Below are 72,089 nucleotides of genomic sequence, written 5' to 3' on the forward strand. Positions count from 1 at the left end.
CCACCTCTATTTTATCTGATGAACTTACCATCTAAAAATTCCTGCAACAAGATCAAAAAGTATCTTCTGCACAAACTCCGACTCTAATCTGGATTAGTTCAAAAAACCCATCAACCCACAACTGAAACCAAAGGTGATCAAGCTCTGATACCACCTGTAAGGAAATTAAGTAGCGGAACAACTTCCTACACTAACCTTGAGAGGAGGGTAATGCAAAAACTTTTACATATCATCACAACAGTTATAGAAAACATAAATAGATATAATAACATTCAAACCATAACACGATGATTTATGTGGGGAAAACCCTTTGGGGAGAAAACCCCCACACTGCAAAAGTCACCCAATATATTATTCCACAATCAAAAACAAATTACAATATACTTGCAAATAAATCTCTTCACAGAAGTACCACTAATCAGAGATTCAGAGGTAACTCAATAGCTATAAGACTCTTACACACAACCTGTATCTCGCGCACCTCATATAAAGGAGATACAATACAAGAAACCATCAAACGGTATTACAAAACCATGGGCTAAAACCACCCAATAAGGTGTAGTTGACCTTATCTCCCTTCTAGATGCCCTATGACGTGTCCCTCCCTTTTTTACAGCTCATTTATGTGTCTGATGTATTTTATATTTCTTATTTTAGGAGTAACAACTTTTGAAAGCCATAACTTCATAACCGTGTGTCCTATTGATGAATCGTTTGAAGCGTCAAAAAGCTCATGAAGTTCTTTATTGCCTCGTAAACCACTATGTCATTTACACCCACTTTTTTAGGGCATTTTGGGGCCTATAAAGTCCTTCAAAAAAATTTAAACCTGTCATTAGACCCCTCCAAAATAGAAAATATAATATCTTCAAAACTAGCAGTGATCTTGCGATGTAACTTTACCGGAATGTTTATCTAGCCAACCAGAAGCTTCGGGGAGAATTTCGCACCATTTCATGCTCAAATGAAGACTTACTATAAATAGTAACCTCATGTAAATGCAAGGTTGAGACACCATTTTCCCAACAACGATCCCTGGGAGGATGAATCAAATGTGGTCTCCTCTATGTTAGGTCCTAGAGACAACTGAGAGGGGGGGGTGAATCAGTTGTCTAATAAATTCAAACCAAAAACAAATTAATCAACTTAATGCTTAATATCGGTAAACCAATTAAGTATGCCGGTAGACAGTGTTAATAGTTAATTTCTATACCGGTAATGATTAATGCATGAAACATAAACACAAAGTCATCCACAACACATAACACCAATATTTGTACATGGAAACCCTGTAAGGGGAAAAACCATGGTGGGAAACCTTGCCCACAATCAGATGATACTACTGCAGATAGTAAGTGTACATAAATGGGGTCTGCACATGTAGAAAGGCTAATAGCCTAGAGCTCACTGCTCAATCACAAAAAGGGAATCACACTAACTGCAGTTGGATGGTTAAATCCAATAAGAATGTAATGCTCAAGATAGCATCTTCATATGTTGGATTCAATACCGGTGTAATGCTGATATGGTTTCACAAAAACCTAGCTTCACCTTCAAATGATGTCTTCGTGTATAGCTCTGCTTAATCTGCATATACCTTCACACAATTCTTTTTCGCATTCCACATTCAATCTTACAAATAAGATCTTACATTTATACCATAACCTAAGGCCAATTTTAGTAGGTCGGCTCTACAAGATATTACAATAAAAACATTTTTCAAACAATATAGTATCTGATGCAATAACTGATTAAACATGTCGGCTTAATGCATTTACAACAATAATTAGTCATCTCCATAGTGTGCCATGCTAATCTGGAAAAGATAAACCTGTCGGTGTAACCCTAGGTAACCCTGGACCTATTTGTCGGTAAAAGCAAATATGCAAATATAAATATACCAATGATTAATTCTTCAAAACAAAGTGTCCACACGATGTCCTTGATATTACCAAGTGTCTTCCATATCATTCCATGTGTCGGTGATCATTATATCCTGTCGGTGAACCATATACCAGTAATTGTGCAATAGTTACTTGCTTGCCGGTGAATGTTACTGGATCTCCAAAGTGCTAGTGTTTAGTAGGTGTTGACATCAATGACAAAACCATACCAAAATACCAACAATCTCCCCCTTTGGCATTGATGGCAACACAAGATGGAAAAACCATCAAAGTGCCAAAATAGAAATGCCAAATACCAACAACCAACAATCTCTCCTAAACAACAATCTCTTCCCCTGAGAGCAACATGTGTTATCCAAAGTTTTTCAATGCCAATCTCTCCTTAAAAGGATAATGTGTTTTTCCATAGATATCTCTCCCCCTTTGACATCAAATGCCAAAGTTACAATAATAAAATCAAGTTCATATACAAAATACCAATCAATTCAATATACCAACTTCTCCCCCTGAGAAGTAGCTTCCTCATCAAAGACTGGAGTAAAAGATTTCTCTGTAAATTATGTCGGTTAATGACAATCATCAACTGTCTAAGTCTCTACCGGTGGTGGTATGACTCCAAGCTGATCTCTGAGATATTCAAAAGTCTCCTTAGGCAAAGGTTTTGTGAAAATATCTGCAAGTTGTTCTTTAGTATTCACATAAACCAGTTTTATCTCTTTTTCTTCAACTTTTTCCCTTAGAAAATTCAATTTGATAGAAACATGTTTTGTTTTAGAATGTAATACCAGATTCTTAGATATATCAATTACTGCAATGTTATCACAATATATAGTAATGGGTTCCTTGCATTTTACCTTTATGTCTTTCAAAATTTGCTTAAGCCATGATACCTGTGTACAGTTAGTTGTTGCTGCAACATATTCTGATTCCGCTATTGATAAAGATGTACAACTTTGTTTCGTACTTAACCAAGAAACTAATCTCTTTCCAAGAAAGAATGCTCCGCCGATGGTGCTTTTTCTATCATCCACATCTCCTGCCCAATTTGCATCTGTGTATACATATAGATCAAAATTTTCATCTCTACGATACCATAATCCAAGATTTGTAGTGCCTTGTAAGTACCGGAAAATCCTTTTTACTGTTGATTCATGATTTTCTCTAGGATTACCTTGAAATCTAGAAACAATACATACTGCATTCATAATATCAAGTCTGGTTTGTCTCAAATACAGTAAACCTCCTATCATAAATTTGTATCTAGCTGGATTAACAGGTGTAGATTCATCCCTTTGAGATAATTTGTCATTTGTAGTCATAGGTGTGCTTGCCGGTTTAGAGTTCTCCATCCCAAATTTCTTTAGTAACTCTTTCAAGTACTTGGATTGACTCAAAAATATACCTTTGTCAGTCTGTGAAATCTGCAATCCTAAAAAGAATTTTATTTCTCCAATCATAGACATTTCAAATTCTTGCTGCATTTTAATAGAAAATTCCTTACATAATCCATCTTCTCCTCCAAAGATTATATCATCAACGAATACTTCTATAATCAAGATATCATCATTAGTTATTTTGTAATATAAATTTTTGTCTGCATTTCCTTTAGTAAAACCAATCTTTAAAAGATATTTATCCAACCTTGCATACCAAGCTCTTGGGGCTTGTTTCAGTCCATATAGAGCTTTTCTTAACTTGCAAACCATATCATTGTCATCTGTCAAAGAAAATCCATCAGGTTGTTCCATATAGACTTCCTCTTCGAGATCTCCATTCAAGAATGCACATTTAATATCCATTTGATAAACTTTGTAGTTCTTGTGAGCTGCAAAAGCTAAGAATAATCTGACTGCCTCAATTCTAGCTACCGGTGCAAAGATTTCATTGTAATCAACTCCTTCTTTCTGAGAATATCCCTTACACACTAGTCTTGCTTTATTTCTGACAACCTTACCATCTTCATTAAGTTTGTTTCTAAATACCCATTTGGTTCCAGTTACATTTTTATCTCTAGGTCGGGGAACTAATGTCCAAGTATTATTTTTCTCAATTTGTTCTAATTCTTCTTCCATAGATTTAATCCAAAATTTATCTTCACATGCCTCATTAATAGATGATGGTTCAATTTGAGAAATAAGACATACCTCTTCATTTGCCAATCTTCCTCTTATCATAACTCCTTTAAATTTGTTTCCAATTATCTGATCTTCAGAATGATTCAATCTTACATACCGGGGTGTCTTAGTTTGTTGTTGTTCTTCAATTACTATGGAATCCTCAGATGGTACCGGGTAACTAGATCTTCATTCTATACTGGTGGATTTAGTGTAGGTTCATTTGTCACAATTTCTGTTGACGGTTTAGAGTCTATATACCTTAAAGTTCCTCTGAATTGTTCATCAATTTTTACATTTGTACTCTCAACAATTTTCTGCAATCTCTTGTTAAAACATCTATATGCCTTTCTCTTAGATGAATAACCAAGAAATATTCCTTCATCACTTCTAGGATCAAATTTTCCAATATACTCATCTCTTCTAATATAACATTTACTTCCAAAAATTCTGAAATACTTAAGAGTGGGAGTATTACCAAACCATAGTTCATGAGGGGTCTTATCGGTTTCACTTTTGATGTGAACTTTGTTGAATGTATAGACTGTTGTGCTGACTGCTTCTCTCCAATACACATGTGGTAAATTTTCTTCAGATAACATACTTCTTGTTGCATCCAAGATAGTTATGTTTTTCCTTTCAACAACTCCATTCTGTTGTGGTGTCCAAGGTGCTGATAGCTATCTTCTGATTCCATTCACTTCACAGAATGTATTAAAGTCCTTAGATGTGAATTCTCATCCTTGATCTGATCTTAAACATTTGATTTTCTTACCAGTTTCATTTTCAACCATTGCTTTGAACAGTTTGAACTTTCCAAGTGCTTCTGATTTTTCTTTGAGAAAACTAACCCAACACATTCTTGAACAATCATCAATAATTAGCATGAAATATCTATCACCTTGTAAGCTTTTAGTTCTAGTTGGACCACATAAACCAGTGTGAATCAAATCAAGAGCATTATTGGATTTTTTTGGAATACTTTTAAAACTAGCTCTAACTTGTTTTCCAAATTGACATTCTTTACAAATTGTATTATGAGGTTTGACAATTTTAGGTAGATCTCTAACTGCCTTAGAAGTACTGATCTTTACCATGCAATCAAAGTTTACATGATAGAGTCTCTTATGCCATAACCAACTTTCATCTATATGTGCAATCAAGTATGTCTTTTCACTGTTATTCAAATGAAAGATATTACCTCTAGTCTGATTACCGGTTGCAATTTCCAAACCAGTTCTGTTCATGATTTTGCATTTTCCATTTTTAAATTGTAACTCAAATCCCTTCTCAACTAATTGACCAACACTTAAAAGATTATGCTTTAATCCTTCAACATAGTAAACATTGTCATTGTTATGCTTACCATCAAGAGATATTGAACCCTTGCCTTTGATTGAATAGGCTTTGTTATCTCCAAATCTTACTAAACCTCCATTGTATTCTTGAAAGTTCAAGAATTTACCTTTGTCTCCAGTCATATGATGTGAGCATCCTGAGTCAATGATCCATTCATCCTTTGTTTCAACTTTAGTTGCTAGGGCTTGTTCTACCAATTAAGCAGTAGGTGTCGGTTGATCTTCTGTTATAGCAACAAAAACCCATCCATTGTGTGTTGGATCCTCATCAAAATCATCAGTCACACCTTCATCAGCAATGTAACAAGATTTGTCTTTGTTCTTCTTAAATCTGTATCTCTGATATTCAGGATTAGGCTTGTATGTTCTTCTAGCTTCTTCTCTTAGTCTAGCATGTCTATCAGGGCATCTTGAAGCCATATGACCAATCTTATTGCAGTTAAAACATTTAAAGGGTTCTTTACCTTCATACTTACTTCCAATTGGACCTTTAGGCATTTTCCTTGCAAATAGTGCTTCAAGTTCTTCAAGCTCTTCATTCTCCTTCCTAGTTTCTTCAAGTTATCTTGCATAGAAGGCTTTCCAATCTGATTTATCAAATGATGGAGCAGATGATGTTGATGCTTTAAAGGCCAAATCTATCTTTATAGTAGCAACAGGACCAAATTCCTCAATTTCAAAAGCTGAAAGTTTTCCAATCAATGTATCCCTAGTTACTGATGTATTAGGCATTGTTCTCAACTCATTTATAGCAGTAACTTTCATTTTATATGCCAGTGTCAATCCTCTTAAAACTTTTGAAATAATTTCATCCTCACTTAAGGTTCCTCCACAACATTTAATACCCAAAACAATTTCATTTACTCTTTCCATAAAAGTAGATTTCCTTTCATCTTCTTCCATTTTCAGATGTTCATACCTGACTCGGAAGCTCTCAAGTTTTGCAATTTTGACTGTGGAATCTCCTTCATTCAGTGTTTCCAAATGATCCCAAATAGATTTAGCAATAGACCTATCTGATAATCCCATGATTTGTTGATCTGATAATGCGCTCAAAAGTGCTTCTCTTGCTTTGCAATCATTCTCCTCATCGTTAGCTAAGGTAGTTGGACTGGCTTGACCAGCTACAGTAGCAGTATAACCTTTCTTTGTAACTTCCTAGATGTCTTTACCAATGCAATTCAGATGTGTCTCCATCCTGATCTTCCACATCCCATAGTTGGTTCCATCAAGTTTAGGATTGTCCTTCCTGAAATAATTAGTAGACATTAGATCTCCTCAAGTTGTTAAACTTCTGCAAAAACAGGACTAGGCTCTGATACCAATTGTTAGGTCCCGGAGACAACTGAGAGGGGGGGTGAATTAGTTGTCTAATAAATTCAAACCAAAAACAACTTAATCAACTTAATGCTTAATACCGGTAAACCAATTAAGTATGCCGGTAGATAGTGTTAACAGTTAATTGTTATACTGGTAAAGATTAATGCATGAAACATAAACACAAAGTCATCCACAACACATAACACCAATATTTGTACGTGGAAACCCTGTAAGGGGAAAAACCACGGTGGGAAACCTTACCCACAATCAGATGATACTACTACAGATAGTAAGTGTAAATAAATGGGATCTACACATGCAGAAAGGCCAACAGCCTAGAGCTCATTGCTCAATCACAAAAAAGGAGTCACACTAACTACAGTTGGATGGTTAAATCCAATAAGAATTTACTGCTCAAGATAGCATCTTCATATGCTAGATTCTGTACCGGTGTAATGCCTATATGCTTTCACAAAAACCTAGCTTTACCCTCAAATGATGTCTTCGTGTATAGCTCTGCTTAATCTCGCATATACCTTCACACAATTCTTTTTTGCATTCCACATTCAATCTTACAAATAAGATCTTACATTTATACCATAACCTAAGACCAATTTTAGTAGGTTGGCTCTACAAGATATTGCAATAAAAACATTTTTCAAACAATATAGTATTTGATGCAATATTTGATGCAATAACCGATTAAACATGTCGGCTTAATGCATTTAGAACAATAATTAGTCATCTCCATAGCATGCCATGTTGATCTGGAAAAGATAAACCTACTGGTGTAACCCTAGGTAAGCCTGACCTATTTGTCAGTAAAAGCAAATATGCAAATATGAATATACCAATGATTAATTCTTCAAAACAAAATGTCCACATGATGTCTTCGACATTACCAAGTGTCTTCCATATCATTCCATGTGTCGGTGATCATTATATCCTGGTGGTGAACCACATACCAGTAACTGTGCAATAGTTGCTTGCCGGTGAATGTTGTTGGATCTCCAAAGTGCTAGTGTTTTAGTAGGTGTTGACATCAATGACAAAACCATACCAAAATACCAACACTCTAAACATATGGAGGCTAAGATTGACAATGTTGGTTCGAATGTGGAAGCAAGTGATGAAAAGAAAAAGAGTGATGATTTAGAAAAAGGAGAAGCTTTGGTCTAGCCTTCTAATGATGTTGGGTCTAGAAATGTTATTGTGAGCGATAAAAGTAGTGATATGGAGTGTTTGGTCTCTTCAAAGGGACAATAGGATTGCGATTTTAAGGATCGGAAATCTTCACCTGTGTTGGGTTCTTCCTTTGGTATGTCGGCTTCTGAGGGTTTTGTTCTGAAGGTTTCCTCAACCTTGAACTATAATGGTATTCTATTAGTTTTGGATCCGAATACAATAGTTCCAGACACTGTTCAATCTCCAAAGGTTGAGCAGAGTAGGGATGAAAAAGAGAATATCAACCTTGAAGATATTGAGTTTGATGAGGATATGTCCTATACGAAAGTTGAAAAGAGAAAGAAGAAATTATAGCTGATCTCTGGAACAGGCGTCTCCACCAGAAATAGAGCTATAGTGGATTGTGGACCTCCACGAAGTGCGGGAAGAAAATCCACCAAATGGCAGAGAGAGCAGGAGTGTCTCCAAAACATCGTTGATGGATCGTAGAAGACGATCCATGAAAGTCTTTTCCATTCCCCTAGTAAGAAATGAAATTTTTATCATGGAATATTAGGTGGCTTAATAGCTCCCATAAACAAGATATTGTTCGTAATTTTGCTAGGGATCATAGATCGGATATTCTTCTTATTCAAGAGACTAAGATACCTAAAGATAGAGTTGAAAGATTGAAGTTTTTCAAGTTTTGTGAATCTCAAGGAAGTAGCTCTGATGGTGCTTCTGGAGGAGTTGTTACTTTATGGAACTCTCAATATGTTCAAGGTACCCCTTTATGTGATGATGGTAGCCACGTTGCCACTTTGTTCAAGCACAAGAGAGATGGGTTTTCTTGGATTTTATCTAATATTTATGCCCCCAATAATAAGGTTTCTAGAAGGAGATTTTGGGTTATGCTTTCCTCTTTTTGAAGAAACCACTATGATACTCCTTAGCTTGTTATGGGAGACTTTAACACCCCTCTCCAAGAATCTAAAAAGTTTGGGGGGTCCCAAATCCAACTGGATAGCAAACAAGATTTGGTTGATTTTATTAATTGTCAGTGCCTTATAGACCTGGATCTTTCGGGAGCTAACTACACTGGGACCAATAGAAGGGTGGGTGATGATCTTATTCAAGTGAGGCTGGATAGGTCCTTCATTTCCACAGACTAGCTACTTCCTTTTTTCTATTCTCTAAAGGTGATGTCTAGAATCGAATCTGATCGTTTTCCCATAAGTTTTGTGGCAAAACCCAAAGGGGGGAGAAGGAGGTTCCCTTTTAGATTTGAAAAGATGCGGCTCTCTCACTTGAGCTTGCATAGTTGCATAAATAATTGGTGGGATGTGGCTGTGTTGTTTCACATTGCTAAAAAGCTCATAAATGTTAAGGAAAAGGTCAGAAAATGGAATAAAGAATTTTTTGGTGATATATTTATGATGAAATAGGCTGTCCAGTCTGAGTTGAGCCTTATCCAGGAGAAAATTCAAAGAGAAGGATATGTAGGGGATAATCTTTCTAAGGAAAGTGACATTTTATCAAGATATCATAATGTTATCTCAAGAGAGGAGTTATTTTGGAAGCAGCGTTCTAGATCTCTTTGATTACATGTTGGAGATAAAAATACTAGAATCTTTCATATCACTACCTTGAAGCATAGAGTTGCAAATAGAATTTGATCATATTCTTAAAGATGGGATTAAACTTGAGCGTGAGGAAGAGATTAGTAAGTTTGTTGTGGATTTTTTGCTAACCTTTTAAAAGTTGATTCTTTGCTGGACTTGGAGGCTTAGAACAGTCTTGCTAATTCCATCCCGAATAACTTGACTGTTGATCAGAATAGAATGTCGGCTGCTATTCGCTCTAATGAAGAGATAAAGAAGGTTGTTTTTGCATTTGATGGTAATAAGGCTCCTGGACCGGATGGCTTCCCCATGTTCTTTTTCCAGTGTTTTGGGGATATTGTGGAGGCTAATGTGTCTAGTGTTGTTAAGGAATTTTTTGGGGCTCGATCTTTGATTAAGAAACTAAATGCTACCTTTATTTTCCTTATTCTAAAAAAGAAGGGAGCCAATTATCTGGATGTCCTTATTCTGAAAAAGCGGGGAGCCAATTATCTAGATGTCTTCCACCCTATCAGCTTGTGTAACTCTTTCTATAAAATTGTATCTAAGGTGTTGATGACCAGATTACTAGGGATTCCGCCTCTTCTTATCTCTCCACAACATAATGGGTTTGTTCCTAGAAGACAGATCCTAGACTCCATTATTACTGTCCATGAGAATATTCATTCCTTGATTGCTTCTAAATCTCAAGGTTTCCTTTTGAAACTTGATATTGCTAAGGCTTATGACAAGGTCGATTGGGCGTTCCTTAAGAAAATATTTGTTGCCTATGGCTTCTCTGGCAGGGTCATTTGTCTCATTTGGCAGCTTATTCCTATAGTTTCCATGGTTGTCATTGCTAATGGATCACCCTCCCATTTTTTCAATACTTCTCATGGATTAAGGCAAGGAGACCCAATTTCTCCTCTCCGATTTACTATTATGGCAGAGAGCTTGGGAAGACTTATTCAAAAACAGGTTGGTAATGGTTCCTTAAAAGGTTTGAAACCTTTCTCTGTTGATTTGATATGTTCTCATCAATAATCCGTTGATGATACAATCCCGTTGGGGAGCTCAACTATCAGTGAAGCTAGAGTTATCAAGTCTTCCCTAAGTCTTTATGAACGGGCTTCAGGTCAGTTGGTTAATAGAGCTAAAAGATCCATCTTCTTCATCAACACTCCTGAGGTAAGGCAGAAAAAGATGGTTGATATCCTTGGCTGCTTGGTGGGAATGTTCCCTTTGACCTACTTGGGTTTACCTTTGGGGCCCAAGCCTCCTGATTCCTTTTGGCTCTCTTTGATTGATAGATTTGACAGGAAGTTGGTGGGCTAGAAAGGTGCCTTGCTGAGCCAGGCTGGGAAAGTTCAACTTTTAAAGTCTATTCTCCAAACTTGTTGGTGTATACTCTGAGCTTATTCAAGATCTCTGCTAAGTATGTTGATATCATTGAGAAAATTCAAAACCAATTCCTCTGGTCTGGGGTGGAGGAGTGGAAAAGAATCCCTTTGGTTGCCTGGGAGAATGTGTGTAAACCCAGGAAATATGGTGGCTTGGGGCTAAGGAACATCAAATCTTTTAATTCCACTCTCCTTGCTAAGCAAGTTTGGAGGACTTTGCAAAGTAGACGTGAATGGATCACACTTTGGCATAATAAGTACCTTCAAGAGTTTCAGAACTTTCAGGCTTTTCTCAAGTCCCCGCATCTCCCTATTGGATCTCATCTTTGGAAAAATATTATCAAGGCGAGGGATGTTTCTCTTTTAGGATCTTGTTAGAAGCTGGGAAATGGCAGAAGTATTTTGCTCTGGGATGATTGTTGGATTGGAAAGTCTCAACTGGCTTCCGATCCTATTTTGGGGGTCTTCAAATCTGATTGCATTGCTTCTTTGGGTTTAGAAGTGGCAGATTACTAGGTTGATGGGGGGTGGGTTAATCTTTCCTTGGTTAATCCCGCCCTTGGGTCCCTGCAGTCCTCGATGAACTCCTTTTCTTTGGAGAATGTGAACTCTGAGGATGTGATGGTGTGGAAGTGCCCTTATTCTATTAACTTCTTTGTTGCTTCAATGACTTGGTTATCTGTTAATTCTCCACCTTCCCTTTGGTGGTCTAAAGTCTGGATTAAATATTTGATTCCAAAGGTCAACATTTTCTTCTGGCTCCTTGTTCTAAACAAGATCCTTACTACTGATAACCTTTGTAAGAGAGGGTTTGCAATTCCCAATAGGTGTTATCTCTGCATGAAGGATGTTGAATCTGTTGATCATTTGTTCTTGTACTGCCCCTTTTCTGTTGACGTTTGGACCCAAGTTCTTCAATATGGGATTTATGTCGAATCTTCCTTGTTTCGGTTAAGGAATTTATTTTCCAATGGAAGGTGCCAACTAAGAACCACATTTTAAAAACCCTATGGTCTTTTGTTTTTCCTCATGTTGCATGGGGCATATGGAAGGAGCGTAACAACCGCATTTTTAGGGAGGCCTACCTTCAACCTAATATTGTTTTAAAAAAAATCATTCATGCTATTAATGATAACCTCTCTACTTTGAATCCAAGGCCTAATCCCCATAACAGATTGATTCATAATGATTATGAGATCAGGGTTGCCAAGGCGTGGGAGATGCAAATTGATATCCTCTTAACACTAACCCTAAGAGAAAGGTCATCCAAGCTTGGAGCATACCCCTGTAGGGCTGGGTCAAAATTAACTTTGATGAGGTGGCCAAAGGGAATCCTAGGCCAGTTGGTTGTGGGGGACTATTGAGAGATCATAATGGTATGTTGATTTCAGTGGTGGCGCTCCCCTTGGGAACCCAGACTAACCACCTTGTTGAAGCCATTGGGGCCTTCCAAAGTCGTAATCTTGCTATGCAATATAACTTCAAACATGTTTGGATTGAGGGTGATTCTAAAAACATTATACATTATCTCAAAGGTATATCTAGACCATCGTGGAATTTGGAAGTGTGGATAAATAAAGCTAGGGAAATCATCATATCTTTTGATAATTGTATTATTTCTCATATTTATAGGGAGTCCAATGTTGTGGCCGACTACCTTGCCAATAAAGGGGTCAGTAGTGCTAATCAAGTGATGTGGACCAATGAAGACAGGGTGGATACAGAGCTCTACATGCTTATTTTTCATGACAGACTTTGAGGCAGTAAGGGCAATGAGTAATACAGCTTTTCTTGCAAGAAGTGATTCTAGAAATATCACCTTTTTCTCCTTATGGCATGTGTTGGCTGCAGGTGATGTAATTATGATGCTATTATTTCGCATGCTTTGTGGGTTGATATTGTTTATGCCCAAACCTCTTTTCATAGAGCTATTGTTGTGAATTCTCTGAGCATCATGGGGGGAGCTAGGAAGCGGGTTGAGTCGTTGAGTTGTGTGTAATTGAAGAAGAACCAGAAAATCTAGAAGCTTCTTGTGAAAGGGAATGTAATTCCCTTCATTGAGAAAATGCAAGGGGTTAACAAGGATGTTAATGCTTATTTTGATAAGCATTGGAAGGAAGGCACCATTATTCTGCATGGGCACAAGGTTGCAGTGGATGAGAGTCTAATTGTTGAAGTTATGGGTCTTTCCTATGATGGCATGAAATACTACAAAGACAGGAATTATAGGTAGACTGCTTTGCATAATTTTTTGAGATCTAAGAAGGAAAGGGGGAAGTTAGTGAAGAAGATTGTTAGCTACTATGATGTTGGTGTTCTCAAAGAAATCTGGGTCGAGCTCCTTAAGGTAATAATGGATTACTTTACTCTTGATGGGCATTTTATCAGGGTTTATGGCCACCATTTTGTTCTGTTAAATCATTTCCACCATAATGTTAGGGTCTTTTTTCTTTTCTTCTTGATGTCCTTGCTTCGGGCTAGCTTCAAGGCTCATAGGAAGAACCTGGCCAAGCACCCTATCCTTCATGAAGGGTTGCTTGTGTTAATTGATAGCCATTTCCGTGCCCTTCCTGCCCCTTATTCTTATATCCTCACTTCTTCGAATGACAACACTAGTGTAGGGGAATCTAGGGATGAGGAATCCATTTCGGATTCAGAGGATGAAACTTTCTCTCCTCCTAAAAAAGCTAAAACTGAGAATACCCCTAAAGCCAAACCTATTCTGGGTAAGGGTAAGAAGGGTTTAAGGCAAGTTGTTGTTTCCTCCTCTTCGACATCTGTTGGTAATGAAGATTTTGCCTCCAACGACCATAGGGGGGATTATGAGGATAATGCGGCCAATAAGAGAGTCAGCCCAGAGCCTGGAAGTCAAAATTATGAGATAACCCTTCGCCTCCTCATTAGGAGACTTATAATTCTACTGGGGTTGTTGTTCAGAAGGACCTGCATGCCAAGAGTGGTGAGCTTAATGACAAAAGGGATGATTATGTGGACATCTTGGGTATGACTAGAGACCATGCCATTGATACTTTTAGTCTTTTCAAATGGCTTTTCCATGAAATCAAAGAGGTTAAACTCAACTAGAGGGCTTTGAGCAGTAAATTGGAAGCTATGCCTACCTCTATTAGTCAGGATAGACAGAAAGGTGATGGTCAATGGACTAAGGAGGAGACAAAATTTGTTGGGGATTGTATCAATAGAGCTATTGCTAGTATTGATCAAATGAAGAAGGGTTTTGAAGACGGATTCACCCATGTTGAGGAGAATTACAAGAAAATTCAGGCCACCCTCATTACCATTATGTCCAGCAGCCATAGAATTGTCAAGCAGATGGTTGATGCTATGAATATCATGGTGAATAACCTTGACTGTGTTTAATAGGACAAAATGCCAATCAACTTGGATGATGATAAAGACAAGAATCGGGGGGATTCTGGCCCTTGTAAGCGAACTAGGGGAAATTTGAAAAAGAAATCTGCCACCCAAAGTGTGGACTACAAGGAGCTGAGGTCTGTTGCTGATAATATAAGTCTCCTGGAGGCTGAGGTAGCTGAGAGCCTTAAGAACCTTATGTAGGTTATGTCCTCTATTTCTCTAGTGTTGTCTCTTTTTCTGTACTGGTCAGTGGTTTAGAGCTGGTTTTTTGTTGATCATCTAGCTTTTTGTTGGGTTTTTGGCTGCCATATGTATTGTTCTATCTTCTGCAGCCTATTTTGTTTTGGATTTTGTTCTGATTCTTTGATTCTAATCCTTTTAGAATCTTCTTTGTAAAGGGTTTCAGGGTCCCTTCAAAACCTATTTTTGTCTTAATCCAAAACCATGCCCCCTCATTTGGTGCTTCTATTGCCTCACAGTGAAAGTTTTATTATTGTTGCTTTATTTTAGCAGAGGGGAGTTAAAGGGGAAGTTGTCAGGGACCTGTGACTAGGTAATGAAAGCTTGCATGTTGCAAACTCTTAGGTAAAATACCCTTCTCAAGGTCTTATCTCAATCCCTTACACTTTAACTTGACTATTAAGATGTAATTTATTTCAAAATCATACTGGAGGCAGTGGCACATGAGGTTCAGGAGATAAAGAGTCTTCATGATAGTATGAAGAAATTTTTTGATAGTGCTCTAATTAACAAAGGAGAGGGTGCACGGAGAGTAGCAGGATGCCTGCAACTTGTTAAGACACTATGGTGCTTGTCCCCAAAGGCATTGTGATTAAGGGTTCACCTAAAGTCATTCTTCCTATGGCATCTAGGCTTGAACTTGTTGGAACCCCATAGCCCCAAGCTCATTAAAAAGTTACCATGGCCCTTGAATTCACTTTCTGAAGCATCAACTCAAGTCAATCTCTGAGGATCCCTGGAAAGCTCTGTGCCACATATAGAACAATAGATAGTGAGAGCTTCAAGAAGAGAGGTACAGAATCAGTTGTGAAGGGTCTTTATCGTGATGTTATAGTGTATCTAGATGCACCAGCCTATTCTGCTTTTACTTTCTAGTTTCTATGGGTAATTCCTTTAGTTTGGTAGTTTGTTACCAAGTTGCAATGTTGGTGTTGTAGAATTGATTCTTGTGCTTCTGAATAACAAATCACTCTTTTGTATTACTTTAGTTTATTGTCTGACCCATCAAAGCCCAAATTTACTAAACAAAGAACAGTCATCATTGCTTGCCTGACCACTACAATTATAACTTGTATGTGTGGAGTAATTTAAACATGTTTGATAGAATCCATGAAGACAAAAGGAATTTGCTGCCCATGCCATGATCAAACTATTACTTCAAGAGTGTGAGCTTCCAAGTGCTAATTACAAAGTTGACTCTAAAAATCAATCATTTGCAAGCAATGTCAGTTCCCCCTTTGGTAGAAAGCCAATCTGGCAGTTATGTTGGCAGTATGATTAGCATATGGTTGGCATTTGATGTCAAAAACAGTAGCTTTCAGTAGATATGATGTTCTTGATGTCAACAATGGCAGATATGGCATTTGACATTTGATCTTCTCAGACCGACATGACATGTAGATGGTGTTTATGGCTAATGGCAAGCATATTTTGTTCAGTCCTTGTTTTGTTGATCATTTGATCTCATTTCAATGACTAATGTCTTGGTATTTCTTGATCATGTTGGTGTGATATCCTTAATACAAGACTATGTTTCAAGATTTATTAACCTCTTGAGGTCTTGAACAAAATAAGTACAATCTCAAGATAAGCCTATTGATTTAATGGTTGGCTCATTGACAAGGGATTATTTTTTCATGATACAATATCCATGTAGATACATGTCATGAGCTTGGATTTTACACAAAAGTTTTAATGTGCTTTATGGACAAAATACTATTGCTTTCCTTGAAACCCTATATAAGGGTTTTAGACATTTTGTTTACAGAGACATGTCATGAGCTTGGATTTTACACAAAAGTTTTAATGTGCTTTATGGACAAAATACTATTGCTTTCCTTGAAACCCTATATAAGGGTTTTAGACATTTTGTTTAAAGAGACATGTCAATCATCTTCAAGGCAACGAAGAGATATTGTCATTATGCAGTTAAAAGCAGAATAAAGCTCTTTATTAAGCTTTTCTTAATTATTCATGAGTATTAGATTGGTCAGTTTGGGTTTGGACAAACAAGTTTTGCTTTAAGACTTTACGTGAATAATTGATTGTGTAAATGCTCTGCAACAATTTGAATTCATTTTGGAATAGACAGATGCAGTTGGAGGCAGTTAGAAACTAAAATTGAACATTGTGATTCGAAATGCAATGTGAGATAAAAGGATTTGAGCAGTTATGGTTGGGTTGATCATGGTTTTTTTAAAACAGAGGAAATATCTTTAACACAGAGAATGTCCATTTTGAATTTGATTGAAATACAGATAATCTATGTAGCATAGAGAAGAGTTGATAATAAAAGAGAGATAAGGGATTGTTGTTTGCTTGGTCTTATGTACACATTCTGATCTGAAGATTCATGTGAGATACAGAGGAAAGTTGATTTACACACTGGTCGTGTAAACGCAGTAAAACGGAGAGTTGTTTTGTATTGAAAACAGAGGAAGATCTCTGTATTGTCTTTGTTCTTATCTAGTGAAGTTGTATGTAAAACCAGTGAGGTATTAATGTGCTTGTGATGTCAGTGAGACAATTATATTGTAACCATTGAGGTTATTCATAGTGAATGATTCATAAGTGGTTTTTCACCCTTTAAGGGTTTTCCACTTCTAAAATACTTGTGTCACTGTCTTGATGATTTGTTTGATGTTACACATTCTTGATTGATAAATCTATGCTTAACAAAGTTCTTTTGGTCTGAAATTCTTAAGTTTTAAATTGTACTAAGTTCGGTTTTTAAAAGAAGTTAACTTCATTAGTCGCTGATTCACCTCCCCCCCCGCCCCCCCCCCCCTCAGTGACCTTACTTCCATCAAGTTTCAACTATTTCTCAACTGAGAAAAAACTATAAAACAAGAAGTTAATTATAGTCACATAGAAGTACTCAATAAGTATATTAATTATGAACTGTAAATGCATAAATGTTGTAGCAAATTAAAAAGCAACTGTTCAGTGTTTCTCAATTCAATTTTCAATATCAATGGCAAGTTAGTCTGCTGATTTGAGTTTTAGCCAAACATTTGGTGTGCTTTTCACCACAATGGCTTGAGATTAAAACCCTGGCAGGCCCATGCTCTCTGCAGTAACACTTACGAATTTACATGCAATTTGTCAAGTTCAGTTCCCTCCCTGAGTGATAATTAAAGGGGTATGCCATTTTTTTTGTGATTTTAACTTCATATTTGCAGCTTACACAAAAAATGATCTTCCACATTACCCAAATTATTTTTCCACTCTCACACAGAACCTTTATTTTGCTTGAGAGAACATCAACAAGAACCATGAGGAGGACAATATGCACCAAAAGTGAGGTTAGACACACCAACTGCATATTTTGTAATCCTAAAACACCATAATTAGGGCAAGCCAGTGCAAACTCTTTGAAAATATATACCAAACTGCAAATCCATGCACCCAATTCATTGCCAATTAATAAGCTTTTCAAGGATGTCATTGGAACTACAGCACATGAAAGTATTATTGCACAGTGAGCTCAAGTTAAATATGTTTCGCTGTACTCCTATGGTATACAATTCTTATCAGAAATAGCAAGAGTTCTATTATGATTTTTGGAATAAAATTAATTCCTTGTTTATCTATAGTCTAGAATATTGCCAATCAGAAATGCACAAATATTGCCATTGTATTTTAAAATCATGCAACTCATAATATTTTGATTACACAATACCCTCACACTCTATCCCCACGACCAATAACATAAAAAACCAATTAGATTACAAATTACAATTGAGTTACTAAACTGTCAAGGTTCAACATAAATGTTTGTCATAAACATTTCAGAAAAATGTCTCATCCAATGCAACCATCGGAATTATTATTTTTGCGGAGTGAAAAACGGCATGGATTCTGTAACAAAGAGACAGAAATTACAACATGAGAAGCTTATGAAATAATACTGCACTGCCATGATCCCTTATTCATTTTTAAATACTCAACCTTCAGCCCAGCCTCCTAAAATTATTTCTTCCTCAGATTTGAATTAGAAAAAACATAAAAGTTAAAACCAACTGGAAACACCTTTTACAATACTTGATCTATCTATCACAGCTTATATCATCACATGCAAATCACTCAAACTCATTTTAGAGTGTTACATTTATGCCATAGAGATCAGACTATGTTCAGCAAGCAAGAACTAACACATGCAAATCGCTCAAACTCATTTTAGAGTGTTACATTTATGCCATAGAGATCAGACGATGTTCTGCAAGCAAGAACTAACCATTGAGGAAATCATCAACACACAAAAATAAACAGTGAAAAGAAATGTACAATAAGCATTCTAGCTCCACAAGATTCCTAATTTAAAATTATAAATTCAAGTAATTAAATAGCTCTATCAGCTATTGCCATGTCAGTATACATGGAAAAAAATAAGCATCACGTCTAGAAAGCGTCTTGGATGAACACATCACCAATGATGGTGGTGATTAGAATGTCAAAATAGACTAATCATCTGTAATGATTACATGATAGAATTTACTATACAATGAAAATGACCTGATGCTTTGTTAAAATCTAGCAGTTATAATGGGAATACTCCAATGATTGAAAAAATGTTAAAAAAATAAGAGACATGAAGAATTTTCCAGTCATATTCAATGCCACAGCTTGCTGCAAAATCCATTGCGTAGAACTTTTGCCCTCTTGCTGTAAACACCTTCGGAGAAAGTATCAACCAATTGTCCAGCCAAGCTTGCCGGATCATCAGACATGGTGTCAACAAAAACACTGACTATTCTTCGCTCCTGAGATGTTGCTCGTAAGCTGAACCATGTAAGAAACTTTATACGGAATTCCTTCTGTATGTGACCTTTACATTCCAGCCAACGAATCATCTTAACACAATACTCATAATTTTTCTCCAAGGAACCAGGTGAATCCAGAGAGGACCTACGAATACCATTAGGTAGAGTCCTGTCACAATTGTGTAAGTCACCGTATCTGTTTGATCTCTTTCTTGAACCACCAATTTGTGGCTCCATGGCAGCCACTTCCTTGATTGGTTTTACAGCCCAATTCTCAGAACTACCATTAGGTTTTGTATGGCCATTTCTTAAGATTCCAGTTCCAGTGTCATCCCCTTTGCATATGCTGATAGGAAGTACCGGATGTGAACAATCAAAAGGAACTACATCCATCTCATTTCGAGGGGGCATGCTGAACTCATTATCATTGCTAGTCTCCTCTAACAGTGTAACCTTAGAATGGTTTTCATGATCACTTTTAGGAAGTTCTGTCACCTGGTTGTTATCACTTGAATTTGTTGAATCCCTCTGTGAATCTGCTTGAACACGTGAAGTCTGCATCAAACCTGTTTCAACCATTGCACGCTCCTCATCCAGAGCAGAAACCGAGTCTCCATGTGCATCTTCAGGGTCTCCACTTTCAGTTAAATTACAACCAGTGTTTTCATCCTTGGAAGTCTTAAACTGTGGTGTCAATGATTCATTCACATCTAGATTACTGGAGTGAAATGTCTTATTTGAACATGCTTGAGGTTTTTCACAATATGGGAAGCAATGTTTGCTTGATAAATCCTTTTCAAGGCATTCCAATGTGCCATTAGACTTCCGTTTTGGGGTAGAAGCAGCAAGCAGAACTTTGCCAAGGTCTCGAACCTTCAAATTTGAGGCACCCTCATTGAGTAGGATCTCCTCTTCTGTACTGATTGAACTTAAATTTTCTGAGCCTAGCTTACCAGATGTCCAAAGTTCCCTAGTTCGTGATTCAACATTTCTATGATTCTTGTCCTCACTTTTGGTGGAGCACCTATTCTCAGTGTAGCCTAACAACCCTTTCTTTGTAAATGAAACAATCTTAAATATATACTCAGTTGAAGGCTGGAGATTTGAGATTCGAGATCTTCTCTCAGTCCTCAATATAACATGTGTAGGTTCCTCACAATAGCTTCTTTCTTCAATCTTGCGGTACCACAACTTGTAACCAATAACATCTTCTGATGACTTACAATCAAGCTCATTTAAGACAATTACAACAGATGTGGATGAGATATCATCAAATTCAATCCTTGTAGCGATAGGAACCAAATCCCCTGTTGTCAATAGAGCAAAGATTAGATATGCATTTGGTAATTTGAAGAAGATAGGTTAAATATTGCTAGGAATGCTGAAGTTCCTTAATAATGTAATCTCCACTTGAACTAATACAAATATCCTTACAATGAACATATTCTACAATCCTAAGAAACAGAGAAAAAATGCTCCAGCTTAATCAAGAAAAGGTTCTATTATTATAAAGGCTATATAACAGACCAGCCTAGCAAATTCTATTTCATGCAGTCCCTTACCTCTGATATGAACATTATTGTTTGCTTGGGAGACCCATGAGAGCATGGCATCTGCTTCTTCTATGGCCATGGCACATAGTTTCTGTACCTCTGATCCTGAAGAAAGCCTACTAACAATTCCACGGGCCATCTTGGCATTTACTCCAGTCACTGGTCCTACCTCCTCTTCAAGTTTCTTCGCTGCCATTTCCACAATCTCATGCAGCTCTTTGTACTGCACTGTACCATTCAGAAGCCTGTGACTTAACGAAATTCGGAAGCAAAGAATATCGACTCTCCGAGCATCCTTTGCAACTACCAACTGTTTTCTCCAGCATCTGCAGTGGACAACTATTTTATGAAAAGCTGGCATATAATCAATTTTCTCTGCATATTAAAGCTGAAAAATTAAAGGCATTCTTATATTGAAACATTCAAGTTCTTTAGTATTTTTAATTCCAGGGTTGTGTTTAAACCCATCAAGACTGTATCAACACAAATAGAAAATCAAACTTTAAGTTGATATGAGATCAAGGTCTGAAAAGAATAGAAAACTATGTGTTTCATAAAAGCAAAAGTGATGAATTTTGTAGGAAACAAACTTCATCAAAAATAAAAAATAAAGATTTTAAGAATAAAACTGCCAGTACGCCTCACCAAAATAAAGAGGAAAATCACAACAAGAGTAAATGATTTTAGCAGAACCAAAGCCACAAAACAAGCAACACAAATGCATTGTAATTGTGCTTAAAAACGAAAGCCAAGTTGGCTATCTGTGCAAACAAAAAATGAGATCTTCATAACACTTCTAATCTGAGGGCCAGTTGAAACCACTAACTCTATAATATATCTAAACGACCTACCCACCCACCCATCCTTTGATGACTAAACCAGATACAATTACAGGCATATCTCCAAATTTGACAAATTTATCTGTGCCAAGCAATTTAGTCATTATGTCTAGAATGTGCTCATCAATAAAACAGTAATAAAAAAAAGCATCTTCATTACCAACCAACAAGTGGATGTAATGGTGGACTTCAATATGCTTGGTGCAACCATGATAGACTAGATTCTTCACCATCTTGAGGACTCTTTGATTATCACAAAAGAATGAAGTCAACATAGTGGGGGCCAAATTGAAGATCAACCAATATCCTTTGCAACCACATCACCTCACGCCCTATACTGACAGCTGTCATATATTTTCTTAAGTGAAAGACAAGGCAACTGAAAGCTACAATTTGCTCCACAATGAAATTGCTCATGATTAGAGAAAAATAATAGATCAAGTGGTAACTTGGTAACTATTAACTGATTCAACCCAGCCAGACTTAGTATACCCAAATAGTATGAAGTTGGTGGAGTGCTAATAAAGAAAGCCAAAGGTGAGTGTTCCTTTGACATATCAAAGGATACATTTTTGTAGCTTGCCAATGTTCTTCTTGAGGCTTGAACATGTATCTAGAAAGATGGCTTACTGCAAAATATAAGTCCAGTCCAGTCGTAATAAGATGAATCAAATTACCCACCAGATAACAACACACTAACTCATTGACTGGTTGCGAATCAATGTTAGTTGAGAGTTTTATCCAAATTCCATAGGTGTAGATGATGGATTACACTCACATCTTAAACATTTCTATAATAGTTTTGGCATACTTAGTTTGTGAGACAAATATAGCATTCTTAAATTGCCAAAATTGTACACCTAATCAATAAAGTAAAAGCCCAAGATCAATCATTTAAAAAATAGTACAAAGGTCGGATTTCACTTTTTAAATAGACTTGGCTTTATTGTTGGTGATGGTAAGGTAATGAATATAAACAATGAGCATCACAATGTCATCACTAGTGATTTTTCTATAGAGATTCAGATTTAAATAGCTTCCAAATCTTGAATCTCAAAAATGTATTTTGATACCAGACCCTAGGAGCCTCCTTAAGTGCATACAAGAACTTAAGCAGCCTATGAAACAACTATTCTATTCCAAGAACCTAGGAGTTGGAACCCTTGAGGCTACACCAAGTAGACCTCCTCTACCAAATCTCTATTCAAAAAGGCATTTGCTATGTCCATTTGATAAACAGCATATCGGAACTGAGCAGCAGCAGAGACTGCCTGTCAAAGGTTACCATCTTTGTGTTAGAAGTCAATGTCTCCTCATTTTCCACCCTGCTGCTACTCATATCCTTTTGTGACAAACCTAGCTTCATACTAGTCCAAGGAACCATCTGATTTAGATTTGACCTTATACAACCATTTGCAACCAATGGGCTTCTTCCTTGGGGTATTCAAACAACACCCAAGTTTTATTTTGTATCAAGATCTAAAATTACACTTGTGGCATCCCCCCCATTCAAGTTTTCCCTTAGCCTCATCATACATGCAAACTTCAAATAATTGCAAAATAGCACACACAGGAGCAAAAGGTACTTGCACTGATTGTTTCCTTAATTGGGTAAACTAACCTCCATGGATTTTGGCATTTCATATTTTGAACATCCTTTGGTGTGGTTTAATACCATTTTGGTCTTTAATTCTTGTTTTCATGAACATGCTCTTAAGGTTGGGTATCACCTTGCTCATCATCCAGTTATTCATCCTCCCAAACATCATCTAAACTATTCTAAGGTCATCTTGATTTACACTATTGGATTTCCTTTGGATTAAGACTCCACCCCTCTAATGCCCATGGATCTATGCTTTGTTCTAAGCCTCTTTTATATTTCATACCAAATTTATCAACAATAGCTTCCCATACAAGACTTTGTCGATTTACCATCTTCTAAAAAGAAAGACATTTTCTCATCTACAGTTGCATCTCTATTGATCATAATCTTATGCACAAAGACATCAAGAATCCTATATGCCTTCAATTGCTCACTAAAGCCAACAAATATATACCTTTTACATTTTGCATCTAATTTATTCCCATTTCATTTAGGAATTAGTGCAAAAAAAACACACAAATAGATATGCGAGGCACATACTGCTGGTCTCCTTCCCAACCATGCTTCCTCAAGAGTGATATTTGAACTCTAAGAGATCGTGTATTCATAGGGTAACTCCTTTCATGTATTCCTTGGACACTCCTTCCGTCGAAGGAGATCATCACTAGAGCTACTAGAGGGGGCATCTACAAATAGTACATCTAGGTCGGCTAGACCTCCCCTCCTACATGCTTAGCCCGAAGCTTGCTTTTTAAGCTAAGCATTTCTTATAGATGGAGGATGGTATATCATATTGTCTTCACTGTCTCCAAAGTCATTGGTCACATGGCTTGAGGTTTCCTTTGGCCAAATGAGAGTCTACTCCCACTAGCTATGAGTCGAGACAAACCATCATATTCCTTACCCTAACCAGATTTGTCGTTTTTGCAACCTCCAATATATGGAGAACAAGGAGCATTTCATCTTCAAATGCACAATTTACTACGAGATCTAAAGGAGATACTACTACCTTTATAGGGACTCAAGCAAATAACTTTCTTTCGATATCTGGATCAACAACATTTGGCTCTTTATCTTCGAGAGTCCATCACTCTTCAATGCAAATCCATACATGAGGTCTCTTAGGATTCTAGAGCCCCCAAGTTGATCACCTCATTCCAACATATTCAAGAGCCCAACAACTCTAAATGACCTTTGGATATTGCTACTTCTCTTATAGAAATTAATAAACGAATGAGATAGCACCTCTCACAACTTTTGCCTTGACATGTTCCCCATCAACATTCTGGTCTTTTTTCTTCCTAACAGCATGGTTTAGCATCTTTTCATGACATAGATCTACTCCTCTCTGGCCACCCCCTACCATCAAGGGCAAATGCATATTATGAGCTTTTTCACTAAACAAGGGATACTTTGGCCTTGGATTTTAGATGTGATCATGGGGGAAGTATCTTACTCATACACATCCAAGAGCCCAACAACTCTAAATGACCTTTGGATACTACTACTTCTCTTATAGACATGGATAGACTTGTGAGATAGCATCTCTAGCAGCTTTTGTCTCAACATTTTCCCCCGTGAACATTGTGGTCTTTTTCTTCCTAACAGCATGGTTTAGCATCTTTTCATTGACACAGATCTACTCCTCTCTAGCCACCCCCCAGCATCAAGGGAAAATGCATAATATGAGCTTTTTCACTAATACAAGGATTGTGTTGGCCTTGAATGTTAGATGTGATCCTAGGGAAAGTATCTTACTTAACCCTCCCAAACCTCGGCACTCCTTGATGTGCATTATCAGATCTTGTATCCCTTCACAATGATCGATAATGGCACTAGTTACTTCACCATTTCTAGCATAGATAGTGATAATTTATGATCTCCAATTTTCAACATTTGCTCTTTGGGGTTCTCGATCCCTCTTCTTGGCTAGTAAGCACTAGTTTCTTGATCACTTGTGCTACTGGTCCCTTATTTTCTGTCTTTGCCTTGTTCTTCCCCTTTCTTGGGCCACTGCAGATTTCTCTTCCTAGAACTTTCTTTTGTAAACTGTTGCACTCTTGAGTCCCATTGACCTACTTTTGGTCATCTACCAAAGAGTTTTGACCATACATTTGGTGCCTTGAAAGTTGACAAAAATAGTTAGTTATTTCACAAATAGAAAGAAAATTCTTGTAAATGTCAATAACATACCAACCGTTCTTACATATATAGACAACATTTTTCAATGTGTCACAAACATCTCCACACCATTCAAAAAAATGACTCCACCCATCTCCTAAAGTGACAGTTCACTTCTACTTTTATCCTTAACAAAAAGATGTATATCAAGCTTTGTGGCATGCATGGTATCTGGATACAATCGAATCAAAGTACCATGGTTTGTTTAGGTGATGCGGCAAATGTGAATCCATCTTTCATCTTGTGCTCATTTACTTCATGCTCCTCACTTTCAGAAAAAATTTCATGCTTTGGTCTCTTCTAGTCACTCTCCCACTTAAAGCAATTCCTTCTTAAGTGTCTAGGCTTGCTAAAAATAAAAGCACATCAGCTTGATATCCTAGAGGCTAGATGTGCTACTGCCTCTCACTCTAATAAACTTTTAGTATTCTACTTGCCTTTGGTTTTGATGTGCACACTAAAAACACCTTTCATAGAATCTGCAGTCGCTGCTTCTGCCCAATCCAGTCTCCTCTTTTATATCAGCAATCAGTTATAAGGAAACAACAAATGAATCATATGATGATGGAAAGCTCCATAAAATAAAAGCTACCATGTCTTCATCGTACAAATTCTAGATAGCAAACAATTGATCACTTAGATCCTACAAACACAAACATTCTAAGATGAATCTGCCCTGCTGCAACTTAGAAGAAAACGGTATGTTCTTCAAATATAAAGCCTGGCCAACCTCCAATGTCCAGTAATTGGTTTTGGATTCTCCAAAAGAGTGGTTGCATCAGTAGCATTTAAACCTTCTGGAATCAATGCATCTACTACAGACAACTTCAGAAGAATTATAACTTCCCCATGCTCTTGTTACAGTTCTCTGGATCATAAGCCGATCTTTACTCCAAAACACAAAATCTTATCAAGGTAACAATACTCCCAAATGCTAAGTAGCTTATGAATCCATAGGTTGGAATGATTTCCAGTCAACTTCCGAGAGTTGAGCAAAAGAAAAGTCTGCATTCCTGAAAATCAAAGCCATAATACTATACTTGAGGTTTACAGAGATTATTAGATTTGGTAAACAAGCCATTCTATAGAATGTTAAATGTTACAGATCAAACTGGATTGAACTGGACACAAGTTGGCAATGTTCCATCAAAAAACTCCCTCCCAGTCAAAAGATATCAAATTAGTTTGGGCCACGGCCCAATATCAAAATATATAATTTATCAATTTCAAAGGTTGGACTATATTTTTTTAAATGCAGCCCTAAATTTTGTAGCACATGCAAGCTAGGTGTCTATAAGTACTGCATGTGCTGCTGCTGAATGCTGCATTATAAAAGTTGCAACACCTTCAGCAGCTCACCTTGGTCAAAACATCACCTTGCAGTGTGAACATTCCTGCACAACCTCCACAATGACATCACCAATTCCAGTGTTACTTTTCTTCACATACTGCTGCTGTAAACATATCTGTTGGTGTTGTGGACACATTAACCAATGCCACTGTTGTAAACACTTCTACTGGATGCTAATGAGCTAACAAATAATAAGTCGTCCTGATGCTGGACGATGTCTGCAGAAGCCTGCATGCCATCCACGTTACAAATTAAAAATGAAAAAAAATTGTCTGCACTTCTCACATAAAACCACATTGTACCAGACTATGGCCAATCCACCTTTAATCTCTTTTGTATCTGACAATAATAACTGAGTCTAGTACCATATCAGAGATACTGATATTTAGCACAACCAAAGCCTGAAAAAAAATGGTACAATCACATTGTAATTGTGCCTACTAGAGGGAAGCAAAGTTAGAGCTATCTTTGCAACAATCTTCACTACGAAACAAAAATGCAATCTCAACGATGCTTCTAATCTGAATGCCAGTTGAAAGCACTAACTCCACAATACATCTAACAGAGACATTGAGAATGCATGTAACTGGAGACAACAAGAGACATGACATCGTTAAAATATTTGGATTCCAGTTTCTATTTGAAATTTTGTAAAGGTATGCACATCTACCAAAAAATTAAAAGCTATTTTACCATCAGCCATTCAGGGGTAGAAAATAAACAATGTAAGCTATCTATAAAGAAAACACAGCACAAATATTGGTATATGATGGAGGAAGCAGTCAGATTACATTATATAATGTGTCAAAGTAAGCAAAAAAAGAAGCTTATTTCTACCAGGGTGACCTGTAACTGGTATATAAATTGACAAATCAATTTTATATGGAAGTCTGCTAAGGATATTTTGACTGCTTGATTTTCTTCAACTCGCTAACCATATCTAATCTGGTGCAAAATTAAATTGATCTAATTTGATAAAATTAGTGTCATATTTACTTGAACATTCAGTCACTGAACATCAAATTTATGTTAATTTGATTAAGTTAACCCATCTGACTAGTGCCCCCTGAACTGTTGACTCCGATAAATACATTTAACATCTATTTCACAAAAAAATCTGCCTTACCACAAATTTTCAAATTAGTAAGGAGTTCTAAGTCGCCTGGGTCAAGGGCCTAAGCACAAAGTTGCATAGACATGGATACGGATACAAATACGGATACGGATACGACCATTTTTTAAGACCCCCAATATGGATACGGCTGGATACGTCATTCATAAAAAACACATACACATATATTTAACACAATTTTCTAGGTTATTTGAGGAGATTCCCATTACTTCAAAAGCAATATAGACACATAATTGCTACATAAATAATGATAAGTTGATTTAACATTTTACAATATGCAAAAATAGTAGAGTTACATTGGAAGATAACCCAAAAAATGAGCCACTGAAATAGAAAAACATTTGATTTGTCTTTCTCATTTGGTGTAGGTTTTGGTTATGCCAGTTTTCTTTTTTAAATGCATGAATGAAGTTTTTTTAAATTAATTTAGGAAGATTTGCGTCAAATTTTAAACAAATCAAATCACATGGTATCTAGCATGGTTGGAAGTCAACGTTTTTTGGGCACATGTGGGTACAGTATTCGATGTGTATCTGAGCTGTATCGAATACATATCTGTTTTGGATATGGGAACGGATACGGGAATACGCATGCCCAAGAAGGGGCAAAGGAGTTTCTGACTACTCTGCCTAAGAACCTTCAAAGACAGGAAAACATTAGATAACTAATATTAGAATGAGAAACCAAATGGATGCAAGTGTGCAAATGTTTTGATGTTTTAAAATCTAATGATTTGTTAAAATTAGATTTTTCAGAAAAATAAAGAAATTAAAAAAAACAGAGATGAATCAAAATATCATATACTGTTATACATTGTAAGGACATTTAGATAGTTAAAAACATGTGTAAAACAATAAATTAATCATAAAATGCAATCCCTCCAAAGATGTCTCAGGGTCAGTTCAGCTATATCGAGCTCGATTTTAATTTTTCTTTTCTTTTTCTCCTCTTCTCATCTGTTTTGTTTAAGATTCTAGCAAGTTAACTTGGTTGCACAAGAACAAAGATAGACCCCCAAAACTTGGATGCGTTTGTATCATATGAAAAAAGTTGTTTGCTTGGAGGCTAAGGGGATCTAGAACCACCAAAAAAATGACTCGAAAATTACAACACAACATAATTGTCAACAAATGATAATTAATTCCATGCATTCTATTCAATTGCACATTACCGAAGATGAAATTAAAAAAAATATCAATTGATGCCTGAAATAGCAAGAATAAATAATATGAGCTTAAGTTCTCTCTCTACCATTCCATTTTTCATAACACACTGTCAAATTCACTTTAAAACCATGGTTACAATCTTAATAGATATGCAAGGTTTCTGGAACCTTCATGAGGATCTTAACTCCCTCTCATTCAAGCTTCACTCACAAAATCAGATTTAAGTCTCCCCCCTTCCCCTCTCCTATTGATGAATATGCAGGCCTTTTAAATCCAAATTAATAACTGAAACTTCATAACAATTGCAAAATTCTTCCTTACACACAGGGTCACATGCACTCTCACATTAAATACAAAGAACTGCTCCTTTTTCAATCACCCTCCTTTCAGCCGCTCTCATGAATCCATAAAAATGACATAAATAAGTACCCACAAATGTCAAGAATTCATGCAGAGTGACCATTAATGGAGATGCTCATGTTGATCCTCTATAGCCCACCATCACCATTTCATGCTCTACACACCCAACTCTGCTCCCTCCCAATGCAAATGCAAAGACAACACTGGGAGAAAGGAGGAAAAGAGAAAGGTGGTGCAAAGCCACAGGACCATCTTATCACATAATTGTCCAATACAATCAAAACTTGTTTTATGCATGAGAGATATGGAGACATCCTACAACACAGTCGTCATAAAAAAATGCGGTGGATTAGCACAACCTTAATTATAATACTATAGATTGTCTAAATTAACTATTAAAAGGTAGTGGATTTAGCATCACCTTAATTATAATACCATAGAATGTGTAAATTAACCATCTTTAATACATAATGTTATTAAGTCATTTTGGAATTTGTGAGACTGTGAAGAGGAACATTATCCCGAATGCATCTTTCTTCTCATATAATTCATATCAACACTTGATATGACAAAATCTTGTAATTCCTATTATATCAGAAAATTGCAACGCTTCCTGCGTTAAAGAATTAAGTCTCCATGCTAGATAATTGCTCCTTTATATGGCATGATTAGCATCTTGGTGTCTCCCTCCACAATTAGATTATTCCATCCTTGAGTTTTTACAGTTTGGAGAACTTTCAGCATTGCCAATACTGCCACCCTATTGTTTGAATCCACATCCCATATGGATGGAAAAAGGCCATGATTGGTTAACTTTTTCCATCTCTAAGGTCACTGCCACTGATTAGGTCTGGGCTATCCTTGGCTTCCCTGTTGAAGTTCAAGGTTCTTACAATTTTACTATATCCCTAGGTAAGCCATTTAAATAGACCCCATCAGTGGGGGCGGATATAAAAAATATGATACATATTACACATTGACACCCATGAATTAGTCAGGAAAAAAAAACTTCTAAAGTTTGATTAGATATGCTAAAACCATACTTTACATTCAAATTTATCAAAGATTCAACTTGCACCTTTCATAAATGACAAATATCAATAATACAGAAAAAAAATGATAACTGGAAACAGCAGCTCAGCACCTCCCTTGACTGAAAAAGCGATTATTTTCACTCAAATATGTGCAAATTGATATATGCTGGTGTAAGAAAAAACTTCAAAATCCCTGCTGGTGATGTAATACCAATCCCTCTAATCTGCAATTTTCGCAGATGCTGAATAAAGGGAGGCAAAACCTACGTTGCACCGTATGCTCCACCACGTTTCCAGGATGGGGACAGAAGGAAATGGAAGGACGTTGTTTTGGGATGGCCGGGGATGGGTGGGCTTTTCTAAAGAAGCGGTAGGGATAAGGGCTGGTAATTTATAAAATTGCAGAAATTTAAAAATATAGAAATTTCAAATTTTCCTATGATAAGGTCACTTACCACATTCATCATATAACTGTATTATGAAATAGAGATGAATTGATAATTCTCAAGTAGATATACAAATTAACAAAATTTCAACGTCTAATCATTTGAGTTTTCATTACCAATGTACATATACAACAAAAAGAAAAGGTAGAAAGGTCACAACTACAATGTAGGTACTAAAACTTAGTTCGGTCTTGAATGTGATAATTATTTTGTATATAAGAGATCTCCTTAGTTTACTATCATTAATATGATTACAAAATGAGGAGACAATTCACAAATACAATGGGATAAACATAAACAAGTATAGACACAATATTTTAATGCTCCCACATGGGTTAAATCCCAATCAACAATATATCAATGTTCCATAGGGATACATCCATCCCCAAATCCCCTCGTTTGTAGGATGAGGACAACCCCAAAACTCGAGGGTGTTTCCAGGATGTCCCCCTGATGGCCTATAGGCCCCACACAAACACTAGACAATAACAAAAAATTGATAAAGAGGCTTCTAGCCTCATTCCAAAACACTTCCCAGTTTCAACAACAAAGTTAAAAGTTGCAACAAGTTGCAAAAATGAAAAAGATTGCAAGTGAGAAGAAGATTAAGTGTGAAGAGTGACATCAATTCACCATTGAATCAAAGGATTCAAAGCAATATTTAAGCTACAAGGTAAATTTTCTTCAAGATTGTCTTGGTTTTTTTTAATTCCATTGTTCAATTTAGTAAGTAATTGGTAAATTACTAATTTTAGTTGACAAATTTAGCAATAGGTATTTATGATTTGAATTTACATTGTTTCAAATTTCCATTTAAATTAATTATTTTAGTTTCACAAATGAATCATGATCAATTTTTTTTTAAATTATTTTATAACAGCAATTTTTTATAATTTAGGTGTTCAAATTTATTTGTTAAATTATTAAGAAATGTTTCTTTTGCAAATTTGCATATAATTTTTTTAAGAGAAATTTAATAATTAAAGGTTTTCTTCACAAGTCAAATTAGGATTTCTCCTTTTGTGTATCCTCTATTTTTGTGCTTTATATGACCTGAAGTAAGCAGAGCAAAAGTAGAATCCTTGTTTGATGAAGGTTGAAGAACAAGGATTCATATTTTTGTGTATCCTCTACTTTTACACTTCATGCAAGCTGAAGTAAGAAAAACAAAAAGAAAATCCTTGTGTCTTGAGCCTATGCATAATTTATTATTTATTAATTTAATGACATAATAGCATGTATGGTAATCATAAGTTTTGTTTCTTGCAGTGTCACTATGAGCTCTTCTCATAGCATGAGTGATGAAGCGGAAAACACTGAGCCTATGGGGATTCAATCAAAGACGCTAACTGTAAATGTGGGGGCCTGTGAGGAAACTAGTTCTATTAGTAGTGCGCATCTTACTTGTCCTTCCAAATTATTAGGAGGATTTTTCCGAGGCTCCTTTTGATAAGAACTCACCTTTAAAACTATTTGCCACTAAATTGTAATCAAACCCGATTCATCAACAAGAGGCGCTAGCCTATGGAAATGTCATTTTGTCAACTTGAGTTTCAAGGCAGCATGACAAGAGTTAATGCATACCTCCTTTATGTCACTAGAATAGGTATGGGACTTCGTGCAAGATTGTCACTTGAAAAAACAACTGAAATAAATAAATTATGGGGTTATTCCAATGACCAAAGTCTTGTACCTACCAGTTTGTCATTGAGTGCTCCTACTCCTACTCCTACTCCTAGTAGTACTAGAATACCCCAGATCCACGAATTTTAGCTCAATCTATTTATGTTTTTCCATCTAGTTCAAGGGTAAGCTACATTAGAGCCTAAAGGGAAACATAGAATGACCACTAATGATGCTGCAAACACAATGGCAAAATTATTCAATGTGCAGAACACAGATGAGACAAGAAAATTCCTCTTTTGCAATGGCATTCCATTCCATGTATCTTGCTCTCCTTATAATAAAGAGTGGCAAAAATAATTAGAGTAGGACCATTATATGTGCCACCAAGGGAAACAAAATCGAGGACAACCATCTTAGAGGAAGAACTATTCCAAGATTAATATTCTAATGGAGAAAATAAAAGCTACTTGGTTCATTAGTAAATGCAATGTAATCATGAATGGGTGGACCGATATCATGCATCATCCAATCATCAACATCATGGTCCCATGTACAAAGAGCCCTTACTTCCTTAGGGCTATTGATCGTTCAAGGCATTGCAAGGATGTTGATTTTCAATTCCAAATACTTAGAGATGTTATTGAAGAGATTGGGCCTGAGAATGTAATAAAAGTAGTTATAAATGCAACATAAGTGTGCAAAGTTGTAAGGAAATTGATTGAGGCAACCTACAAGCATATTTGGTGGACTCCTTGTTGTGCGCATGCCATGAATAATGCACTTAGGGACATGGAAAAAGTTATACGGATCAAATATGTGGTTAATGATGCTAAAGATGTGCAGATGTTTATCAGCAACCACCATACTTCACATGTACTCTTTAGGATCTTCTCTAAGGGGTAATTTTTTAATACATTGTTGCCATCATTACTTCAATTTTCAAAGTTATTAGATATGGGGATGCAAGTGCACCTAACCTTGGAGAGGTGTATAATTGCATTGTTAGTATGGTTGACCAAATGAAGACCATTGTAGACGACAAATACCCCACATTAGTGTTCTAATATGAGCAAATTCAACCAATCATTCATCATTAATGGGAGAAGAAGTTCAGTACTCACTTGCACGTGGCTGCCTATCCATTGAACCTAAAGTGGTATGTGCAAAGGCCAAGCAAGATTACTCCTATGCAAAATATTGAGGTGTAGGTAGGGTTCATGAAGGCCATACAAAAGATGTATCATTGTACACAGGCCAGCATCATTCAAACTGAGTGGACAAAATTTGCCACTCTTAGGGAATATTCAAAAGAGGACAAGATGGATAGAGAGACTAGGGCACAAGAGGATCCAATTCTATGATGAACTATGCATGGGCCTAATTCTTTGACTACCACATTGGCCATTCGTCTGTTGTCCCAGATTTCTTGTTCATCTACTATTGAGAGGAATTGGTCTACTAATAGTTTCACCCAGTCTATTAAGAGGATTCGACTTGCCTCTAGAAGAGCAAAGAAACTTGTGACTATACATAGTGCCTTGTGTCTCATTGACAGCAACACACTTGTGTACAAGGAGAGTCCAGAAGCACGATGTGATGTGGAGCTCAGGGAGCCAACACAAGTTGATCAAGATGTAGCACAAACAAGGTTGGTTGGTATTGCTTTGGAGGATCTTGAGCTTGAGAACTCTAGCAATTCGTGTGATGTGGAATTTGATGCAAACTTTGGGGATAAGTGATGATATGAGGCATTGAGCCATTATACAATTGTATTTTTTAATGTAATCATCATTTTGAATATAGATATTCAGCATTTTCATTGTTCACCCAATGCAATATCAGATATGTTTAAGTATTTCAAAGTTTCATATGTTATTCCTTGTAGATATTTCACTACTGTTTTTTTAAGTACTATATCACCATCCCCAAATCGAAGCCCTTAGTCCCCCCATCCTTGCTGCCCCCTTGTCCCTGCTGTCCCCCCATCCCAAGACTCCATGGAACTATGCAATATATTGTTTGTGAAGAGCCCTAGTGCCATGGATTTACTTGCATGAATTTTCCCTTTCGAAGATAACCTGAGTCAGTACTTTTCCATTCAAAGCCTATTATTCTTTCACAACGTGGGTCACAATGACATGTAGCATAGCCATAGTGTAAGCCATTAGCTTAGTAGAGAGCTAACCTTGGGTTTAGCTGTATGGTAAATTGTCATCATTTGTCTTCAATTTGAAAAGGGCTATAAACACAGGCACTTGATTGACCAAAGATTCATGAAAGATATGAAGATTGACATGATTTTTTTAATAATTTGTTCAGTCTAGGCAAATTTGTTTAACATTTTTGTTATGGAGGGGGGACAGCTAATCATCGCCAACATTTCCAAGCCATTTTGTATCCATTTCCAGTATGCTTCCTATGTCAAGCAAAGGTTAGGTCATAGCAGGGGGGCATTTCTGAGGCATGCCCACATACCTAAAATGTCCTTAGTATGGGGACAGCTGTAAAATGCATGGGGATGTATCCCCATGTACCCTTGGTCAAAGCTCTTATGATAGAGTAAAACTGTAAATGTAGTCCCATAAAGTGTGATAGTGTTGTGTATTTTAAAACAGATATAGGCAAAAAACAACTACATGTAGAAGTCCTTTTTGCTTATAATAATATGTTTATTTCAGTGCATTTGTAGCTGTAACATCTGTTGGGATACATGAGCCAGGATGTCATCCAAACTCAAGGTGTGGCTGGCTACAGATGGACCCCAAGTACATCTTGCATCCACAACAATTCACTTGGTGTGGTTGTGTTCCAGAAACGCATATTCCAAGGCTGTGTGCATACAGTCACATACTAGATGTTTTCAGAAAAGAATTAGTCATGTTATCATACATGGGTGACAGGATCCACAAAGGGATCCATCTTAGAACCATCTTTCTCGTAGAGAATCTTGTTATGGCAAAATACGAAAGGAGAGAGTTTCAATCGGAGCTGATGAATGCTTCTCCTCCACTGTTTGTATACACATATCCACATCTCAGATATGATACTACCAGATATGGCATGGTTAAACTTAAGGTATCCATAAACAAAGCTATATTTGAGCTATATCTAATGCATTTGGATATGGAACCACGCCATATAGTGCCATATCTATCAGAGTTTATGAAAAGCATTCAAAATTTACAAAAAATAAAATAAAAATAAAAAACTTGTACATACACAACATATCCATAAATGAAGCTATATTTGAGCTGTATCTGATGCATTCGGATACGGAACCACATCTAGTACCATATCTAGTTTAGAGTTTATGAAAAACGTTCAAAACTTGTAAAATGTAAATAAATAAATTTACAAGAACATAATGCATTGACACACACAGATATATCACTAAAGACACAAACATAATATAACAAAATAAATATTGCAACTAAAATATTCAAACAAAATAATAAATAAATAAATATTTTTGATGTCATGTTCTATAGTTTTAGACATATAAATAACTGAATATCGCCTCATATCTAATTGTATCTCTCTTAGGGTATCTTGAAAATTCGACATATCCAAATCTGATATCATGTTGGTTTGCATGCAACTCTGGTTAAAACAAATTAAGTGGGGTCAAAAAATTGTCTAATAGATTAATTCTATTTAATAATTGTATAAAAATTTATTTTTATTTTCATCCATTTATAAATAAGGAAACTTCAGTGTAGGACCAAGGCCTGCATCCCCATCCCAATACCCACATCCATTGGTGATTACATTTATCTATGATATATAACCTTGCCCTTCTTCGTTTACTCACCCTGGTATGCATGTTGTGGCCACACTGTACCACTACCTGTAACACTCCATCTCCAGGTTACTGATAAATAGTGGCCAAATCTACAGGTATGAAACAAGTTATTTGTAATCAAAAACTTCTTCAAATGGGCTGAATCTACTACCTTTCTGAAAGAAACTACTACCCATAGTTCGCAGACTCAGACTCAGAGAGTACTTGGCAAGCCCAAAATTTTCAACTCGGCAAAAACTCGGCCAATGCTCAACAAAAACTCGGCAAAAACATGGCAACTTAGAAAGTACTAAAAATTAAAATCTCTTCAAGAAACCTTTTTTTTTTGTAAAATTCAATTACAAAATGTATTAATCTAAAAATTGACATCTCAGAAGAGAAAATGCCTGGTTTTATAGCAAAAGCATGTGAAAAACGCATTTTAACCAGGCATTTTACCTGCGTCGACATTTTTACCCATGTTTTTTGGCGTCTACAAAAACGCAAGAGTTAAACTTGTGAAAACTTGCTCAGCCAAAAAATAGAGTACTCGGCAACTCAAAGAATACTCACAGAGTGTACAAACTATGCTACTACTTATGAGGGTGATGAGAATTTAAAATTTAACTTTCTGAAAGAAACTACTAACTAGAGAAAAAGCCTGATTCTTATCTAGCTACAATTAGAAATATTTTTAGGGTTGCAATTATTACATAGACATCTCTATTATCCCTGGGCATTGCCAATTTGAACTTTGAACTATTGCCTATTGTAACATTACCTTCCATGTCTGTAGCCTATGAATATTTAATGTTAATCATCTTTGCTCATGATGGCCATCGGAGAGAATGCTGAGAACACTTTGAGAAATCCATAGCTAGCCAAGCTAGTGGCCATATGAAAAGAAAGAAGTAGAAAGGTCAACCCTCATCGAACAACAAAGAAATAAGAATAAAGACAACGTATACATTGTTTCACATGTCTCAATGATTGTTGAAAATTTAGCAATAATTTTAACTTTTGACAATTCCAGATAAATGGCATCATTAAGAGCATCATAAAAGGAAAATAGTCAATGAAAAAATACATCCTGACATAAAGATCTGCTGAAAAGAAATAAAATACAGGTCTAAAACCTACCCAAATCTCTAATAAAATTATTTCACACAAGAGACCTTTGGAAAAAAGAACTTGTTTAATAAACTATTCACTACTGCCAAAAATTCTAGAAAAGCTAAGGAAGGGAAAGTTAAGTATTTGGTACCCAAGCAGCCCATTGACTTTCCCACAAGACATGCAGCAATAACTTCCATCCAGCTGTGCAAACTGTCCATCCTTAGAAATTGTTGACCTTTCATGTTTGAGTGCACATTCAACATGGCATGACATGCCACAAGAATCCCCTTCAAATGGAGGCTCTGAGGTACAGACTAACCAAAGACTAGGGTCCTTGTTGTCATCAAACTGGTGACAAATGCAACATGAGCATCGCTTACAAAATATATCTTCTGAGCTTAAAATAGCTCTACAAGCTAAATTTTTGCAGACCAAGGAATTATCAAGGCTCTTCTCATCGGGGCTTGCAGACAGATTTGTAGCTGTAGTTAGACGCAATGGATGTTCCCTTTTCCGCTGCCTCCGGAATGTCTTTGTGTTTGCTACTGATGATTGTAATGGAGTAACTACCTTTGCTTCCTCTTTCATGGCTTCCTTCGATGAGACAAGTCTCAGAAGCTGCTCTATAATCTTGCATTTTGACAAACCAGTATACTTCCTCTCCTTACCCATCTCTGCACACAATACTTGCAGAATCTCTCTTCGAGTCCAGGACTGAAGTATTTCTGAGGCACCTTCAGGCCATTTTGCAATCTCATAAACTAGGTCATGCTTCTCCGACAGGCTTCGATCTCCAGGATTTGAACTGACCATCTCCAAACCTGAAAATGCAAGAGCATACACTTCTAATAAGATGAGCATACTTCTAATAAAAAATCCAACTTACAAATATAAAACAAATAAAGTAATATATACTTTCAGCTGATTGAGGAAAAAATGTTATATTAAAAGAATAACACATTTTTGAGAAACAGGCACAGAGAATGGGCAAGCATCCTTTAGGGCAGGAGGTGAAATGAACGGATAAGCAATCAAGCATAAATCACCAAATGCGCTACTGAAATTTGGATTTGACTTGCCTTGACTTTTCCCAAGAGCTGTCAATTAGTGTTGGGAATCAAGCCCAATATTCTGGCACCTCCTATTTTGCTTGAGCTAGGCATCAATGGCAGTATGGATATACACAATCTAGATGACATAAAGGTAGCAACATCTGTTATGGCACTAGCTAAAGAACATAAGAAGACATGCATATGAAAATTCAAGTAGGTATAACAATATGTAACGAAAAATCAGCTGCTGCTGATTTGATTCTGTACTCTGGTGGCCAGTAAATAAGATCCCAATGCATTCTTACGTCTGACTGTAGATTTTTACAAACCTATTTGGCATATCATTGGTGTCAGTATTTTCTGTCTATGTCAACAAGTCAAGTTATTGAATCATTAAAATCATACTATTACACTGATTATATATTGCTAAGTTTATTCCCATTAGCTCTCCTAGAAGCAGGAAAGGAGGCTGAAAATGAATTAATCTTCTGGATATTAAATAAAAAACCATTAATAAGGTGCTAGCCAAAAGATTGGGAGGAGTTTTCGTCCGAAGAGTATGAGTTAAGCAGGTGGCCTTTGTCGCATGTGGATTCTGTTTGGATAACTAACTGGGGGTCCATGAGATGAGCCAAGCTGCAAGCAGAGTTGCATGGAAACAGATACAGTATCAGATATCGATATGGCAAATATTCAAGATCCCCTAATACAGATATAGCTAGATAAGGCAATTATTAAAATATACATATATTGATATTTGATTATTTATGCATCTAACAATATAGATCATAACTTCAGAAATATTTATTTATATCAATTTGAGTTTTTATACTCTATTTTATAATATTTATTCTGGTATATCATATTTTTTTCTGTAGTCATATATGTGTGTGTGTGCACACGTAAATATATGTGAACGATTTTTTTATAGGTTTTTAAGGCAAAACTTGACTGTTTTTTCATAAACCCTAAACCAGATACAGCACCAGATGATGTGGCATCATATCCCAACATTTCAGTTATGGCCCAAATATAGGCTTGTTTATGGATGTGTCTGGATATGGTATCCATGCCATATCCAGGAGTACCATATTTATACACAATATCCAACATGCAGATATGTATCCACATGGTTGACGGGGAAGTATCTGGCAACCTGAAGCCATAAAATCAAGGATGAAGAAAAAGTTCGCATATGGCTGAGACTTGATCAAAGCAGAAGATTTCTTGTTTTCAGTCTGGTAAGTCAAAGTTATAAATTCATTCCTCAAATCCAGTTTCTAAGTTTTTAAAGTTTAGTAAGCCTTTTAGAGACAGTTAAACAGGACAATCTAATTTCCAACTTTCAGAATCTTAGATCTCATCAAGTTTCCAAGTTCTGCCATCCCACAAATGGATGTGGGTTCCAAGTTCCAACAACCTGGCAGACTGTTCAAGTCCATGGGGGCTGCAAACTTTACAACTCTCATTGATGAATAATTACAATTTATATAGCTTTTTAAAACTCTAGTAGAAGGTAGTTGTTTCCACTTTTTCCCTTCACGAACCTTTTGAAGTTTGATGGTATTTGTGCCTTTGGCTCTTATTAGTGTTATTTGACACACAATTTCTGTGAATTCTCACACCTTTTAATAAATGGGAAATACTAATATTTGCATGTAGCAGTGGAAAACAAGAAAGATGAACAGATGGATTTTAAAACCTTATGTAGATGCTCATTAACAACAGATGCATGATAAGTTGATAGCCACACAACAGGTTGATGATTCAAAAGAAATTTTCAAAATAGCATTCAAGAAAAGCTCTTTTGTAAGAGTATGATACCTAAGAGGGAATGCATAAATATCAAGCAATGATAATGCACATAAGAGAATATTGGAGATGTTCAAGAAATGTCATACAGAGACTCCTGAAAGAATAAAACTGAAAAAACATGGACATCTCACTCCAACAAAAAAAACAATTGGTATGCATCATCATCAGAGTAGTTGGAAACTCCTTTGTCCCTTCTTGGGCACGTGTATTCCCATATCCGTTCCCATATCCAAAACAAATACGTATCCGATACAGCTCGGATACACATCGAATACTGTACCCACATGTGCCCAAAAAACCTTGATTTCCAACCATGCTAGATACCATGTGATTTGATTTGTTTAAAATTTACGTAAATCTTCCTAAATTTAATTTTAAAAAACTTCATTCATGCATTTTAAAAAGAAAACTGGTATAACCAAAACCTACACCAAATGAGAAAGACAAATCAAATGTTTTTCTATTTCAGTGGCCCATTTTTTGGGTTATCTTCCAATGCAACTCTACTATTTTTGCATATTGTAAAATGTTAAATCAACTTATCATCATTTATGTAGCAATTATGTGTCTATATTGCTTTTGAAGTAATGGGAATCTCCTCGGATAACTTAGAAAATTGCGTTAAATATATGTGTATGTGTTTTTAATGAATAACGTATCCAGCCGTATCCATATTAGGGGTCTTAAAAAATGGCCGTATCCATATCCGTATTTGTACCTGTATCCGTGTCCATGCAACTTTGATCATGATAAAACAAAAATATCAGAATTCAAATGAATGTGCTGTTAAAGAAGATTAAAAAGAAAGGACAGCCTATCCCCCTAAGCGAAGCCATATAACCTGACTCCTCCTAGGGTGTCACTGTCAACCAATAGCATGTGAAATTCCTAGTTTTGAGGCTCCGGTGATAAAGGAATGAACTGAACACCTAATGCAAAGGTCACTAACAGTGTCACTAGGCCCACTTATGGCAGCTTAGTTTTGCAAAGATATCTGACCTGAATGTTTAGCCTGTAGTAACCTCTAGTTAAAAAAAGGAAGCATAAACTGTAAGTTGAAGCTATAAGCCCAAGGAATTAAAAAATTTGTCCACATGCAAAATGGGAACATCCCAAGGATGGTAGGATGGAAACAAAACATTCCCATGCCATCCCTTTGGGCACCACCTGCAAAGTGCAGGGGAAATCACGGGAATCACTCCCTCTGCAGGGAGCATTGAAAGGCACCCTACCGTCCCTCAACTGTTCATATTAAAAGAACACTCACTTTTTTAAACCAAAGTTGAGCTCTGTAAATTTTATTTTCATAAATGTTCACAAGTTTCTGAATCCTCATTAACATTTCCTGGGAAGCAGACAAAATAAAAACAGATAAGAAAATAGATAAATAGAATGAAAATATTCCACTTCTTCAACTGTGCAGCCCTCACCTTCAGCCCCCGTGCCACCTATTACACAACCACTCCTCTGTAACATTTACACTATCCTCTTCATTTTAATCTTAAATTCAAAAAAAAATCTTTTAACTCAAATATCGGTTGATTTAATTTTTTAAACTTTAAATTTCAACTAGATATATGTATTAATCCCTTTAAGTTTCATTTTTCTACCACAGTCTGTGTGTTGTCTGCAAATCAAATATATTGTAAATTTCTATTTTACCACTTAAGCTCGGTGCATTTGAAAATGCTTCGTTGCAATTGTTATCTCCTATCAAAGATGAGCTGAAAACAGAAAAAGAAATGGTTAGCCTTTGGAATCTAACAGTTAAAACTTAAAACTGGATTTAGAATTTCTAGCGATGAGGAGTACACCATGGCAGTTGCATCAGAGACCTTAAACCCACCCTATATCACAACAGAGAACACACCAAGGGCGCTGTCCTTCAACCTTGCTGGAGGCTATCACCCCCAAACCCTGCTGTGATTTTAGCAAGCAAAAAAAAAATTGGGCTGTTCCAAATAGAAAAGCAGAATTTTTTCTTATGTTTTTCCTATTGAATCTTGAGTTATTAACTTACATTTATAAATTTGGTTTGCCCAGTCAATCCCAATTTAAGTGATGTTACTGTGATATAAAGCATTTTTATTTATGTTAAGTATTTGGAAATTTTGGTCCTATTGATAGTCAAATTGTTCACATAAATGATGAATTGCAATTTCTTTTATATTTAATATTTTGCATAACTAATTTTTCAATTATTCTATATTATTTTAGCTGTTGTCCCCTTGCCATTCCCAAATTTTGGGGAAAAAACACAGCTCTAGACTTTTCCCGATTTAATCCCAAGTAACTTGAATTCCATTTATACTTATTTGTCTGTCGAATCAATTCCAAGTCCAAGTAATGCTAATATGCCTAAAGCTACTTGATGACTTGGGCACAAATGTTTACCCACACAACATGAATAGCAATAGACCACTTACAATTATCCCTATCACAGGTTATGGTACAAAAACATTATTAGTATGACTGCCTCTAGCATTATCATTCTGGATTGCATTTAGATTGTCTTCTCTTTCCTCATTTGGACACCCAGTACATTATATTTGATGTAAGGAAGGACATGACAATTAGATGAACATACAAGGAGACCATCGATGCTCTGTGGATGGTGATTAAGCAACAATATGGTTGTTTCCCAATGGATTCTATTAGCACTGAATGGAACTTTGGAAGCCAAACATGATTTAATCTCCATATCAACTTGTCGCTGATTTACATGGTTGCAAACATAATTGGTTGTACAATTGATGTAGCTCACCCTTGAGATGACACAATGATGTTGTAACATTAAAGGTTGATCAATGAACAAAGTCTTAAGTCTTAGATACTTATAGCTGTGTTAAACCCATGATGCTTATAAATTTTTGCTAGTTTCCAGAACCATGTACTTTCAAACAGAGAAAGTTTATGAGAATGCAATATAGGTATCCGTATAATCTTTCATCATCACACAGCAGTGTTAGGAGGCTATTTGGAATATGATTTTCTTGCTCTCTACACTAATACAACGCATTTCAGTATGTCAGTGATTGCAACGAATTAGGAATTCTACTGTCTTGTATAAATTGCTTTATTCAGTTAAATATATAAAATTTACGTAAGCATTAAAGGACCTCATGATCCTTGACTGTTAACTGACTCGGGATGACATTATAAATGTGAGGTTGGTCAAAAAATTCTGTTTGTGTACACACTTCAGAGGTCACCTCAAGTTGTTGTCAATAGCTAACTTGATCTTTACATTCAATATATGATATCCAGTATACCAGCTCTTGCTGAACTAAGTATTTACAGTATTATGAATATCTTGATAAGTAGATGGTCTATTATGCAAACTGTAATGTGCTCCATGCAAAATTGACAGCCTAAATGATGAATAGAGTCCAGACATTCCTGCAACATTTGCCAGTAATACCTTGACACATCAACAGAGATGCATCCTCTATTTTTCTACTGAAATCTTTGTTCTCAAAAAAGTTGTTTGATGCCTCTATTCTCTAAAAGCTCATACTTAAGCTTTGTGTAAACAGATCCTCAGATAAGAGCTTCAGGAACAAATGCCTACAAAAGTTTAAAAGAATTAACGTTTCAATCCACATTGTGTTTTGACTCACGATGAATAATTTGAAAGTAGATCGGGGTTTATCATATAGAAAGCCCAGATTACAATGTCAAGTCGAGATCACTAATTCCAATATCAAATAGTTAATGATGTTCATTGACAATTAATCAATGCCCTTATTACAATATTAAATAAATACATAGGCATCAAATTAATAGATTTTGTCTATTATGTCTTTTGAGCAAATTAAAAAATTGAGTTCCAAGCCATCATCACATTTGGCATTGTTATGATGCCAAGAACCTCAGCTAATCATGCATCAGCTCAGACTTTGAAAGTTGTACACACATGACTTAAAAGCATTCCAATGGTTTACTGACTATGAATATTTGTATTTGAAATTATCAAAATTGCAGTTCTTACCTTTTATCACTGCTCAGCTCTCATATTGGGGAATTACAACCTTAGAAAATTGGTGTTTGACTTTCAACTTTCAACCCTCTAATGGTCCAGAAAAGTCCTACAGCAGTAGCTCTGCTGGTAATCCTGTTTGTTCTCTCTGTAGAAAATACATGCAACATGGAGTGATGATTGTATCACAACATGTCCCTTACAACATTCTGATCCCACAAGTTCACTCATTCTTTATAATGACAGACAGACACAGCCAGATGGAAGACTTCAGTCCTCAGTGTCACTAGAAGCCTGAAAGAAGTTGCATTCATAATCCTTTTAAGTTTAAACATAAGCACTTGGATGGTTACATGTTCTGCTTCATTCTTCTTTAATGATCATAGAGCTAATCTTGGACACTTCAAGATATCTGTGTTTCCAACATTTGGAATTTTGGACTGTAACTCCATTACACTAGAAGCCTTGTATAAGAAAGGGAGTGCTGCTGTGCAGTGTCAGCTGCTTAAATGATCCTGGCCTAGTCATCAGTACAATTACATTGGGGGACGGGGGGATGGGGGGGATTTGAGGTTTTAAAAAGGAAGGCAAGTTACATGGTTAAGGGGAGAACCTATAGGTAAGATGCATACCTACTGGACAACTAAATCGTTTATTATTTAATAGCCAATTATCTGGGAAACTAAACTACAGTAGCTCTAGTTTCCATCCACCCAGGCATGCCATGTAAAGAATTACTGTACACATAAAGATAAATGCTAGATGCCCACCTCAGATAAGAATTGATATCTGAGACAACTTTGGGACCCTTTGAACATAAAGTGCATTAGTATTTTCTTGTCCACAAGCCATATGGGATGTGAAAAGGTATCCACAAGTAAGGATAAATTATATTGATTATTGCAGACTCGATGATCTGATCACTCGGGTCTGCAGGTAAATTCCAATGGTGGATTCCTCATTGTTGTAGCATAACAAAGTCTGACAATTGTTTAGTTATTTACTTTCAAATGGAGTTTTTCCCTCCAGGCAATAACTTGCACTGGTCCCATTTTTTACTAGATTTAAACAAGTAAAACTAATTGTAGGAAACTACTCACTTGATTTCACAGGGTATTAGCTGGATTGCACCATGCTCTATCTTAAACAAGAATGTCAGTAACCTTGACTGTTTTAATTGGTATCAAATACAATATATAGGCTGGGCTAGACACTATTCTTACTATTTTAAACTACCGCCAAACTGATCCTGCTACTGAAGAAACTGATGGGAATGAGTTAATCATAATGGATACATTTAGATAGATGGACCTCACAAGAAATTATTGAGATCAGGATTAGCTTCAGCTAACCAGATCTCATGCAAATCATGTTAGACAAGAAGGGTCAGTTGTATATGTAAATATCAATTACTCGAAGACATTCGCAAAATAAATGAGCTGTAAGTATTGTATTCTGGGTCATGTTTGAACATTGTATTAGTAGTAAATGGAATTGTTGTAAATTCCTTCCTATAGAGTGAACATGGAATGACATACAATATTCAGCATACTTATGAGATCTTGATACAACGAAGTGTTCTAGATTATAGTCTTAGAAACTCTAAGTTAATATTTTGATGCTTTAATAGCAATAATTACCAGGAGAGATTGATATGACAATCGCACCGAATGTCCTATTAGGCTATTTATAATTAGAAAGATTACTCTTGAATAATGCATTATAAAGCATTGTACTCATTTATTATTTCCTCAAATTAACCCCATGTTGCACATGAAAAAATATTTCCTTTCTTTACTTTCTACTTTCCAGAAGAGACAGGACAAATGTTAATATTTTCTCTTGAGCAAGGATCCTCTCACACATCTAGGACCTTAGGGAATTATGTAAGAAACAACAAACAACTTGCAAAATAAAACAATTGCTACTTTTGGCAACTCCTAATATCTCTAAAAAGAAGTTGTTATGTATACAGATTCAAAGCAACAATATGAAATCACTGTCAATTAGAAAAAAATATATAGATAACAAGACTCGCAAAGTAACCATGCAAGGCCAAAGCATATATTCAATCAAGCAGCAACACATTTCAGTCCACGAAAAAGTTACTCATTTATATAACCTACAAGGCTACAAAACATTCAAATCCCACTGAATCAGTATTAGATATTTCATATTATATATATTAGTATAAAATATTGAAGAAATCATGACCGAACAGATTAATGGTCCAATTCTAATGAATTTCTGAAAACAGTAATGAAAAACAAGGAAAAACACAGAATTTTATATATTCTTAAAGTTTTTTATATATTTCTGAATTTGTTTAGTTTCTGTTTAATTGTTGTCCTTAGGATTAAAAAAAAATTACTGTTGAGAAAATGCATTCCCCAGCCTTCCCTATCCTTCCACCTCACAAAACCCAGAAAAAGCATTGAAAAAGCAACATCGAAGAGAATATCAAGGGGGTTGTCATAGGTCCGATTATGTAGTACAGAAGTGTATATTGCAGTCTACTAGGAATCTACTGGATGCTCTTATTTGTGTACTGATTTTAGGATACCGTAGCAAATTATTATAGTACACGGAATAGATACAAAATGATGGCTCACAAAGCTCGTTAAATAAGGATGGCAGGGCTAAATCATATCTTCAAAAAAGCAGCAAAACATTTCAGTTTCAGAAAAGGTTACTGAATAGCATGCAAGTCCACACTAATCCTCCATGGGATAATATCTCCTCTGCAATAAATTATTGCAAGAATCTATTAATTATGATAGCATATACCCAACGCCAATAGATTCTGAAATCAGGACAGAAAAACTAGGTGACAAAATTAAAGCCGATAGGCCAGGAGGCCACCCTAGACACAGCAAATAGCACTAGGACACATACAGGGGGATTTTGATTGCGAATCCCACTAATTCCCCATCGAGTAATATCTCCATCAAACAAAATTATTGCAAGAAACTACAACAGTATATAATCAACCCTGATGAAACTCAGAAATCACCACTGCAAACAGAGGTAAAAGATCATAAAAGCAAATTCCAGAGAGGTGTAGTCCAACAACAAAATAAATAGCATGTGAGAGCATAAACGTGTCATTTACTTACAGCTTTTACACCATACACCTGGTAAAACAGGGGTAATGGTGTAGGTCTGCAACAATAAGTATAGAAGGTGGTGAACACCAAAAACAGGAAATTATTTAGAAGCCTACCAACCCACATATCTTAAAACACTTTTTTTTATGTGATGCCAGTAACTAATGTCATTGCACCCATACTTAATGACACTTGAAAAAAGGAGGACAGCAAACCCAAGAAATCACTTTCCATGGTAGTGTCACCAAGGATCCTTCTTCTTGTCTAGTTTACAATGCAATCTGCGTTGTGACCATGACAATATCAAAAAAGCATAAACACGCAGTATCAAAAGCAATCCATTACTTCATGACAATTTAAATCCAAAGCAACGACTTTTCATGGGAAATGGAATATACTCCAAACAGATTACACGAAAACAATGCCTAGCATGCATTGAGATTCCGTAGTGCAGGCCAAATGTGCAATAGCTTCCGGTGTGAATATAAACATCTGGTTCTGCATTGATGTTTGTAGCCACTTTCTACAAATCCACTTCCATTATATGTATACATATTTCCTTATATGTTTATAATACAGAAGAAAAAAAAATTGGGTATTCTTCCTTATAGAATGTGATAAGATTCTGATAATACCCACCGGTGGAAGAAGAGTCCAGGCGTGAAAACTTGGGCCCTGACTTCGGCATTCTGAGAGATTTTTTTCCTTCGACAATATCATAACCCCTCTGAACCTCCAGAATTCCTCCGCTAAAGGAGTGGATCCAATTCTTAGGTGGGTGAAACCCAAAAATGGTGAGATATCAGCGAAGGAAAGAAAACAATGATACCCTCACCACCCACAATCACAGTTGGAGCTTATGGATTGTTAGGCCATTGACCCACCTATACTCATGTCAGGAATGGCATACCCACATACCCAATGGTCTCTGTCTGCCACAGGAGAGGCCTATCTATGACTAGTCAATAGGCATCCAACGCTCATGATTTGATCCACAGGTTTAGGACCAAACCCCTGATTGGATCTACAAGAGAGGTGACTTAGCTGTCAAATTATAACGAAACACATTGGTAAAAATTAAAAATTTATAGAATGGGTAACGTCTGCACTATCTTTTCTATATTTGTGATTTTCCCAAGGACATTTTTCTTTTTATATTTGCATGTCATTTTCTAGTGGAGGACAATAGCAAATACCGATGCAATGTAGGGAGACCTATTCTTTTTTGTTGTTTTACGGGAAAAAGTGCTTCTCCTCTCATGGAGATTCGGCAACATAAGTTTTTTTTTTACCAACAAGGCATTTTTTGGGCCATCTCACAGCTGACAGCAAGTTATCTGAGGAAACAGAAGAGTTGTACCCATGTGAGTTGGGTAAATAGTCTGTCACCTCATACTGAAAGTTTTGCTTAGATGGAGAATTGTGGGGTAATGTACCATGAATTAGTTGTATCGTTAGGACATCTATAGGGGTGTGAAAAGCTTCCTAGCTGGAGCATATTCATGAACCACAAACCAAATAGCATAAAGTAAGTATGCTAGATGTTCAAAGATTAGTGCAACAATTATTATTAATGATAATTATTGAGTGCATTAAAAAATGATGGGGATTCTTGTGGGCCACTCCGCTTATATTCTTAGTAAAAGAGAACAAAGTTTAGACTATTTCTTGTTCTTATTCTCACCTTGAAGTTGGATCTTCATGTGTGTTAGTGTAACTAGTGCGAGGAGCAAAATGGATGTGTGGAAGGAATCACTATTGTTAATTCTATAATACTTCAATTATGGAAGGGTCATTTTATTGGGGACATAGTGTAAGAATCCATCAATTGTCTAAATCAATATTATAAAAAGCTTGGGTCTAAATCAAACTTTGGCTAACTCATTGGAGCTTTAAAGATAAAGATGGGATCCACTACTAGAAATCTAAAGCGACATATTGAGCCCTATGTCATGAACACATCTTGATAGTATTCATCATTTGTATTTTTCTAAATGTAACTATTTAAAGATTATTTATTTATAGTTGTATATGAAAATACATTTTCTTAATTTAGTTTAAGTTTAATTTTTAAAATGTATTCAACTTTGTCTATTGAGATGATGATCGAGCAAGCAAAGTAGAATTTGAGGTCTATTATTTGAAAGATTGATGGGAATAAGGAAGAAAAAAAGATTGGATGGACCCTCTTTGACACTCTCGATTATAGTATAACTATAAAAGAGATGTGGGGTGGGGATTTTTAATGCATATCTTACTTTTCCTAACCTTGAAAGATGAAAGCTCCTTATCTATCCCTTCAATTAAACATAGATTAAAAAAAATGACAACTGGATAAATAAATTAAAACAATTAAAATTATTATTTAACACAAAAGGTTAAGGCACCTGGCACTTGATCTCAAGAGAGTATGAATGTTGATGTCTTGTTGAATCAATTTGCCTCATTTTAGAAAAATGATGACCTTGAAGTATAGATTTTTTTCCAAAATTTTATGCGGACCAAGAAACCAATATAGGTCGATAATAGGGCTCCAAGTCATTTATGTGTCATGTTGATCTAATCTATGACTTATACATTTAATCTAGCACATTAGATAATTATGCTCTCTAATTTGTCAAAGTTCATACTCTTATCATCAATAACTAGTGATATCTAAAAATATGTTGGGGAGATTTTTAGATCACTATGGTCACTTTTCTCTTAGGTCAACCCCCTTCAAGTCAAATTTATATTGATGAGAATTATGATACAAGTATTGGTTACTTTTAAAACTCCAAATTAAAATATTCCTATTGAATGCTTAGGATTTTGAATAATCAAATATTTTCAAATGTGTTTAAATATTCAAGCGAATGTCTTTAAATATAAGGTCATAACAATTTGTCACACAACCGTGTACGAAGTTGACTCCCAACATCTAGAGGAAAATGTAAGGAGTTGGCAATTTGAATTCTTTCTATTATGTTTGGGTCAAATCTATCCTATGTGAGATTGATCCTATTTGTGCAAAAGTGACCAAAGATAAGGGATGTGAAATCTGGGAATCAAGGATAAATGTATAGAAATCTAGGCCAATAAATGGTACAAATGCATGAAATAAGTGTGGGTGTGAAAATGACCAAAGATAAGGGATGTGAAATATGGGGATTGTTAGCAATATATAGAAGGCTATGAGACACCATAGATGTAATTTGGATCATTCAAAGAACCATGTATTTGTTATATACCACTTAAATGACCCTAAAATGCCTCTATTGTGCCTATATGAGCTATAAAAGTATAAAATATCATAAAGGAGAAGGTAAATTCATGGGAATGAGATAATTAAGTGTTATTATGAAAATATATGATGGAAAGACACTAAGAGGTTATATAAACAAGGGAATCATGAGAGATAGGAGTGGAATTATGTGAATTAAATATATGTGAGACTAAGTAAGATGATAAGTGAGGGTAAAGCATGAAAAAAAAATTATAAGAAATGTATAATTCATTAAAGTATAGCAATACTTGATTTTATGGGTGTATATGGATGTATATAATTTATTAGAATTTATTTTATACTTATTACATATCTAACTTCTTCATTTTTATTGTATCACACCAAGGTTTACTACATATAACAAAATCTTAAAACTTGGATTTTGGTTAAGGTTTTTCTATTAATATTCGGTTTCATTGTCAAGAAGTCGATTGTTGTTATATAAGGAGAGAGATCATACCAAAAAAAGAAATTATTGTTAAAATTTTGAAGAGAAGTGAAAAAACTTAGATCTGGGCCTGTTAATGGGCCTGTCTAGATTGATTTGGATCCCAAGGAGAAGTTTGGTGATGAATGGATGAAGCTTGAAATAATATGGGTGAAAGTCAACTTTGACGAGGCCTCAAAAGGCAACCCTGGACCCTCAAGCCTAAGGTTTATGGCAAGACATTGGAACGACAACATTATAGCCTTTGGAGCTAAAAGGTTAAAGGAGGGCATGAATAATGAAGCCAAAATTCAAGCGGCATTATTTGCAATTAGGATGACCAAGAAAATGTTAGTGTCAAAATTGTATTTAAAAGGTGATTCTCAAATTACTATTGTTTATGGTGAAAAGTGGAAACAACAATATTGAAAGACTAAATGAATTCAACCACAAAACCCTAGCCTAACAACAACAAAGATCCACCATAACATATGAAGATTACCTAAGACAATGCAAATCAAATAAAATCACAAAGATTATACCATCACATATCCAATAGGGTTTGGATCTCCATTCTTCCTATCTCCATTGATCTTGCTTAATATATTTGCTCTCAGATTTTATATGTGCACAAGAGCTCAACAAAGAACGGAAATGTGGTTGTAAGTAGACTTGATGACATATGAAAGTTAGAATGCTAGAAGGCTTCCAAAGATCGATTAGGGTGATTAGTTGATTAGGGTTGATAATGAGAGAAGCATCCTGCTTATATAGAAGACACTATAAGAAATGGAGGGATAAGATTGAGAGGTGTAAAAGATAAATGGTCGGCTAAGATTAGAGGGTAGGTAAAGGAAATCAGAAAATAATGAGAGGGTAGGTGGTGTAGGAATTAAGAGATGAATGACATGTGTCATGGGTGGAAAAGGCTAATGAATTAATGAAATAAATAAAGATTCATTTAATTAATAGAGGAAGTGGGATCAATTAAATAAATAAAAGTATTTATTTAATTTGGGAAAAGGGTAATTTAAATAAATAAAAGTATTTATTTAAATGAGAAATAAGGCTAGAAGAAGATAAATGAATTAATTAAATAAATAAAGATTTATTTAATTGATAGAAGAATTAGGCTAAAATAATTAAATAAATAAAGATATTTATTTAATTAGACATGACAATTTTAAGTGTCTACAACTATTAATTCCATTAGTATGGGTGAATGTCCAGCTTGGAATGTAAATAAACTTGTCAAAATTATTAGAAATATTTTATTATCTTTTAAGGAATTCAAAATATCTCATGTGTTGAGAAATGGGAACATGGCGGCAAATAGGTTGTTAAGGTGGGCAGTGTCATTAACAAAGGAGCAGGCGGATTTCTATTGGGAAGATTTACATTAGATTCAAATTAATAAAAATTGATGGATCGTACGCTACCAACTGCAAAAACAATTATGGAAATGTGTGTGCAGTTGATGTGATGGAATGGGAGTACAATTTATAAGGCACCAAGGCTTTATTTGATGCAAATCCATTTGATATTAGTGTAAGGTGGCGTGAAGGGAGTTGGTGGTGAAGTGAGGCAGGATGGAGGTGAACTTCACCTTGGTTACTCCCAAGCAACAGTTAGTGTTCTTGGGCCTGGTTTTAGAGAAGAGACTCTAAAGTGTTTTCAAATTTGATGACCTATTGTTTGTATAGATTTTTGACATACTGTTTGGGGAAGAATTTATGAGAATGGAGCATTGATATCAAATAAATATCAACATTGTTTCCATGATGGTGACACGGGGTCTAGAGCTGGAAAGTAAGGAGGGTGTCCAATGGGTCCTTAAGGAATGTGTGGACGAACATTGGACGTTTGGGCTGCGACTGATTCTAGAATGGGCACATTTGAATGAAGGCCTTTTAGTTTTGAAGGGTGATTGGTTGAAAATTAGAGACCAAAACTCACAACTCCAACCTTTCATTTCGTGGAGTGTGTTGAGCAATGTGGATGAAAGGAAAGCAAAAGCTTACTTTCAATGGGAGGCACTGAAAGACTACCTTCATGAGTGTGGACTAGACCGTGAGAGTGTTGGTGTGATGAAAGAGCAAAAAGGGAAAGAGTGTGTAGAGGCAAAGCATGAGGATGATGGTGCAGTGAAGGAGTGAAATGGGAGAATCTAGATAGAGTTCAAATTCAAAGAATATTGGGTCAATGGACCCCTGTGGGCAAGCAAAAAATAGGATTTATGAATAGTTTTTGTATAGTTTATATGGCTTTTTAAAAGTATGTTTTCCCTTGTGATAGTCCTAAAAATAACTGCACAAGAATTTTCATATTTGAGCCAAAATATTGGTCGTTCTAGATTTTATTTTATCCTCTGTCAAAGTTCAAGGTCTAGGGTTTAGGGTTTGTGAATATTCGATTAAGTCTTGTGAAGAAAAAACCCTAAACTTGTTATATTTTGTCATTACCTTTTTTCCACTTAAGTCAAGGATCGGTTACCGTTGGCGGGGCCATTTTACTTCCTAAGCATTAAATCGTCTTCAATGGTCCCCTTATATTTTCCTAAGTCTAAAAATTTTAAGTATTTCAGTCGGTGGATAAAGTCAATTTAGATCTGATGGTCCGCACTTCCCCGTGGTTGAAAGTAGAGGGAAGATAAAGACCGCGACATCACGAGATGATGCCACGTGTCTTCGGCGGAGAGGGGCAAGCTAGCGATTTGACTTCTCAAGACCTCATGTTACTGATTCTCGGGAGGTAAAGACCGATTTACTAATGGCTCCATCAATTTGCACATGTTTCAAATGGACGGTGATGTTATGATTTGGGTGAAAAGGTGCTTGATTTTTAGTTTGCAAAGGTTGGCAGGCACTGTGGTTGCACGGTAAAGTGCGAACATATCTAATGGTCCTCATATCCCTGGGATAGAAGTTACAAGAAGTTTATGGACCGTAGCATCATCTGCTGAGTTTCAAATTGATTTTTAAAGGGTCATTAAAGGTATTGGTTGCCACCTGTGTGGGAAAGATAGGATGAACAAAATACAAGCTTGTCGACTTATAATAGATAGCGACAAGTTGAAATTTTTGAATGTCGACTATTCCACGAGGGAGCTTGTGGAAGGTTTTTGTTGGGTCAAGGATTGATTAAAAAAGCAAGAACGATGTCCTAGGGGCATGAAAGGATTGGGATAGTTTCTGAGTTGGATATGGAGGATCACGGGTTCCCCGATGAAATCAGAGAGTGCTTGTTGATAGGGATTCTGAAGCAGAAAATTGTACACTCAAGGAGGAATAAGATCATAACAAAATCATTCGCATAAGGTGAGCTTATGTAGGAGGTAGTGGATTGATGGCCTAGAGGTGATAGTGACCTAGGTTTGTAGGCATGATTACTAGAATCCATAGCTGGCAGGATGAGCAGAAAATATCGGGATGATGATTCTTCACATGAATGACCACCACTATTTTTTAGTTGAATTTCAGTTATAAATTTAGTAGGGTGGTGATTAATGGGTAGAAAAGGATACAAACTTCTTCATTTTTTGAGAGTGGTTTTTCATCAGTAAAGATGATGGTGTTTGAGCAGGATTATGCATGGAGTCGTTACATGTTTTTTGACATTAGATGGATGTTTTTTCTCTAGTATGAGGTTGCTCATTGTCACAGGGGTTGTGAAAGTTTGGAGGATTGTCAGAGGGGGCGTGAAAGCCTTTTCTTATCATAAAAAGCCACCCATGACATATTCTCTGTTCTCACTCTGCCAATAGCTGACAAAGTGTTTGATGAAGGAGCCCACAGGGAACTGAAGGAAAATGTTTTCTCTTAAGCTCCTCTTTCCACTTCCTCTGATCTGAGGCATAAAGGTTGGAGATCTTCCTCTAGTTTGAGGGTGATTTTACTTCTTGCCAGGATCTAGTTTCCTTTTGGGTGATTTTACTTCTTGCCAGGATCTAGTTTCCTTTCCAGGAAGGGAAACACTGTGTAAAACAAAATGGGCATCTCAAAGTCCATCTGAAGGTGTCAGGGTGATAACGACATAGCTCAAGCATTTTTTTCTACCGACAATCAGTTGAAGATTTTGATTCCAGTTCATCTCGGGTACTAGCATATGATTAAGGAATATTTTGTAATAGAACTGTGTATGGCCTCCCTGGTTTAACTTTCTAGTGATGTGTGTCCTTAGGCCTAAAGCTTGTTGCTCCCTTGTTTTCTATAAAAGGGAAATCAAGGGCATAAGAAATGGTTCCAAAATCTCAGAAGAGGGTCTCTTTAGGTAGGTCCGATTGATAGGATTAGGTTCCAGTTTTGGGAAGTCATGGGAAAATAGCAGGGATTGTAATGTCATTTTGCAGAGCAAAAGTGTGAAATAGTTACCAGTTTCATATTTCAAGTGGGTTATTCTGTAAACGAAATGTTTTCTGTTATCTAATAGAAGATGGGTTTTGAAATTAATACAGATACAATTTCAAATCCTTACTCTCCTGTGTGTGACTTTATTTTCTTTTGAGTTAATGGAATCAAGGGTTTCATTTACTTATTGCATTGTTACGATGTATGTAGTTTTCCATTCTATGCTTTAATCCAAGGGGTTAATTAAAATGCTTGAATGAAATTACGAAGAGATAATGCTTGTACTAGGATCTAATAAGTAGTTCAAGTAAGAAATAGCAAATAGAATGGTATTGTAAGGCAATATCGTTTACGGTCAAATTAGTTGTTTGATAAATTTATGTCAAGTTTTTAGTAATATTTCAAAGACTTTGTAGCCCAATGGTTAAGACACTGGTATTTGCTACTAGATGTCATTAGGTTATCAATTTTTGTCTATTTTATTTGTGATTTGTCATAAATATTTTAAAATCAAGATATATTGCTAAGTTTTCATGTATTTCTGAGTTGTCCCACCCTTCTCATGCTCTAGGTAGGTTGAGGAGCACTAAAGGATTTTCCATCCTTGAGAATTCTCCCTTTTTGTTGAGCCTTTTCATGAGATCATGTGCTTTGTTTTAGTGAATCTTTGAGTGTGGTGTAGAGATCAAGAGATTCACTAAAGGGATTACCCTCCTAGGTCTTGCAGAGACCAATGTATAGAAGGATTTGTAGGATCCTTGTCGCATTTGGTCCAAGCCTGAAGGATATTGATAGTTGGAAGCGGCTTTCCATAGGTATTCGGAGGAATCAGCTTGGTCTCTGCCTCTCGCAGTGTAAACCCATTATCGAGAACCAACACCTTGTACGTCTATATTTTGTTGATAACTGTAATTTTTGTATGAGAAGTTGAACGCAACAATGGCTTTTAGTATGTGTCATGTATATCTATATAGGGGCTTTGGTGTAATGGGGTGAATTATTGTTAAAAATCGATATGTTGGTCTATGCTGGAAGGATAATCAAGGTTTCAATGGTTGTTATAGTTTCAGACTTTTACACTAACTCATTTGACTGCAAAATCTGATGAAAGATGCATAATTTGATATTTCGTCAAATAATTAAAATTTATGCTTGACGTTCGTCGAAATTTCAACGAATATTTTCGACGAACATTCGTCGAAATTTGTCGATGATTTATAAATGACTAATTTGATCATCAGATAAAATACACAACTAAACATTAGATTTATGCTTGGACAATAGTTATATGTATATATGTATGTATGTACACATATATATGTATATGTATACGTATACATATATATGTGTATATATATAAAAATATATATCTTATAGCTTATATATATATAAATATATATTTTTTATATTTTAATATATATTTATATTTTTTAATATAAATAAATATATATTATATTCATATATATATTTATGTGTATATATATATGTATATGTGTGTATATATAAATATATATCTTTAATATAATATATATTTAAGCTACACCAAGTTATGGGTACCTAACATCATGGTCCCACACCATGATGCTAGTCATAATTAATTGTTTTAATTTCCATAAAAAACTTCTAGCCACAATCCTAATGGGTTGTGCAAAGAATCTCATCCATTAGATTGTTTTAATCTCTACCATTGGATCTTAGGGCTTGAATGAAAAACCCTAACATTTATTATGATGGAAAATAACCCTATTCTCTCATTTGAACATTTTCTCAAGCTTTCTAACCCTAGCCTCATCCATGGAAGCTATTGTTGCAGGTTTCTCAAAAGTGCTTTGGCTTCATCAAATAAGCTATGGAGATCAAAGATTTCACCCAATCAATTCTTATAGTATTTTTAAAACCCTAGATCTGATGTAATTTTTCTCTTATATTGTTTGCAGATTTCCAAGTTGGAAAGGAGTGGCGGCCATAGGCATTTGTGGGAGATCAAAATCTCTAGTTTATTTGTTTTGGGTTCGCACCAATTTTATTTTGAGTTTTTTTTTTCTTTCCCTAGATTGTTTTCTCAGTGAAACCCTAGATCTAATTTTTTGCATCTTTTCTTTCTTTTTGTAGATATCTCATAGGTGTGGACTAGAAAAGAGTGGCAACCATGAAAAAATTATAGGGTTTTTGTTTCCTTTCAATTTGCGGGATTTATATTTTTTTATTGATTTTTTTATGGGAAGGGGTTTGAAATTCCCCTCCCTTTCAACCTTGCCATGAGGACTTGCAACCTCCATGGAGGTCGCAGCCCCATCATGGGTGTTGCAACCTCCATGGATGTCGCAGCTCCAAAAAAAAAAAATTAATTAATTTTCTTTTAAAATAAATAAATAATATATATATTATATATATTATAATATGTTATATATATATACAATTTTTAATATATTTTTTAGTATATATAGATATATGTATGTATGTTTGGTTAAATTTTTAGTATATATATATATATATATATATATATATATATATATATATATATATATATATATATATATATATATATATATGTGCAATTTTTAATATTTTCTTATTTCAGCTACCTGATGGTAGCTTTATTCTTGTAATTACATTGTTTCAATAAAAAATAAATTAAAGTTTAATTTTTTATATTAAATTTTAATAGTTTAAGTTCAAATTTATTTAAACTAAATAAATGACCAGTTAACAACAATCAATGACTAAATAAATGACTACCATGACTAAATAAATGACCAGTTAACAACAATCAATGACTAAATAAATGACTACCATGACTAAATAAATGACTAGTTAACAACAATCAATGACTAAATCAATGACTAAAAAGACATTTAAAGAGAAATTGTACAATGTTTTGTGATTATTTTGGATGAACTTTTCGTCAATTTACCGATGAAAATCAGTTCCAATGATCGTGCCATCGTCCGACGATAATTCGTCAGAATTTCGACGTATATAAATTTCATTGAAAAAGCGACAAAAAATATTGTGATGAAAATTGTATGGGTGTTTCATCAGAATTTGGAGTCAAATACAGTAGTGTTAATATCAATGTAAACCTAAATTTTAAATATTAATAAAATTACTATATTACAGATTTAAAAAATTAGATTTTTTTTACCAATACATGGTGAAAATATTGTTGGAAATATGAGTTGATGTGTTGTTGTGCTTGTCATTGATGTCAAACTTGTTGTTCCAGTTTGGTCTAGAATGTATGTGGTGTAGAGTTATCTTGTTGTGTTGTTGGTGTAGTTGTTGTGTTGGTTGTTTTGGAAGTGCTTGGGTCTAAAATTTGTTATTGGTGTTGAATATTATTGTTATCTTTATTGGATATAGTTTGCATAGGGTGGTGCTAAGACTCTGGATGAGATAAAATCGAAGGAAGCTAATGCAAAAGCTAGAGCTACAATTATGAGTTGCATAAGTGATTTAGTGTTTGGAAAAGTAAAAGAATTGAAGGAAGCCAAAGTTGTGTTTGGCATATGAAGGTGACGCAAAGACAAAGTAGGCTAGGCTGATGAATTGAAGCAGAAGTATGAGTACTTGAGAATTCTTGAAGATGAAGGAGTTGAAAACTATAAATTCACAAAGTGACTGATCTTGTTGATGGCATTAGAGCTGCTAGAGGATATTTGGAGGAATGTGATGTTGTGCATAAGACCTCATTGACTTTGCCTAAATATTACAAGCTACAGAGATGTTCTATATAGGAGAGTAATGATTTGAACAAATATACTATTGATTAGCTTATTGGTACCTTAGCAGCCTATGAGATTTCAGAATTGGAGGAAGAGAAAAGAGAAAAGAGAGAAGCAACATTTAATGTTTCAAGATCTTATGATCTGAAATGCATTAGAGACCTAGATGAAGCTGAATCAAATTTTGTGAGAAGATTGCAATGAGACATTGGGAAATATAAAGGTAAGTTACCTTTGAAATGCTTTTTTTGTGGTAGAATTGGACATCATGCTTCTAATTGCAAGTACAAAGAATATTATAAGAGACCTGATGATGATGAGAAGAAGCACAAGTTTAGAAGATGCAATTTCAATAAAAAAGAAGAAGAAGGGATTGTGCTTTATTAAAGAACATACATCTGAAGATGAAGTTGATGATGACTCGAATGAAGAATCTCCGTTTTTAGCAATTGAGGATAAGGAGAATGCTTTGGAGAAACCAGAAGATCAGAAGACCATTAAGACTACATTGCATGCTAAGATAGAACCAAATACATGGATTATAGACTCTGGATGTTCAAATCATATGATCGATGACAAAGACATGTTTATTAATCTGAAGAAATATGATGGAGGATTTGTGAAGTTTGCTGGAAAAGATGATGCATCTATTCGAGGTATTGGAAGCATTTCAATTGATGGTACAAGCATAAGATTGATGATGTTTATTATGTTGAAGGGTTAATACATAGTTTGATAAGTGTTAGTCAAACGTGTAGAAAAGGGTATGAAGTTTTGTTTAGCAGTACCAGATGTGTGATTAGAAGGAAGAAGATTGGTTAAAGAGTTGCAGAAGAAATTAGAATGGGTGGAAATGTTTACTACATTAAAGATAAAGAGGAGAAAAAATGTTTTCTAATATAGAGTAATGAATGTTGGTTATGGCACAAGAGAATGGGGCATGTCAATTTTGATAACATGATCAAGATTTGCAGATCTAAAGTAATTAGAGATTTATCTAGACTTGTGAAGCCTACTAATACTATGTGCAAAGAATGTCAGTTGGGAAAGTAGCCAAAGAGAATATTAATGAATAAGGAATATTCCACTATGAAACCTGTTGACATTTTTCATGTCACCCTGAGAGCCATGTAAACAATTGATATGAGATAACCTAATGGCTAAATAACCTTGCATGCTTTCGTAAGATCTAAACCCTAAACCCTAAAGGTTTCCTTCCTTAGTCTTCTTTGGCCTTGTTCTTTTCTTCCATTGACCGGCTCAGGTGGTCATATCACTTAATTCAATCAATTGGAGTGTCCCTTTTTCATTCTGGAACCAGCCTCATTCTACTCGCTACCTGCAAGGAGAAAGCTCTACTTCAGGAAGACATTTTTCATGTCTCATTGAAGTGCAATGTCTCTTAAATGGGCTCGTGATAGTGGGACAAGTAGGTGGAATTTTATCAGTCGAAGAGACATTTTTTATGTCTCTTTGAGGAGTGATGTCTCCTTGATGAATTCACATGGGGAGATCGGCGAGCAGAAAGCTCTACTTCGGGAAGACATTTTCATGTCTCCTCGAAGTGCAATGTCTCTTTGATGACTCATGTGGATTGTGGTGGGATTAGCAAGTGTTGGTTGATCAGAGAGACATTTTCCATGTCTCTTTGAAGGGGTTTCTCTTCTCGATGGGTTTGGCCTAAATGGTGGGGTCGACAAAACTTCATACGCAAGCGATAGCCATTCGATTTCATTGATGGGGAAATCGATGGCAGTGTTTCAATTGCCCATTATGAGGGATTTTTGGGTGTATCTCAACCATCTAGGATCGTGAAAATGGGTAGGATTGATGACCCAAATTCAAACTTCAAAGGATGAGTTCAAATTTCAATGATTGGTGGGGTGGTTGTCGACTTAATAGTTGAAAATCAGTTTTTGATCTCATCAATGATTCATATCTGATTTGATAGCACTCCAACCACCCCCAGCCAATGCAGGGTGATTTTCATTACTCTTGCGGGACTTTGTAGATGTTTCCCAAGGGTGCCCATACACATTTATGGCACACAAAAGACATTTGGCCTAATGAAGGATATCTATCACCATCCAAATGCAGGGCTCCCTTGATCTTCGAGAGATTGTTGTTTTTTTCTCAGGTGCAGTCGCATATCAAGGCTTCTCCCCAATTATATGAGACAATTTCAAACATGCAACAATCATATTCAATCTAACTTTTTTCACCTATAACCTAACCCTGGCTAGTTAGGGTTTCCAAACCCAATGTTCTATCTGAGTTATGCGTGACCTATAAAGGCAATTTTGTATGATCTTCTCAGGGTTATTCTCCCTTCATTCTGATATAGAACTTTTTTTATGTATTTTTAATGATACCTTGTCTCTGTACCAATAAAGCTAGCTATTTTACCTATTCCTAAGTTCATTTTACCTTGTGCAAATTATCTTGCCTTTGTTATGAATGTGTTCTTAATTTATTTTGTTTGATTTATATGTTGTATCATCTTTTATTATGAGGATTGTCTATGGATATTTCAGTCATTCCCAGTACTCCATTAATCTATGATCTCAAATATGTCTTAGGGGATAATTAAGGATAGGAACGTATGTATGCTTAGGGTTGCTTCATTGATGTCTTGTGCAGTCATAGGTAGGAGAAAGAAACATATTTCAATCTTGGTGCATCACCTTTCATTTCCCTTACAATATTCCTTCTCCCTTTTTCTCTGCAAGTAATTATAATAGGCTTAGTAGTAGATTTTACAAGTGTTGGATTGGTCCAACACTGCATCCTAATTGAAAAGGAAATCAACCTTCCCCGGAGATTCAACCTCACATAAGAAAGGTCCCACATTTAGAGGTTTTTTCCATGTTTCACAAGGTTTTTGAACATTAGTGTTCAACAAGGGTGCAAACTTTTATGACAACAAAACCTTTGGATTTGATTCATACAAACTTATGCAGACCTACAAGGACAAGAGGCTTAAATGGAGAAAGGTATTTCATATTACTCATTGATGATTTTTCTAGAATGACTTGGGTTACATTTCTAAAGGATAAATTTGAGGCTTTTGATAGATTTAAAGTTTTCAAATCCATGGTTGAGAATCAAGTTGATGTGAAGATTAAGTGCTTAAGATCAGATAGAGGTGGAGAATTTACTTCATGGGAATTTGATATTTTTTGTGAAATTCATGGGATTAGAAGGCCCTTTTTTGTTCTAAGGACTCCTCAACAGAATGGTGTTGTGGAAAGGAAGAATAGAACTATTATTGAGATGGCTAGTAATTTGTTAAATGATGCTAATCTGGCTAATGTGTATTGGAAAGAAGCAATACACATTGTTGTATATCTTCTTAACAAGGTGTAGATTAGAGTAAATCATACCAAAATCCCCTATGAGCTTTGGAATGAAAGGTTGCCTACTGTGAAGTACTCTAAGATCTTTGGAATCAAATGTTATATCAGAAGAGATGAATATAATCTTGGGAAATTTGACTCTATTGCAGATGAAGGAATCTTTCTGGGATATGCTACAAATAGAAAAGCTTATATGTGTTTCAACAAAAGGTTGAACATAATAGTAGAAAGTAAAAATGTGAAGGTATGTGAATAATGGAATCTAACTAAACCTAATACTAAGATTGGTTGAGATCATTCATGTAGTTCCAGAGAAGATACATGATTTAGAAGAAAGAAAAGAGAAGGAATCAAATGAAGAAGAAGAAGAAGAAGAAGAAGATCAAGAAGGAAGATTACAAAATCTCAAGATCAAGTAGTTCTAATTACTATTTTCTATCAGTAACTAAGTCGAAGACTTATGAGGAAGAAAGAAAAGATGAAAATTGGGTAAAGGAAATGGAAGAAGAACAAGACTTGGGAGTTGGTACCTAGACTGGTGGGCAAGAATGTAATTAGAACTAAGTGGGTATTCAAAAATAAGTTGAATGAGAAAGGACAAGTGACAAGGAATAAAGCGAGACTAGTACATAAAGGATATTATCAAGTAGAAGGTATAGGCTTTGAAGAAACTTTTTCTCTTGTAGCAAGGATGGAAGCTATATGCATGTTTCTTGTATTTTCTACTTACAAGAACTTTAAGGTTTATCAAATGGATGTCAAATTGACATTTTTGAATGGAGATCTAGAAGAAGTTTACATTGAGCAACCAGATAGATTTAGATTGACAGAAGATCTAAATATGGTTTGTAGATTAGAGAAAGCTTTGTATGGACTTAAATAGGCACCTAGAGCTTGGTAAGTAAGATTGGATAGGTATTTACTTCAACAAATTTCAAGAAAGATACAACAAATAGTAAGTTTAATTTTAAGATTGATGGAGATAAGTTGTTGATTGTAATAGTTTATGTTTTTGATATTATATCTGGAGGAAATGATGATCTATGTAAAGAATTTGCCAAGGAGATGCAAAATGAATTTGAGATGCCAATGATTGGTGAGTTATCTTTCTTTCTTGGGTTGCAAGTTAGTCAATGAGAAGATGCAATCTTTATTTCTCAGACCAAGTACGTGAATAAAATGTTGAAGAAGTTTGGTTTTGATGAGCGCAAACTGGTTACCACTCCTTTAACAATTGGGTACAAGTTGAACAAAGATGATGAGTCTCTGGAAGTTGAACATAAGGAGTACAGGTCGATGATTGGAGGATTGTTGTATTTGACCGTGTCCAGACCAGATATCATGCAAGTTGTTTGTTTAGTAGCTACATTTTAGGCGAACTTGAAGGTGGTACATGAGCAAGCAGTGAAAATAATTTGTAGATACTTGAAAGGAAAAGTGGACTTTGGACTTTGGTACAAGAAAGGTGGAGATTTCATGTTGAAATCCTATACTAATGCAGATTGGCCCAAAAGTATTAATGACTGGAAGAGTACTAGTGGAGGTGCATTCCTTTTTGGAGACATATTGGTTTCCTAGTTTAGTAAGAAACAAGATTCAATTTCCTTATCTATTGCTAAAGCAAAGTATATTGTAGTAGCATCTTGTTGTACTCAGGTAATGTGGATGAGATAGAATCTTAAGGATATCAAGGTAACATATGATGAAGCAACTCCTATTTTGTGTGACAATACAACTGCAATAAACATTTCAAAGAATCCTGTTATGCATTCAAGAACAAGGCATATTTCAATCAAATTATTGGAAATATGAGTTGATGTGTTGTTGTGGTTGTCGTTGATGTTAAACTTGTTGTTCCAGTTTGGTCCAGAATGTCTGTGGTGCAGAGTTATCTTGCTATGTTGTTGTGTTGGTTGTTCTGGGAGTGCTTGGGTCTAGAATTTATTGTTGGTGTTGAATATTATTGTTATCTTCATTGGATATAGTTTTGGTATCGTGGATATGTTGGTTTTGAGGTTGAGAAACATCTTTGTGTTCTCTAGGTGTTATGGTATTATTTGATGCTAGTTGTGAGATTCTATGTTTTACCTATCCTTAGGTCCGAATATGATTTGTGGAAGCATGTTGGATGTTTTATGGGTCTCATCATAATGTGTGGAGATTTGGATTTAAGTTATTTTCTTTGGGAATTCATGTGTTTGATTAGTATTTGCTTATATGGTTGTGTAGTTTGTGGATATGTTGTTGGTTAGGTTATGATGATTGTAGATCAATGAATTAATATTTGGAAGATGTGTTTTGGTCATCTCTTTCTCCTAGAGTGGATCAATGTGTGTGTTCTTGGTTTGGAAAGTATATTTTAAATCAGACCGACTTGTTTTATGCTTTGATGATCTACCTTGTATATAAGGCATTTGAATGTTTGAGTAAGAGCAATTAGAACAAGAGAGAATAGATGATGTGGTGAAGTGCAAAGATCAGAGGAAGTGTTAGAAGTGAAGAAGAGTTGTGTTCAAATGATATGCAAGCTATGTTGTGACTTTGACAGAGAGTTAAGATAGAGTATTGGCAGTTGAGATAAGAGTTGTGTGTGTTGATGTTGAACGCTTGATACAGAGTTTAAGGGCAACTTCATGATTAGGAGATCCTTCTTTTCAAATCATTTTTCTATATCTTTCTCTAAGTGTAGTTAGTTTCAGTTTTTGCAAGTCCTCTATGTATCTTGTCCCATGAGAAAAATTATCCTTGGTGTACAAGTCTCGAGAAGTGAGCTCTATCTTTGTAATCATTTCATATATAATGGATATATTCTTGTGGGTTAACTCCTACTATGGTTTTTTCCTATTTGGGTTTTCCACATATAAATCTTGGAGTTCATGTGTTGGATATGTGTTGTTCACTAATTGTTTATATGTTGTTGTAATTGTTTATTTGGACCGATTCACTCCTCGCTCTTAGTCCTGCCTTGTGTTCAACAAATATTTATTATGAAGAGGTGTGGTCATACATAATAAGAACTAGCCCTAATGGAACAAGGCACTAAAGAGATGTCTTAGAGAAGGGAAGAGATCTAAAAAGACATGAATATTGAGAAAAAATAAGGACAATTCTTGGAAAATAAAATGAATAAGGGATGTAGGATAAATAAAGTAGTAAAAATAATGAGATATAGAGAAAACATTAAAGGAAGAAAAAAAAAAAGAAATAATGAGGTAGTTAACAAAAATATTGGGAGTCATCAATTGGTAGAATCATCGAGACCCTAGTACAAGGACCCATGGAAGATGAAGAAGTGTTTGAGGATTTTTTTAGAGTGTACTAAGGAGGGTGTTGTTGAGCACACCAAGGGGTTTTGTTTAGCATGCCAAGAAATTAGAATGTGCGAGAGGGGTTGTAGCTAAATAGAGGTAGAGAAAAAGAAAAGTCTCTAGAATTGGTGGATCCAGAGGAAACTATGGAGAAACCCTATGCAATGGTAACACTATATATTAGTGATATAAAAGTGGAAAAAAAATAGAAGTGTAGACATTAAAAATTTGTATCACCTGCATTCTCTATTTTTTAACCTAATTGCGTGTATGATGTTTATTATTTGTGTAATCTCACCTTGTTTCCCCTTTTCTATTTTTTGTCCAGATCTTTCCATTTTCTTCCCATTTTAGGTTTAGGGTTATATTTTACCCTTAGCTTCATCCCTCTTACATCAAATCTTTCCCTTGTTACTTTTGCAATGACGTTTTGCCTAATTGCATCCCAATTAGGGTGTTATGCTCCTGATTCGGTCCTCCTATTTCGCCCTTTCCATTTTCTATCCAGATCTTTCTATTTTCTTCCCGTTTTAGGTTTGGGGTTATATTTTTACCTCTCCTTTATCCCCTTTGTGTTCGATCATTCCCCTCTTGTTTCAGTGATGTCAGTTTATGACCTAAACTCCTATCTAGATTTTAGGGTTTTTTGCCTTCTTTTAAGATCCTATTGCTTCCCGCTTTTCATTTTTAGTCTTGTTGGCTTCATTTTCTCCCTATTCATGTTTTGAGGTTCCATTTTGACCTCTCATTAAGCCCCATGGTATCACATTCATCCCTTCTCTGTCCATTGACCCACTTTAACTTGGTTTACTTGTTGCTCGGTTTTACTCGATTTGCTCTAATTTTTTTATTTTCGCTCAAATCTTCCCATTTTTTATCCAAACCTTTCTAATTATTTTTTATTTGACCAAAATTGACTTAATTTGACCTAATTAAAGTCTTCAAACATCAGTTTGACTAACTTGCCCTTTTAGGTTAATTAATTCTTTAATTAATGAAACTTCCCTTTTTACTAATTACTATTCTTTAATCATTTTATCAAACCCCTCCCCTTTTAATATTAATTAACTAATATTAAATTATTTAATTAATTTCAATTTATCCCCTTTATTAAATAATTTTAATTGTTTAACTAAATGTTCATTTCTATTAACCTATATTTGAATAATTTATTCAAATTATTCAATTATCTAATTATGTCATCAAAATTAAATAAATATTTTTATTTATTTATTTATTTAATTATTTTCTCATATGAGGATGATATCTCCTTTTTTTTTTTTCCCAATATCCTCCTAATTTTTGAAAATGGCAATATTATCTTGGGATTTCTCTTCAATTTTTGAAAATCCTGCTTTTTAGAAATATCTCATTATATTGCAATTTTAAATTCGAAAATGAGGTATGCATCCTAGAAAAAATTTGCTTATTTATTTATTTTTTCACTTTTTCCTTCATCTCCTTCATCCTTCCTCGAATCACAACTTTGTTGTGCATTCAATTTGGTTCATCCACTTGATCAAAAATCTTTTCGATCTCGCCCGTTTGTCAAGTCTCCGATTTTTTATAATTTGGGACCTCTCCTTCAATCAATTCATCTAACTTTTATGCATTGCTCTTTTGTCTAATTTTTAAGCAATCTTAATCATCTAGCTTAATAAGTTTCATTTAGTTTAACATTTCATCTTAGAATCACACTTTTGAGTTATCCTTGCTATCACCTTGCTTTCATTCATACTTGCACTTACACAATTTGAGCGACATCAAATTAGAGGAGAGAGAAAGAACAATGGAGCGACACTCAAGGAATGGTGATATCTACATTTAGTTTTCAAGTTATTTTCATTTTGTTTCAATGTCTCTATTGTTAGGATTAGGATAGATTAGCTTAGTTATTTTAGAAGTTTGTGATTTGCTTTAGATTATGCTTTTGATTTTGACTAACCTTTAACTAGGAAAGTTTTCCCGATCTACATTTGGTGAACCCAACATATATCATGCTTCCATTTAACACTTTTTGTCAAATTTTTGATCAATTGTAGGATCCAGAAGATCAAATTTCTTGATTTTCATGTCCATCACTATTTCTATGCAGGTGGCACCCAGTCCTACGTAGATGGTTCACTATCCTACGTAGTTGGATAGGGTTTCTACGCAAAATGGTCAAGGGCTTGCTAATTGGTCAAATGTACTGTGCAATTGGTCAAATGTACTATGTAATTGGTCAAGTGTACTGTGCAGTTGGTAGTTAGGGTTGGTTTTTAGTTAATTGATTGTCACATGCAAGGTTTTGCTAACATAGTTTGTCATTTGCAGGGTTTTGATTTGTCTAATGCTTTGATTTGCAGGTTTAAGAAGATCTGACATGCTATTTGCAGGGTTTAATCAATCAAAAGCCTAAAAATTGAACAACAAATATGATTTAGAACCTAATTAAACATTGGATTAACCTTTCATTTCATGCTACAAAGTACACATAGAACCTATTTAGACACTAGATTAACCTTTCATTCCATGCTACAAATCACACATATGGATTAACCTTTCATTTCATGCTACAAATCACACATAGGACCTAATTAGACATTGGATTAACCTTTTCATTTCATGTTACAAATCTCATTTAGATCCTAATTAGACATTGGATTAACCTTTCATTTCTTGTTACAAATCTCACTTAGGACCAAATTAGGAGGATAATATGTTTCAATTCGTGTTATGAATCTCATCTAGATCATAATTAGAGAGTTTAATTGACTTTCAATTTGTGCAACAATCTCATTTAAGCTTGATTAGGAAGTTAATTGACTCTCTCCACTTTCTATTATAATCGTGCATAGCTTAGAGGGTTTCAATTAGAGTCATGATTCGAGATGGTTCTTCTTAGTAAGTTAATGTTACCCCCTTTCTTCAACCCAATATAAAATACGATAACCACCAAGAGGACATCATCATAGGATTAAACAACCTATCTTGGGAAGCCAAAACTAGTTATGCTTAGTACATGAGTACCATATTTGTCATAGAAGAAGAGGAAGCTATAGCTAAACATCTTGAGAAAGCTTTAAAGAAAGAGATTGAACAATAGAAACATATAGAACAAGAAAGACTCCAAGCTTTTCAACCACCTCCTCCTAAACCCCGATAAAGAGACTTGTCTTAGTATTCCTAAGTGCCTTGCATCCTTATCTTAGAAAGAGTCTTGCATCTTTAGTGCAGGAGTTTGTCTCGCAACCCTGAAAAATGAACCAAAAAACACAAATGTCTCATAGAGTGAAGTTTAGGATTTCAAGAAACCATAAGAGAGTAGAGCATAAGAGATTGAACAAGAACCTTCAAAGAATCCAACAAGCTGAGGAACTATTCACTGACCCCAACATATCTATCATTCTTATCTTATATGAGACTCATGTCTTTTCTTATTCACAAAGGTATCACATCTATCTAACTCCATCTACCCAAAACCTTTGGACGAATTCATTGAATTGATATGGTTCTCCTTGGCGAAGAAGAAATATAAGCACCCGTACTACAACCCGATTTAGGGTTTCATGACAAGCAGGAAGACGTAATATCTAAATTGCATATTTTAGCTTGGAGAAAAAATACAGATTGGACCGAGTTTAGACAAACAACAACTACCTTGCATGAAGAAGAATATAAAACATGACGCACTGAAGAATCCCTACAAAGAGAACACAAACAAGAACAAAGAAGGCTTGAACAATAACTCAAACAACAAAAAAATCAGACAAATCTTGAACCTCTGCAATAATAATATAATTTGCTTTCATTCATTTTTTATCTTTTCATACTTAATTTAGGGTTTATCTTATTGATTGGTGAATTTGTGTTGTTTGTCTTTGTTGTACGCAAGTGGTCATACTTCTTAAGCAAATAGTCATACTTTGTGTGTGATTGGTCATCCTTTGTGCGCAATTGGTCATACTTTGTGCATAGTTGGTCATACTTTTTGAGCAGTTGGTCATACTTCTTGAGCAGTGGGTCCTCTATCCTACTTAGCTGGCAAGTATATCGTGTTTTTTGAATTATTTTTCTTGCTTAGTTTGGAAAGGTTTCATTTTAGTTTTGACACAAGTATCTTGGGTTACTAATCAATTTCTATTAGGATTGTGGCATCTGTGGGAAAAAAAATTGAAGTCAATCAAACTATTAATTTGTTTAACATAGGACGATTGCCAAAGATTATAAACTCAAACAAACTAAGTGATTGATATTTTGATAACATAACTCACACTTCAATTTTATTAATGGAATGGACATGGATTGCCTTATGATTAGATTAGCTCACAATTGCTTTCTTTAAAGGGAATGAATCTCTATTTTATGTGTTTGGCATGCTTGTGCATATGTAAGTGGACCTACTGTTAACACACCCTATCCTCTCCTCTAGCTTTTGTGGTCCAAGGTGCAAGAAAAGAGTGTTAGCAACACTCAAATATTTATTTTTATTAAAGGGCCTTCCTTACGAGAAGCCATTAGGGCTCGTGAGAGGGAACGACCCAAGCGGTACTTCTTCAACCCGCTATATAAATTAAAAAGTCAGGTGAAAATCACAACTGCTTAGTGATGCTCATCTACACTGATAGTTCCTTCAAGATAGGCTCTTAAATGAGTCACCACTACATGGGTAGACACTAGGTTTCATTGAAGTTCCCCCACTACAAACCAATTGTTATAGTAGCCAAAATCCTTCTATTTGTTGGCATAGGAGGTCGGACCTCTGAAGTTGTCCTACACTCTCACAGTTCAAAGTTGAAATAGAAAATTCCCCTAGATCTTTGGGTCTTTGGGAATTCAAAGTTTGGTGTACCCAAGAAGTGAGTGACATGCAAGGGGGAGCTAGTGTCACCAAACTTCTAAGCTATCTGCTCTGAATAAGTGCAATTCGGATTTATCCACAGTGGGAACCCAACAATTATCGTCTCTGCCAACCTAGGGTTGTAATTAAATGTGCTATTATTTTGTTCAAAAGTCAAATAGCCATTATGTATTATGTGATTTTTTATCAGGTCAAAACAAAGAAACATTTTCAAGGCCCAAAACTTGTCCAAGAAAAACTCAAACATTGCAACCTCTCAAAACTGTCTCAAACATTAGAAAATTTGTTTCAATCAACATATAAACTTCATTTTAGAGTTGCATAATTGCATATCTATCATCATAAAGTCATATTTTTTCATAAGTTATAAATTAGCCTAGGTCTTAAGTCCAATCCCATTCATCTTTTCATAAATAGATTGCATAACCATCCATGTAATTTTAAGGTTTTGCATACAACTTAAATCCATTTCATCTATCTAGCTTGCATAGATTTGCATAAATTTTTAGTTTCATTTTCATCTCCCATGCATAAGTCCTTAGTTTCATTTTCATCTCTCATAAATCATCCCAAATAGTTTGTACTTGCCTAATAGTTGTAAATCCTTAAGTTTTATAGCATTCCTTAGGATAGATTTATCTTACCTTCATTTTAGTATCATATTTGCATCTGTCCTATATCATCCCCTTAGATTATCTTTGTATAGTCATAGATATACCTCTCAGTATCATCATAGATCCCCTCATTTTCCTAGTATCAAATCTCCTCTTACATTTAGATCCTAAAGTCAAAAACCTTGGAATCCAAGGATAAAAATAACAAAAACATAGGTTTGTCATTTTAGCATATCATTCTTTTCCTTAAATCTCAAAACAACAAGAAAAGAATAGATCATCTCACTCCATTTACATTCCAAAATTCTAAAAAATCCCCAAAATATTAGCATAAATCATAGTGCATATGGTTGAAACACGTTCCCAACTCTCTATGAGACATAATGGACAAGACACCCTTGAAATGATCCCAATCACAATCAACACAATTAGGAAACATCATACAACCCATCTTCAGTCCAGAAATAGGTCCAAACTTGTAACCTCATTTTGACATAACGGAAGTAGGGGTAGGGCTTGATTTTTAAACTATGAAACCATGAGAAGGAAATACTCCCTTAACAACACTAATCAATTTACCACCGATTCTAGACCTAGACCCATCGACCCAAGGCTACATGCAACCATGATCATTTTCAGGAATATAACCTATTTTGTATCCAGACTTTAGTTACATCATACCTGAATCTTCCTTAAATGTGAATGTGCAATCAGAAGCATCATCCGATTTAGAGTCCTCACAAGAGAGTCACCTTTCTTTGACCAAAGTATCACAGAAACAAATTGACAAGGCTATAAGTGATGCAAAAATTATTGAAACTTTAG

At 35.4% G+C, this 72,089-nt stretch overlaps 1 protein-coding gene across 2 annotated transcripts; it reads right to left on the bottom strand.

The window, feature by feature from the left end:
• Window positions 1–18,741: 18,741 nt before the first annotated feature.
• On the bottom strand, window positions 18,742–48,402 carry LOC131038231 (VIN3-like protein 2). Of its 2 annotated transcripts, none has more exons than XM_057970607.2 (4): window positions 48,020–48,402; window positions 37,576–38,248; window positions 20,802–21,118; window positions 18,742–20,546 (listed from the first exon to the last, which is right to left on the bottom strand). In XM_057970607.2, the coding sequence occupies exons 1-4, from the start codon at window positions 48,066–48,068 to the stop codon at window positions 19,090–19,092; spliced, it is 2,496 nt and encodes an 831-aa protein (XP_057826590.1). In that variant the 5' UTR covers window positions 48,069–48,402; the 3' UTR covers window positions 18,742–19,089. The 2 variants fall into 2 exon arrangements, with proteins under 2 accessions (XP_057826590.1, XP_057826595.1); XM_057970612.2 differs by lacking the exon at window positions 48,020–48,402 and adding an exon at window positions 38,507–38,527.
• Window positions 48,403–72,089: the final 23,687 nt, after the last annotated feature.

The sequence above is a fragment of the Cryptomeria japonica genome, chromosome 9, assembly GCF_030272615.1.
Source record: "Cryptomeria japonica chromosome 9, Sugi_1.0, whole genome shotgun sequence".
In the NCBI taxonomy this organism is placed as follows: Eukaryota; Viridiplantae; Streptophyta; class Pinopsida; order Cupressales; family Cupressaceae; genus Cryptomeria; species Cryptomeria japonica.

Bases quoted from the DNA above. Each gene is read 5' to 3' on its own strand.
- LOC131038231 (XM_057970607.2), bottom strand. From the start codon at position 48,068: ATGCCGAAGTCAGGGCCCAAGTTTTCACGCCTGGACTCTTCTTCCACC. The intron at 38,249-48,019 runs GTGGGTATTATC...TTGCATTTTCAG, and splicing joins CCTGGACTCTTCTTCCACCG to GTTTGGAGATGGTCAGTTCA. The intron at 21,119-37,575 runs GTACCAAATACT...TGTCCACTGCAG, and splicing joins AAAGTCAATGGGCTGCTTGG to ATGCTGGAGAAAACAGTTGG.